This window comes from Xiphias gladius, chromosome 14, assembly GCF_016859285.1.
Source record: "Xiphias gladius isolate SHS-SW01 ecotype Sanya breed wild chromosome 14, ASM1685928v1, whole genome shotgun sequence".
Lineage (NCBI taxonomy): Eukaryota > Metazoa > Chordata > Actinopteri > Istiophoriformes > Xiphiidae > Xiphias > Xiphias gladius.
The window spans coordinates 19,719,448-19,791,536 of NC_053413.1; the positions used below are offsets into that span (position 1 = coordinate 19,719,448).

General features: G+C 39.2%; 3 protein-coding genes across 7 annotated transcripts in view; all 3 read right to left on the reverse strand.

The window, feature by feature from the left end:
- e2f5 (E2F transcription factor 5) overlaps positions 1-7,814 on the reverse strand; it is an 11,877-nt gene extending 4,063 nt beyond the window's left edge. Inside the window, exons 1-6 of one of the 2 annotated variants that reach the window (XM_040142733.1) lie at positions 7,715-7,814; positions 7,484-7,619; positions 4,666-4,775; positions 4,153-4,314; positions 3,472-3,580; positions 2,013-2,337 (exon numbers count right to left, since the gene is read on the reverse strand). In XM_040142733.1, coding sequence (XP_039998667.1) covers positions 2,013-2,337; positions 3,472-3,580; positions 4,153-4,314; positions 4,666-4,775; positions 7,484-7,612 — 835 coding nt within the window. In that variant the 5' untranslated portion in view covers positions 7,613-7,619; positions 7,715-7,814. Of the gene's footprint in view, positions 1-2,012; positions 2,338-3,471; positions 3,581-4,152; positions 4,315-4,665; positions 4,776-7,483; positions 7,634-7,714 lie in introns of both variants that reach the window. The other variant, XM_040142734.1, reaches the window with a different exon arrangement.
- Positions 7,815-8,643: 829 nt separating this feature from the next.
- On the reverse strand, positions 8,644-23,330 carry lrrcc1 (leucine rich repeat and coiled-coil centrosomal protein 1). 2 transcript variants are annotated; one of them, XM_040144484.1, is made up of 19 exons: positions 22,876-23,330; positions 22,226-22,431; positions 22,000-22,065; positions 21,725-21,892; positions 20,150-20,313; positions 19,281-19,490; positions 18,549-18,748; positions 17,601-17,775; positions 16,043-16,191; positions 14,735-14,939; positions 14,447-14,586; positions 13,472-13,673; positions 12,684-12,869; positions 12,222-12,396; positions 11,626-11,789; positions 11,159-11,367; positions 10,704-10,841; positions 9,878-10,013; positions 8,647-9,238 (listed from the first exon to the last, which is right to left on the reverse strand). In XM_040144484.1, the coding sequence occupies exons 1-19, from the start codon at positions 22,917-22,919 to the stop codon at positions 9,128-9,130; spliced, it is 3,048 nt and encodes a 1,015-aa protein (XP_040000418.1). In that variant the 5' UTR covers positions 22,920-23,330; the 3' UTR covers positions 8,647-9,127. The 2 variants fall into 2 exon arrangements, with proteins under 2 accessions (XP_040000417.1, XP_040000418.1); XM_040144483.1 differs by lacking the exons at positions 19,281-19,490; positions 20,150-20,313; positions 21,725-21,892; ... (1 more) ...; positions 22,226-22,431; positions 22,876-23,330 and having other exon boundaries at positions 8,644-9,238; positions 18,558-18,659.
- Positions 23,331-26,545: 3,215 nt separating this feature from the next.
- Positions 26,546-56,173, reverse strand: LOC120799444 (RNA-binding Raly-like protein). 3 transcript variants are annotated; one of them, XM_040144662.1, is made up of 8 exons: positions 55,918-56,173; positions 36,128-36,203; positions 34,552-34,599; positions 33,579-33,769; positions 31,425-31,538; positions 31,020-31,177; positions 28,072-28,109; positions 27,201-27,311 (listed from the first exon to the last, which is right to left on the reverse strand). In XM_040144662.1, exons 1-7 carry the CDS (start codon positions 56,171-56,173, stop codon positions 28,077-28,079), a joined length of 876 nt encoding a protein of 291 aa, XP_040000596.1. In that variant the 3' UTR covers positions 27,201-27,311; positions 28,072-28,076. The 3 variants fall into 3 exon arrangements, with proteins under 3 accessions (XP_040000595.1, XP_040000596.1, XP_040000597.1); XM_040144663.1 differs by lacking the exon at positions 55,918-56,173 and adding an exon at positions 48,360-48,549; XM_040144661.1 differs by lacking the exon at positions 28,072-28,109 and having other exon boundaries at positions 26,546-27,311.
- Positions 56,174-72,089: the final 15,916 nt, after the last annotated feature.

Consider the following 72,089-nt stretch of genomic DNA (forward strand, 5'->3'; position numbering starts at 1 on the left):
ATCAGGGTGCTCTGACATCTGACATTGAGTCATCAACTGGTCAAGTAATAATGAACAAAATTCACATGATTCATTTCGTAATGCCAGTAATTTTTTCCCACTGTCCTCAGGGTTTGATTTACTGACAACGCACCACAAAAATGCATGGGACTGTTCCTGAATACAGACAAAACACACAGAGTTTTAAAAACCAACTGTCTGTAATTGCATTATACTGCACATAGATAGATATAGATAGATATATAGATATATAGATAGATAGATAGATAGATAGATAGATAGATAGATAGATAGATAGATAGATAGATAGATAGATTTCAGTTCTTACAGACACTTTAGGCTTGTGATATTATCAGTCTCATTGATGCAACTGTGAGCTGTTTCCTAACACTTCTAGCAGCTCTTGGTTATGCGCACCCACCCTGGTGTTTCCACTTAATCTTGCTGATAACCCTTCCAGTTTGGGTCCAGGAGGCAGACACCGTCTCCACGTTTCAGAGTAGGCTTAAAACCTTCCTTTTTGATAAAGTTTACAGTTAGGGCTTGAACCATCCCCTAGTTATGCTGCTATAGGCCTAGACTGCCGGGGGACTTCCCATGATGCACTGAGATCCTCTCTCCTCCTCTCCCTCTACATCCTTACGCATTCATATCCCATCAATGCTTTTTACTAACTTGGCTTTTTCTCTCCTGTAGTTTTGTGCTTTCTCATCTCTCTCCTCTTGTCGCCCTCTGCAGGTATTTCTGCCTCTGAAGCTGCAGAGTCTGGATCTGTGACTGCAAACCACCTACTGCCCCCATAATCCTGCTCAACACCCACTACTACAATCATTATCATTATTATTATTGTATGGAGTCTGATTATTATTATTATTTGTAGTCTTATTCTTAGCCCTATTATTATAATTACTAGTTGTAATATTAGTCTCAATATTATTATACATCTTTATGTGGAAGCTGTATTTCTCTCTCTCTCTCTGTAACTATAACTATAAAGTAACTATAAAGACTAAGGTCTAGACGTGCTCTATATGAAAAGTGCTCTGAGATAACTTCTGTTATGATTTGCCGCTATATAAATTGAATTGAATTGAATTGATTTGATTTGAAGTCCAGTGACGCTATGGTAGGAATTGCAAGAGGTCACTTACTACAATGTACCAACAAGAATGATAAAGGTATAACTTTGTCTCACCTTAAAAGTACCCTGCGAAGTTTTCGATCTCTACTACCTCTATGGAGCCATTTTTTCTAATGGGTCCCCATGCAATTTACATTCCTACCAGAGGTTTCACACTATACCAGTTATCTAAAAGTGGTGGTAATGTGTCAAGAGAAACAGCAATTCTCCAGCAAAGGCAGGGAAGGAGAATACTGGGAGCTAGTAAACATGAATGTACACAGTGCAGGGAAAAAAAAAAAAACCTGTGGCAGTGTACCACAAGTGTGTAGGTTGTTTAAAGTAAAAATGAAAGTGGCATCACTGTGGAAGTCCAACACCAATTGTGATATGACTCAAAACTAAGGTGACACTGACTAAAGGATTCACAGCTACAGTTGGGGGGGGGGTCATTAACATCTTATGATTCATGGGGTCGAGGATGTTATCTCTGCTAAATGATGATGGAAGATTTGTGAAAGGAAAAGGCAACTGCCCCAGGGTGATAGTACTTTGGAGTTATTATAAAGTTAGCTTCTCTGTATAGGCCACTGTTTATTCAATGTTAGACATACTTTTCAGACAGAAAAGGTGAACTCCAAAATTTTATTAAGTTTTAGAAGCTACTGAAGCTGTGAGTGGCTTTAAAAAAAATGTTTTTGTTATTATGTTTAAAGCTTCAATAGTATAAAAATGTTTCTGTACAAAACAGTAACATCTGAGTGTTAAGTCAAGCTTTTTTCTTATAAAATTTGTTCACCACAGCCTAAGCAGAGTATTTATAAGTCAATAGAAATGATATGTGCTGGTTTGCTAGAGGAACTTGCTCAGATATCCAAGTCCCTGTCCTTACCCATCTGCACATCAGGAGGGGTGGACGATGGCGTCAGCACTTCATCCTGTTCTGGCAGCACCATCTGGTGGTCTAAGCAGTGGGAGTCCTGGCTGCAGTAGGAGGTGGTGGTGTTCGAGGTGGAGCACACGGACATCAAGAGTGGGCACCTCTGCAGGCTGGCAGGGGTGCTGGGTGGAGTCGGCATCGGACAGATGTCATCTGTGGGCGGCACAGGGAAGACCACAGGTATTGTGGAGTCTAAGTCTCTGTTGATGAGCATGACTTGGATGGGAGCCGAGTGGCTGCGTAGGTTCACCTGGTACCTCTTCTGACCACTCTGGCCCTGTGGAGCAGCAACATGTTGATAAGCTTATGATCATGAAAGCAACTATAATAGGTATTTTTTTTTTACATAATGGATCACATCACTATGTGTATGTGAAAGAGGTCACTTGTAGTGACGAACCCACAGAGAATTATCACACGATTCTGCAGCTTCCCTCAGCTCTGCGGAGCATTTTAGTGCCTTTTAGCTCAGTGTTTAGGTTTTCCAGCCCGCAACTTGACTGTTTTGGTTCACTCTCACCGCTCTTATAGCATCATTTTCTGCCACAGCGGTCACCTGTTTTCAGCAAAAAAGCCACTGTACACTACCTACTCAGCACCAAATGACAGGCAAAGTTAGTTACTGGCTGGTGAACAGACTCGAGCATTTAGAAAGCAAAGATATTTCCCACAGGAGTTAGAGGAAACCAAAAAACGAGCTAAAAGGGAAGCGAATATTGGACTTGCATTCATTAGGTAGCTAGAAACAAAACTCCTAATTAATACTAATGTTACTCCATATCTTCTGGATCTAGATGTGTGAATGGGCAACTTCTTGCTAATTTCGCCTTGACAACTGAAATGGTGATAATTTGTAAGAGCTTGTTTTCTGCTGCCCACAAAGGGCCAAAAAAGATCAGCTATTGCAGTGTTAATTTCTTTACAGCAAACAACAGTAGTCATTTATACTAGTATTAATGTTTAATGTTTACTGTGTGAACGTAAGCTAAAGTACAGCACTTGTGGAGCATCTCACTCAAGGGATCCTAAGCAGGTATCACATTGAGATGAACTTGGCATTTGTAAAGTTTGAAAATAGTCTCCCTAATCATTACACTGTACTGTTACACAAGGTTTTGTGTCAGTTAATGACGCAATGTGGTCAGTGTACAGCAAAGACGTGCCAGCGTGTGCAGAATAACCAGCCAAACATGTTGAGGACCCTGCACATCATTAGCTAGTTTGTTTTTTATTTCCAGTTTGATGTCACACACTAAAAGAAACTAATCATCGCACTAGCCTGCTTTTAGAAGAGGAAAAAATATGGTGAATTATCGTTTTGCTGTCGACTACTAACATTAACTTAGTGCAGAACAAAATTCCATGTGTCCAAATCAATGAAAAAAAGCTTTTAAGAAGCAAGCAACCAAACCATTTCAGGTAGTGGCACCTCCAGCTGCGTCCCAGCAGGAGCCACAACAGCAAGAAGAGTGTCCCCGCTGAAGGCACTGCAGATGTCTTCATGTGTCACAAATTTATAAGTGGAGAAGTGTTAAGGAAACAGGAACAGGATTACCTATGGGAGGAAAATGGAGACAATAAACTGGAAAAACAAGACTGCGAGCATTGTGCATGTCAGGATTAGCCTGGCTGTGATTTCATAAGACACTGACAATAGCAGCTATATCTATAATCCTCCCTTTATGGCATTTTCTCTGTTCAATAAGCAAGCACTGTTAAAAGGATTAAGAAGGGATTTTTTTCCCACTGAAATGAATAAATGGAGCCCAAAGAGGATTTGAATTACTAACTGTAAAGAGAGACAAACAGAATCAAGAGTACAAAGTACACCAAGTGACATTTCACTCGAATGACATCAAACATTAAGCCTCAGTAGTAGATGTTTTAAACCCTTAATGTTATCAGTAAAACAGTAAGTTGCTTTTAAGGTTATGTTTCAAAGTAGGAATTGGGGTGTTTTAACTTGCCTTAATGAGAAATGAAATTTAGCACAAATGTTAGCACACACATCCTTTTCTGTTCTATTGAGTACAAAAACTGAGTGAAGAAAACTCTGACACAATTTGAATTAAATAAAAGCAAACAAGGATATGTGCTGGTGATGGGATCGTGGTTAAGGTGCTTGATGTTCTCCTCCAGCCAGGCCTTCTGGTTGTCTAGCTCTTTCTCTTGGGCCTCTAGCTCAGAGATCTGTGCCTTCAAAACTTTTACCTGCTCCAGCACCTCTTGAGTTTGGCTGCCTGTGTTCTCACCCCTGGACACAAGGAAGATAAAAGATGAGACATAAACAGCAGTTGAATACTGGTATTTTTTCGTCATTTGTAGTCAATATTTGTTCTCTACCAGCAATTTTGGCAGGCTTAGAGGCACCTTAAGCAGTTCTTTTCCAATGCAAAGAATCAAAGTGGCTTTTAACATGGCAAAATGTTTGAAATCATTAGCTGCTGTGGCAAGAAGATGCTACTTTTCATGTACAATAGTATGTTAAGTACTCTAAAATTTTCACATCAAGAACATTCAGAAGTTACAAGATATTAAGGATGATGAAAAAAAAAATTAATTTGATTTTAACATACGAAAATGGCAAAAACTCATGTTTTCAAACCTCCACTGGATAATATTCTTGTTTTTCTTCTCAATCAGCCCCACACCTTCCAGTACATTAGTGATGTCATATATCCTCCTCTTCTGCTTCACTGCCAAACTGTCTGCAGCCTGTTAATTCAGAGAGACATTTCCATAGAGGGTCTTACTCGGTGGTAGATTAATGTGAATCCTCCTTGACAAGGAACATCACAGACATTTTAACAGGCATTAGCTGAAAAGATTAAATTTATGCAGACAACACTTCACAAAATTAAAAAAACAGAGACTTGAGCAACGTCAACAAATGAACACTGTGGGAAATTAAACTGCAGAAAAAAAAAAAAAAAAGCAAATCAAACCCCTTGGCAGAATCGACAGTTATACAATAGCAGAGGAAGGAGGAGGAGGGAAACGGTCTGAGGAGCCTGCTGTGTAAACATTATCCAACCTTGGCGCGCAAGAAGAGAGGGAAACTACTTATCACTGTGAAGAAAAGAAAGTAGATTTGTAGAAGACACCTAAGGTAGGTCTGGCAAAGATACATCCACCTGTCAAAATACAAAGGCTGCTAGGTACAGGGTTCAACACATATTTGAGGGAAAGAGAGTAAAAAATGTCACCATTTACTCTCAATCTCTAGATGTTAAAAGTAGGCAATAGCAAAAAGCCACAAGAAAACAGAATAATTTGAGAGATGGCAGATAGAAACTTTCAAAGAAACATGCTTGTTGCCACATCTCACTGGCATTAGGACTGCAACTAACGACTATTTCATTATCAGTGAATCTGACGATTATCCTCTCACTTAACTGTGAAAACTGTGAAAAATGCCTATCCCAGTTTCTTATAGTCCAAGGTGACATCTTCAAATGTCTTGTTTTGTCCTACCAGCAGTCCAAAACCCAAAGATATTCAGTTTACTATGATATAAAATAGAGAAAAGAAAAAAACTATTTCCAGAAGCTGGAACCAGAAATTTTTGTTATTTTTCCTTTTGAAAAAAAAAAAAAAAAAAAAAAAAAAAGGACTCAAAACAATTAATCACTTGTTGTTTTAACTGACTAATTGTTGCAGCTCAAACTGGCTTGCTGATTTAAGAGGGGATTGTGCTACACTGGACCCCCAGAGGGTCACAACATAAATCTGATGGGTCGTAAAACATTATCAGGATAGGAAAGCAGAAGAAAAAAAAAAAAGTCTGCTCCACAAAATTAAATGTCATCTTTTTCAGATATTCCTCCTTTTTTTTTTTTTTTTTTTTAGGGCCCTAAAATAAAAAATAACAACGCATCACTCCTTGGTTGCGGTGGTCATAACCGATAGACATAAGCAACTCCTAACTATGTCCGCTCGCGGACATTGTTTTGTTTTAAGGTGTTACAGCCAGACTAGTGTCAAAATGTCAACAGAGATGGTTTAACGTGTTGCTTCCCCAGATGCCCCCAGCAGACCTCCACGTCTTCAAAAGAGGTTAAAAGGGAGTCTGTGATAAAATTAGTAATTAAATTTCACTCCTTTTTAATTAAGCTAATTCTACTATATGTAGTCCTGTACTCAGTATAATTAACTCAAAACGGTCTTTAATGGGATTCACAAATTTAGGTTTGTTTTGTTTGTTTTCTGTATATTTATAGAAGAGGAGATCAGTAGTCCAAGAAACAAAATTTTTGGAACCCATAGCCTCAGTTCTAATGTACAGTATAAACTGGTTTATTGTCATTTGACTGCAAACTGGTAGCTACAAACATCCTCTTAAAAAAAAATAATACAGTTTTTGCTACTTGTGGGTTGGTTTTTCCAGTGCTGCAAGACGTATACAGACACTTAACCTAAGTAAAAGTCCTATTACATTAGTTTTAAAAATCAGTCATGCATTTGAAATTCCACTTAAATGAAAGTACAGTATTAACAGCAAAATGTACTTAATGTATCAAAAGTAAAATACTTGTTAGATAGACAAATGTCCCCTGTGACTGAGATATGATGATATAAGACATCAGATAATCAATGGTGACGCATCAATTCATAAATAGAAGTTTACTGTTGTAGCTGCTGGAGGTGGAGCTAGTTTTAACTACTCTTTATATAGTGTGGTAGTTTAGTCCAGAGGTGACGGGTCCCTTTAAAGGGTCGTAACATAAATCTGAGGGGTTGTGAGATGATTAATGTGAGAGGATAGGAGAGAAAAAACAAAACAAACAAAGTTTTAATACTCAATCTGTATTAATTTTGGTGCGCTCTGTCTAATCTTTGCTTTTTTTGCTCCACGTTGGAGAGTTTTGCCTTTCTGTGCCTAGAACAGTTAATTGAATGAAACCCTGTGTGAAGTTTAGAAGGGACACAAAGGGGTCACAAGCCAAAACTGTTGGGATTGACTGCTTCTGTCTTTAACAAGGCAAGCTTAATATATGTTTTTATAATGTAAAATTTCGATCTGAAAAATAACTACAGCTGTCAGATACACGCAATGGAGTAAAAGGTGCAGTATTTCTCTGTGAAATGTACTGCGAGTAGAAGTATGAAATCGCACACAATGAAGATACTCACGTTAAATACAAGTACCTCAAAACTGTACTTACGTATAGTGCTAGATAATTTGTACTTTGTTACTTTCCACCACTGAATATTACTGAACCCACAGACGAGGAGGCCTGGTTAATGGCGGCTAGCTAGTCCACCTGTTAAAACACATGAACGCACCTGACCGGCCCCGTTTGGGACTGACAGCTCTTTGTTCACGGAAGGTGGCACTAGAAAAACCCCGACTCAACGCCCCCCCCAAATAAAAAACAACCCTCAACCAACATCACTGAGCCTGCCGTCGCCGTTTCACTGACCACTTTCAAATCAAGGACGCCATCCTTAGCTTCTTGCAGCAGACTGACAAACTTCATTGTTAGGAGCCCCAAACTTTTCTCGTGTCGACTCGGTGTCGAGCGTACGGTCTCCGTCGTCTCAAACTCCATCTTCTTTCTATAAAGTAAAGTCTAACTTATATATATATATATTTTAATTGTGTTTAACTACAAATAACGAACATTTCTTTCCATTCAGACACCGTCTGTTACCTCAACGGGACGACGACAGGTACCTGCGGGGTTTTTAAATGAACGGACGTTACGTTATGTTACAGTTGCCACGGCAACCCTTGACCCGCTCTGTCAAGCGCTCCCCGTTGGTGAAGCCCCGCCTCAGCGCGAAGTTGATCCCGCCCTCCTCTTTTTCAACCTCGCACACCACATCAACTGACACTGATCAATCGCTTCCAAATCTCAAGTTGTATAGAAGCCCATGTTGGCCAAGAAAAAAATAAAAATTAAAAAAAAGAAAGACATATATGCACGATAAATAATAATGATAATAATATAAATCCAGAAAATTTTAAAATAAACTAAATAAAAATACTTGAGTATGATGAGTTGCTACGTCAAAATGTTGATTTAGTAAGTCAATTCAACTTGCTAGGGAAACATAAGATATTAAGTTAAACTTAAAACAGTAAAACTATGAGATTCAAGTCGAAATGGTGACTTACCTAATCAAAATGATAATATATTGAGTAAAATTTTTATACCAAATCAAAAATTTTACTTTAAAAAAAAAAAAAAAATTAAAAAAATTTCTCTCCCATAATTTTGTCAAAATTTTAACTTAGTATTTCATAATCTTCATTTAGTAAATAATAATTTCTGACTTGGTATCATAATTTTGACTTAAAATTAGCATTTATATTTTGATAATACAAAACTTTTCATTTTTTTATTCAAAATTTTTGAATAGCGCTGTGTTGTAAACCTCATCAATGAATTATCATATAAGATAACAAATAGAATTTTTACTTGAATGATTGAAATGTGATTTTTGAAAACTGGTCAAGGAAAGCACATTCACAAAGCAAAACAGTCAAATACCAAGCCATTTTTCCCCATTATGTATTTGTTACAACATTAATGTAATATTGTTGTAAAATTCATAAAACATTTATATTAATTGATCATAAGTTTGTAGTGAAAGACCTCTTGCAATGTAAATCGTCTACTATGCTGTCATGCCACCAATTTTTTTCTCGTCTATGCTGATTTGGCTGTTGCGGAATTAAGACCCCTCTTTGTTTGTAGATTTATCTTATACACTTCTGGAATAAATAAATACTTAAACTGAGGTAAATGTTTCCTTTCTCTGTGTTCAAAACAATTTAGTGTGTGCATAAATGAAACAACCATGAAAACTTCCAAACTTCAACACAGAAACCAGTGTTCTCATTAAGACTATGTGTAAATACAACTTTATCGGCACTAAAAAAAGAAAACAAAAATATGCTCAAAAGAGAATTTATTAAATAAATCATGATATATTAAAATATATTAAATCAACATAAAAAAATAAGTATTAAATTGTAATTGTATAAAAAAAAATCAACTATCCTCCAGTGTTTTAATTCATACATTTCTGTAGCTGCAAAACAAGACATTTTTCATGAGTTAAAAGTCTTTTAGTACACTTGTGAGACGTTTCATTTTCTCTTCCATGATTCTCTTGTTAGTTTCCGTCTCCTCCAGGAGCTGACGCATCTCCTCCTCCACTTCAAATACCTGAGGAGGACACACACAGGCAGACAACCTCAGCTGCAGCAAACACGCACGGCTTTTTGAAACTGTTCAATACAAGATTTTCAAGCTCATAAAGTCACCAAATTCAAAAAAGGCATAATTAGAGGTAAGACTGATCGAAACTTCAGGTGCCTGTTTTACTCATGGTATTGTCAAAAACCATTTTGAAATTGCAGATATCCTTGAATGGTTGGGCCTGCCTCCTCACATTTATTCATTTTTATAATGTTTTTTTTTTTTCTGAAATCCAGAGACTCTTAATAATTTCAAGGACTGCTGAATGAGAATGATCTGCTTTGTCAAGAATGTCAACCTTTCAATGACAAAATCTTTCTGATTATGCATAATGAATCATAAATCCACAGTGAAGTAAGCAGAGACTTTGCATGAAATGTTTGTGTAGCTGTCTCTCCTCCAGCATGATCACCTGTAACCACTGGTAACCACTATAAAAACTGCCCTTTTTGATCATTGTAAAGCAGATAAAACATTAGAAAATCACATTACTGTACCATATCAAATATTTATACATATATGAACACACAGGCACAAAGAAGCTGTTCTGTCTACAACTTGGATGAAAACCAGGCACTTTCTGTGAAAAAAGTGTCTATATTTTACCCTCTGATTGGCTTGTTCTATCTGTTTCTGCTTTTCATTGGCCTGTCGTAGCAGCTCAGCTTGATGGGCAGCCTGGACAGCCTCCAGTTGTCGACGAAAAGCATCGTCCACACAGTGTAACTTCTCTACTGCAGCTCTAGAGGACAGACAACCACATATAAGACATAATATTATATAATGAGACACTTGGAGGGTGTCTAAACTGCATTGAGTACAATAAACTTATACATTTTTGGGTGGATGGCCCCAGAAATTAAGCACTGGCATAAATGTAAACTTATCTTTTATTTAAAATTACATCACCCTCCTGTTCTTGTCTCAATGGCAACATCACTAATATCCCCAAATCCCAATTTGACGGCAAGCTTCACAATTATTACGAGATTTAATAAAGTTATGAATCTTCAGAGTGGGTTCACAGCTTGTGAGTTTCGGAGAGATTTTTTTAGCTTTCTTGACCAAGGAAATAACTATCCTCTCCTCCAGGACGTAGGAAAGCTGCAGAGCTGTCCTAACCTGTTCCTCACGGGTGGAAAATGATAGGACAAACATGTGTGCACATTACAGAATAAGCACCTCAAAGCTCCATTATTCGTCAACAACCTCCAACCACTACAAAATTTAAAAAAAGCCTGGATATATTGTGGTTGTGCAGGCATGATCCTTAATTTTGTGGCCAAATGGTGTGCATGAGACACAGACGTGTCTGGACCATGAGAGCGGACCAACAGTGGTGCAATAGCAATGCTTGAAGTGCTTGAGGCCAGGAAATAGCAGATGAGAAATCTTGAAGAGAGATTTTCTCTCCCCTGATACTGTAGCATACTTGTGTGCTTCTGTTGCTTTATCTCTTTCTTCCAGCAGCAAGTGTTCCTTGGAATCAAAGTTCTCCTTCATGCGCTTCACCTGGCTCTCCAACCGAGCGAGCAGCTCTGCCTTCTCCTGCCACTTCTTACTGGAACCACTAAAAGAGGAGAGACAACAAAACAGAATGGGGTTTCGGAAAGTAGTTGCAACATTAATGTTTGATCATCAGCAGAAGTCTTAGGACATAATAAGGGTTTGGGTCAGGTTGGCACCTAAATTAAAAATATTTCTACAACATTAAATTTTATTTTTATGTAGGGTGTTTTCAAATCGCTTTTTAAAAATACAATTTTACATTGATTATAATGCACCTTTAACTTTTTATCCTTGCCTCCATTCATCTTCCACACATATGTCACAATAGAGCAGAACTTTTCTGTGCTAAGTATAGTGTTTTTGTGAGGGGACCCTTGCCTGTAAACTCTTTTGACCTCCTCGAGCTCTGCCTCTTTGTCCTCCAGCTGCTGTTTCAGCTCTTCCTTGCGAAAGCTGAGATGTTCCAGTCGCTCTCTCAGCTCGGCCTGCTGGGCCGTTTCCTCCGCCTGCTTCTGCTGGAACCTCTTCTGTGCCTGGACTGCCTCCTCACGCAGCCTGCGAATCTGATCATCACGCTCCTGCAAGGCCTAGAAAGCAGCATGGTGGGGGAGGAAAAGAAGCTGCCTCAGTGTATCTCAAGAGACCACTTTCCAATTGAAGCGACTGGGAAAGTGGTCTCAGACTTTTGGACCCCACTGTACATATGCACAAATACACATAAACATACGCCAACTCATATACAATGCTCATGGTTAAATGCACAAACATGAAAGTTTGAAGATCTGAAGAGGTGACAGGCTCTGATAGGATTTGGGGTTTTTTTGTGTGTTTTTTTGCTGTACTACCTCTTTGAGTTTGCGTATGGTCTCTGTCTGGTCATCAATGATTTTGGCTTTGATTTTGAGGGCATCATTGTCCCTCTCATTCTGTTTCTTCTGCGTCTCCAGCTCAGTGCTCAGCACCTCAATCCTGGCCTCCAGGCGTCCACGGTCCTGAGCTAAAGATGCTCCTAGCAAAGAAATACAAATAAAATTGTGAATTAGATCATGTCTGTAATGATAGCACTTGTGAGACTGTACTATAACTTTTATTCCTTAATTTTTATTCTTTATTTTTTGCTTTATTTTCCTTTTTAATGTCTTTTAAAAGCTGCTTTAGTATTTCATGTAAATAAATATGAAAGAGTGTCTGTATAACAAATAACCACTAGATGGCAGGCTTTACTTGATACAAACAAAATAAAACATCAGTAAATACAATATAAAGCCAAACAGATAATCCCTCCTTCATATTGACTCTTAAGTATAATCTCCAATTGTTAAGAATGACTCACAGGCCAGTGCATAACAGAATACGATGGACACTTACAGTCCATAAAAGCTGTGCCATTAACTGTACAGCTGATTCAAAGTGGACAAGTGCCCTCCTGGCCGTCTCCCACCTTGCTGAGCGAGCTCCTGGCCCCAGATCCGCCTCTCTGCCCTCAGGCCGTCTATAACCGACTCCTGAGCAGTGAGCTGAGACAACAGTCGCGCCTTGTCTTTCTTCAGCAGCTCGAGCTGCAGTCCGACACGCCGGTCCTGCTCCACCTCTGCTTCCAAGGAATGCAGACGGCTCTGGCAGACGGACAGACAGAGAGACAGTATTAATGATCAACAGCCATCTGTCATGGCTGGCAATTGGAAAGTGAGCTGGGACATTCAGTATTCACATTGTCTTGAAGTAGTCAGTCTCCTACACGCACAGGCTGAACAGTTTTTGAAAAGGAAATGACTGATGCCCAGGACTGCTCATTTCCACTCCATCTTATATAATGTGATTTTTTTCAAAACCTGAAGCAGGTCATTTGCTCTTACATTACCTGCTGGAGAAAAAAAAAAAAAATCTCCCTGTGGTGCTGTACCTTTAGATCTGTGACAGCCTCTCTCTTGGCTTTGACGAGCTCAGAGATGCGGCTCTTCTGTTCTTTGACCATGGCTGTGAGCTCCTGCACCAGAGAGCCTGATTTCTTCTCTCTCTGCTGGGACTTGGCGAGGGTCACCTTGAGCTCCATCAGCTCTGCAGTTAACTGGTCACAAGCCTCGTTCACCTACAGAAGCAGAGTGTAACTGAATGTGAATGAGAAATCTAGGACTTAAACAGAGTGAAGGACTTTCGGTCCAAGCATTACCTGACTTGACACTTTTATTAATCAGTGTCACTTTTGAGGTCTCACAGAAAAGGTTTCAGCATTACAGATTTACAGAAAGTAATCTTGTAAAGGTTTCCATGAGTGAAGGTTTGGCTGGCAATCTTTATATTATTCAGATTTTTCTCATAGGTCAAAAGTTTGGAGAAATTTGTGCGAGCAGCAGCAATCAAGAATAAGATTACAATTTGTGCAGAGGCTGAGTGAAATTGGTAACCATAACAAGAAAGTACAGATCAATTCAAATCTACTCCTTTGAATAGCTTTCTTCCTTTGGCAATCACAGAGTACTTGTCCAGAGTCAAATGTTCCTAATTCAATCTCAGCTTTCACCATCGGACTGAAAAAAAAACCCCACTGAGTCTATCAAGATTGGGGTCAGTTCCAGTTCAATCATTTCACTTTTTACTGGACACTGTAATCATTTAACAGTTGGACTGTACAGAGAAGTATAATGTAAAATCAAAGGCCATCTGTATGGCTGTTCTTCATTATTAGCAGACCTCAGAGAAGCGAGAGGCCTCGATGGTTAGTGCCATGCGGAACTCGTCCTCCAGAGCAGCGTACTGCTTCCTGCTGTCTGCCAGTTTCTCCTGCAGCTCTGCCTCTGTGTGAGCGTGTCTCTGTTCCACTGATGCAACTTCTTTTGCCACCGCCTCACGGAAATCTGCCCCACCAGGTTGCAACCGCAACTCCAGCTGTTTTCTGTAAAACAACGCAAACAAGCAAAGTACGTGTTTAACATACTTCTGGGGCTTTAACAAAAACAGGATTTTCTTCACATATTAATTTGTGGATAATTACATTAAATTCTAACTCTAATAGGATTTTGTTATAGTAGGACAGTGTTTCAATAGAGTTTAAATAATGAGATTGATATGTGTTTGCACAATATTTACTTTGGACCCAAAGTTCCAGAGAAATTTTGCTGATATTAAATTATAGTTGCAAAGCCCCTAAAAACTGGATTTCAAAACTTAAGTATTTTTCTATTACAATGGATATTTATGAGTAACTGTGATAGTTCACATATGCAACAATCAAGTTAAATTTTAAAACTTTAAACTCAGCTAATGTGCCTAATCAGAACTTTGTGGCTTTGGTTTGATTAGATATGATTGTCAGTGCAGACAACAAAAGCAAACAATCCCCCACAACTATCTTCAGATATTGATTTAAACGGTGCTAAATTCTGATGGCGCACAGAAATATGTGACATCTCCTTTTACCCACTGATCCCCACCCACTTCAAACCAGTGAGAACAGAGTAACAGATTAAAAACACAAATATAAAAGTCTATCATACGAATTAAGAATTTTTTTTTTTTAATTTTGGCAGAAAATGTTGCATCCGTGTAGGACCCCGTCACTCATAATAAGACGTCTTTTAAGAAAATAGAGGGGCAGAGTTGATACTAAGCAACAAATATCATAAAAAGTCTTCTTCCTTCAGTAGGTATAAAATCCTCCAGATGTACCTGTGCTCTTGTTCCCTGGATACGAGCAGTTCATGCAGCTGCTGCAGTTTGTCTTTGTGCTGGCGTACTAAGGCTCTCTGGATGTCCAATTCCCTCTTCAGAGCTGCTGCCTTGTTCTCCAGCTCTTGGTGCCGCTTCATCTGTGGAAGGTCAGCCCCTGATGTGTTTACATTTGTAAGAGTCTAAACAAACTTGCTCTGGTTTCTAGAATCTCCTGACTGAATGTACACCATCTGTATCCATACAGCAATACAAGAGTTCTTGGGTATACTAAACCAGCTACTGTACCTCTTCCACCTGCTGGCGATCCCTGAGTGCCTCTCCATGGGAGATGCTTTCCTCCAGTTGGTGCAGTGTAGTCTTGCATTGTTCTTCACTGCTGCGGGCCTGCTCAAGCTGCTGGTTTAGGGACTGACACCTCCCCTCCAGCTCCTCAACACGAGTCTGCAGTTCAGAGCGCCCTGATCGCTCCTTAAGCAACAGTTCTTTCAGTCTGGAGGGGAAGAAACCATGATAAGCCTGTGCAAGAGAAGCAGGAGTAATACCACAAATGTCTCCTTTTACTGTATATGGAAATTGGTATTGGCAACTACTAACAACTTTGTGATGCCCTTGATTGTCCTCTGTGTTTTATCTCCCAGTGTTAAAATGTGATAGCCTGTGAAATTGAAGATATCTGACATTATAGCATAGTCGAAATCTTCTCTCAAGGGAGAGAAAAGGGAAATATAGTGGGAATGGAAACAGGAAAAAACTGATTATACACAAGGTCATTCTGGTGGAAAGAAAAACAAGAGAAAAAAAACTTGCCTGGGAGACACACAGTACAACTGAGAGACACGAAAACTTTAGGGCCACCTCATATACATTAGTTCCCTCTTTAAATGTGCCATAATGATTCATTTCTCTGTAATCTGTCTCCTGATGAGCAAGGGAGTCAACAGTAACAGCTGTGTTCAGTGTCATTAGAAAGTGACAGTTGAGATTGATTAACGTAGTACTGCTGACGTATGCTTGTCACCAGGCTTCTAATTACAAACATAATGCAGATTTATCTATGCAGGGTACGATACAAATAAGGACGGTGCATAAAATAGTTACACCTGGCTGCATCTATGCAGTGCAGAAAGAAGGGATAGAGATATGAACATTGAATTATACTGTAGATAGTTCTAGCCCCCTGTAATTTAAATATGGTACAAAAACTGGATGGGTGTGTAGATTAATGATCTTTTTTATTTTTAATAGCTTTATTATCACAGACAACTACGGGATTTTGGTTTGATGGAGCTAATATGTGTGCTTGATTTCATAAGAGGCTGTGGGACAACGATAGTGAAGAATTTTAATGGTGGGATGAATACTCGTTGTTCAAGAATGAGACAGGCAGCAGGCCATGGTCTCAGGAGAGCCAATACAAAATTTGAAGAGGGTGGAAATGGATGAGAATCCATTATGCAGTTGACAACTAAAATCCACAGAGACGAGGTCAATTATCCATTTCTTCATAATATCTGCTTTGGAGCTGCTGCAGTGATTCATGTGGAAGTTTGTGTGCATAGCGCATGCATCTGCATCGATGTTTTTCCCCTTTACCGGTCTGTGGTGTGCAGGGCCATGCTCTGAAGGTCTTTTTCCTCGCTGACCTTGGTCTGCAGGCACTTAAGCTCCTCTGTTAGCTTCCTCACAGCCTGCTCGGCCTTCCAACGTCTCTCTCTTTCCTGGTCGCGCTCCTCCACAATAGTCTGAGCCGCAGGCAGACACAAAAACACAAGAAATACATACAATACAAATACATGGCTTTTTTTTTATGTTTTTGCTTGAAAAATGACACTGACCATTAAGCTCCCTCTATTTTTTGTATCTCCAGAGGGAGAAAATCTAATTCAGTGCCTCAAGTTTTTTTCACTTGAGGCAACGTTGGTTGGGGCTGAAGACTACCAGTCTGAAAATGACACAAGACTTGGTCAAAACCTAGTATATGGCTGGACCGTGTATGGTCAATGTGCAAAATTGAGAATGTAGTTGAAAACTGTTGTGGAACGACTGCAAACGACTACTTTCAATGGAAAAATAGCTGAAGCCTGCTCGAAAACTCGCTAAATTTGTCTGGATGATGTAGTATGCTAATTTGCATATTCCTGACATCGTCACATTGTATTCGCATTCTGCCAAGTGTCAGCTGGTTTCAGCCCTTTATCTGTTTGCTTCTCTCCTACTCTCTGTGCTCACATATATATAATTTAATAAGATTTCCAATAAAGCTTTTCTCAGCTCCTGAGTGTAATGCTTAATCAGCGAAGTGCTAGAATTTCATTTTTGAGCATGGGTGGGATACTGTAAGACGGGGTTAAGTTTGGAAGTAAATAAAATAAGAAAAATGGTGGCTGGTTTATTAAAGTGAAATACAGCTGAAATGATTAGCTGATTGATAGGAAAATAAATGGCAACTATTTAGATAATTGATTAATTGTTCTTGTCATTTTTCAAGCAAAAATATTGAAAAAAAGCCAAATATTTGCATTTTCAGCTTCTCAAAAGATAATGTTTGCTGTTTTTCTTTCTCTTTCATGATTGTAAACTGAATATTTAGGGGGGGGTTTGGACTTTTTGTTGCAAAAACAAGACGTGTGAGGAAATCATCTTCAGCACAATGCAATCTTTGACAATTTTTGATGAAACGATTCGATTAATTAAAAAAATTATCACATTAATCGATAATGAAAATAATTGTTAGCTGCTGCCCTAGATGGAAATATGCAATTTCTATGTATGTAGAGTTTTAATGAGTAAACTGTGTAATGTTGTTTTGTAACTTAATGTCAAATGATGACTGGGTGATGACTAAGTGTTTCTTAGGTAAGTGACAGAGTTATCTCAAAAAGGGCTAGAACACAAATGCAAAATGTTGATGTTGTTGTCTTTGTTTTGCAGTCGGTTTATGCAAGGGGGTGTATATTCTTATGGGTGTATATTATTGTGTAAGTATAAAAATGCAAGACAGATATTAGTAGCTTTTACAGAGATGTTGGTAAAAACACACAGCAGATGTCTATTTCTCTGTTTTAAGGGGACATAACCTTTTACATACTACTATCATCCTATAAAAACGGAAGCTGCCATTCAGTCTACAGGTGACCTATCCATCCTGTACCCTGTAGGTTTCCTCCTCCTCAGTGGACTTGGTTTTCACATCGCCTGAGGCCTTGGCAGCTCTCAAAGGTCCATTCCTTATTGGCCCCGCCATGTCTACACCCCCTGCGCCGCGAGGCTTCCTCCTGGGCCCCACAGCAGACTTTAGACTCCTCTGTTTATGATTTTCCTGATCACTGCACATAAAACAAATCACGGATATTAAACCAGCTGTAAAATTGATTATAAACAGCCCTCCAGTTAATGTCTGGTTCAATAAAGGTCAAACCAGATGACTCTCTCACTTTTATTGGTAAGTAAAGTTTGGACAACTTTAAATTGAATTTGGAGCTAATATTTTAAAATCATCTTGCTTTTGATGAGGACAGTTTGGAGCTTACTTAAGTTAAATTACAAATTCTTAAGCACATCATCAGTGGCTGATCAAGTAGGATGAGGGTGTATAACACAGTAGCATGGTCGTTAATCATGGGAGTGAGATGACAGTTGTAATTTCTAACATAGAGAAGGATGGTTTACCACATCACTCCGAGGAAGAAAATGTATCACCCCCTTTCAGCTGAGGGGTAAAGGGATTTCCTTTATCATAAAGATACCTGATGATATTAAGTTGATGCATGATTTACAAAATGGAAATATCTATTTCCGCATATTGTGTTTGATTATTATGGATGTAGGCTTTGTCAATTACTACATCAGAAATATTTCTGTGTCAAAAAACTTTGGCAAGTGTATGAATGTGATTATCATTACTAGAAGTTACATTTCCTGATTTTGTTATAGTGTCCAATAGTGCTTAAGATGTTTTGAAAAAGTTGAGTTTCTTCTATAACAAAATCAGGGAGTACAAATGGGAACATGGGGCCAAAACAAATTGTTTTCACTACAGAGTAGTTAACCTGACAGCTGAAACACTGTTTTGTGCAGAGGTATGCAGTCAGGGAATCACCTGTCTGACCTCCTGCCTTTGGTCTCCTTGCTGGTCGTCCTCCTTGTTATATTGTTATGATGTCTGGGGATCCTGGTGCGCCTCCTGTTCTCCTTCCCGCTGTCACACTCACTCTCTGACGTGCGGTCTGTGTCCCTCTTGGCTTTTTGTAACGTCGCCGCAGATTGAATAGAGACACTGGATTTATCACCTGCAGGGGCCTGGGTAAATATTGCAGAAATACTGATAACTTGTGAAGGGATAAAATAAAAATCTGACAGATTATATGTTTAGATAAATGCAAACTAAATAATGAACAAATCAAAAATAGGGTATATTTGATAGACACAGCAGCAACATGAACTGGAACACATTTGTAAATCTAATTCACAAATAAAGATTTCAGTCTAGAGGTAAACAAATAATAACCGTGGTACACAAGTTGGGATACAGCCACAAGTACTTACTGTACTACAAGTACTACAAATTAAGCCCCAATTTGTATCTTTAAGATGACTGCTCTCTTAAATGTTAAAATGCACAAATACTGTTATTGGTGATATTTTCCGTGACTTGTAACATGTTTTTAAAATAGGACCCGTAGCTACAGATTCAGGCCAAATGCAATTGGTTTCTACTCAGAAATATCTTAACAGTGTTTTTATCTCTTCACCTGCGCTCACCTAATGTGTACCTCACAAAAATGCTTCTTGATAAATGACTCATTGACTTTCAGCAGTGTTAAATACACACCTGCTGAATGAGCTGGGACACCTGGTGCTCCAGTTTCCTGATGCGTTGTTCATTAACGGGGTCTGCTGGATCAGCCACAGGGGAATAAACTGGCTGGGAGCACTGGCGATCTGGTTGTGCGGCTGGCTCTGTGATTGCTTCAGAGGCGATGCGCTGACGAAACTGGGACAGGACCTCGTCAAGGCGGGGTGTGGTGAGGGGCCATCCCCTCTAAGCTGCAATGGAAACTTAAATTGCATTTTTTTCACTTGATTAAGAACAGGGTCTTACATCAGGGTACCTACTATGGCTAAATTCACTAAATTATATTATATCCCATTAATTCTGTGACCACTGCGAATTTGCCATTTACAACAGCTACTTGCACTACAGGATGACACAGTGGCTCAATGACTGGCACAGTCGCCTCACAGCAAGATGGTCCAAAGTGATAAAAATCTTCCAAACTTTATATTCATTCAGTAATATGAGACTGTCCTTTTTCTCTTAGAACTTTAAGAAAGTGAGAAGACAGGCTCTGCAATGGAAAATCACTTTTTTTCCCTGTATGTGTGAATTAATTTTCGAAAAAATAGAAATGTCGAAAACAAGTGTGAGGGATGTGAGGGATGTAACTATTTTAAAGTCAAGCTTCCTTCTCTCATGCTTCTGATGTGCTATTTCATTGTGCTATATATGGATGTTGTAAATTAGTTGCGTGTGTTCTTCTGTGTGGCCAGGTGTTTCTTGCAAAAAAGACAATTTATCTTCCTTGTTGAATATAGGTTAAATTCTGAAAAAAATTAACTGTATTATGATTGTTATATTGAAATTGTTTATATGAGAAATACAACTGTCTAAATTAATTGTAGTATGGTATAAAAAATTACAGCTTCATTGTGACTTGTATCCGAAAGCAGGAAGTCCACATAGTCCTCCAGACCAGGGATATCACAGGGACTGCCTACACCTGGATGTGACTGATTTCCCAGCCGGTCCAGGCCATCCAGGACGGAGATCTGTGGCAACGACTGCATAACAATCTCCCTGTAACCTGCAACATGACAGACACACACATACATTTGAAAAACCTGACCAGACTGGAGCTGTGTGACTGAACCATCAGGTGTTATGGTGATTACGTTGCATTAAATCAAATAATCTATATAGAAATGAATAACCTCTCTTCTGCGTGTGCAATCCTCATGCACTGTTGATGCAGTTCACTAAATGAGAACTGAGCACTGCTAATATAGGTGTATCTACGCATATTGACAGCAAGGGTTATAAGAATACTTTAAGTATGCCCTCATTGATTTAAAGAGATGCTTTTAACAACTACTGCAGTGAATTAATCATGAACAGGAAGATATGGATAATGGGTGCACAGCATAACTGCAGAAATTTTTTACATTAATGTAACTGCTGTCAATCCAATCTTGAAGAGAGATGAAATTACAATTCATAGAGCGATAAATAGACCACTGCCGTTACTATCAGTGGCAGTCAATTTGACTACCACTGATTTTCACTGTGCTTTCATTACGGACAATAGAGGATAGGGTTGTGAGTCAGTTATTCTGCAAAATCTAACAATCTGTCAAACTAATCTATCGTCTGGATTAGTGAATGCTTCATCAAAAACAGAGAGGAAGAAGAAAAAAAATCTGCTAGTTAGCACATGTTGTTGATGTCTGTTATTACACTTTTTAAAAGTCCAACACCTGATACACTAAGTTGCCAGTTTATTAGGTATGACCGGCTAAAACTAATGTGGTCAAAAACAGTCCTGCACTGAATCCTATTTTTGTGGTTGGTATAATAGTTTACCTTCATACATATAAATGTGGTGGAGAAATTAGCAAAATATACAGCCTCCAAAAGGACCATGAAGTTGAAACAACACGTTTCTAAAACAGTTTCAACAAAAAATGACCATTATTAACTTCATAAATGTAGGGTGTGTGTGGGGCTGTTGTATAACATTATATTACATTCCTTTGGCAGACGCTTTTGTCAAAAGCGACTTGCATTAAGTTTACTCAGAGGGAGATGTCATCAAATTTGTCATTTGAAAAACTTTTGCTTACTTTTCAATCAGCAAAACAGTTGCAGATTTTCTGTCAACTGACTAATCGATTAATCAACAAATCGTTGCAGCTCTAATGTAAACATAACCCCACACAATTCCATCAAGAATCACTCAAGCCTTTGTGACATTCATGTCTTGGAAACAGGGTAGATGACAGTTTAACAGTGAACTTGAAATTCTTAACAGTCTCTGCACCAGAAATTTTAAATTATTACGCACTTTTGATTGAACCGTGTTGTGTTTGTTCTTGTTATTTTGCATATCAGGTCATGTTCCCACACAGTATATTAGTAAAGGGCAGAAATTTACAGGTAATATATCGATCATCAAACTAGTTACAATTGTACTCCCAAAGAACATTTTCATGCCCCACCTGGTGATCTACACACAGGGTTGTCTCTGCCATCCTGGCTCAAAGACACTTCTCTTAAACCTTGCAATCCCAGCAGGCACTGCAGCAGTTGATCAATGCGGTCCAGGTGGTTGCTATGGAGACTGAGGTGCCTCAGCTTGTACTCCGCGCCATGGAGATACAACAACCCTAATGGGAACATCAGGAATCAACAGCATTGAAATGTCAGTCACTTGTTAATGTTTTAATCTGAATGCAGAAAAAGAAAAACTCTGTTCAGTCAGTATTTCACTCACCAGTGAGGTTATTTAGCTGATTGTAGGACAAGTTTAATCTAGTTAGGTTCACTAGGCCATTCAGTCCTGGGGTACAGGGAGGGGACATGAACAACTCAGTGATTTTACAGCTCATAAAGCAGCGACGGCAACATCAGAGTAAACACAAGAGCCAGTAATTAGGAATTATTACTTGTAGAATTCCCACAATGCTGAAACATTTATTGTCCGACTAAAAAATACTCACCTTCAATCTTGGTGATTAAGTTACAGGATAAATTTAATGTCCTCAGGGAAGTGAGGGAACTCAGACCCTCAATCTTCGAAATGCAATTGGAGGAAAGGTCTAAGTGCCGCAGGTGCCAAGCTGAGGTCAGGCCCTCGATCCTCGGGATGTGATTGCAGTGCAGACTGAGTGATGTTACAGTGGGACTCAGGGGAACATCCAGCAAACTATACAAAAGGCAACAAGGTGAAAAAGAGGATTCACCATAAAAGAAAAAAGTTTAACCACTTAGTACCCAAAACCCTTTGCCAAAACCTTGTAGGGTGGCAACTAACAATTACTTTGTCCAGCAATAAAACTGTACATTTTTTTGGTTAGTCTGTTTATTGTTTAGTCTATTCAATTTCCCAAAAAATGTGCTTGTTTTGCCTGAAGGCCCGAAACCAAAATGATAATCCTGATATATATTGATTTTTCCATCTCAAACTGCTTTAATTGAAGTGTTTTTTAGAGGCCCCAATGATGTGATTTCTGGGGCTGCTATTTGCTTGGTTTCACAAGAAGACAGCTAAAAACTGAGAAACATTAGAAAAAGGAATCATAATTTTATGCAACAGAGGTATGTGTAGATTTATCCCATTAATCATTTTTACCTTGTTATCATCAGTTACCTTGTTATATTCTTGTCCATAAGACTCAGCTCCTTGTCCCCCATAACGACAACGTACAGCCAACGTTATTTTCCTGTTTGTACTGTCTGTGTGCTGTTAAACATCGTGTCTGTTAACCAATAAGACACACTGCTGACGCGTTAAGTTAAATGGGCAGAGGACTTGGGAGGAATTAGCTGAAACAACAAAACCTTTAGCTAAGTTACCTTGCTTCCTAGCAATAGGTTACTATCGATCGACCTCAAAGGAGGCTAACTCATTCCAAACCTTCAAACTATAGTTACAAAAGCAGGGACAGCAAGCAAGCGGAGCGTTATGGTTTCTAACAGCCAACACAGCATTTTTGAGATCGTTAAACCATTTTTACTTGTTGTTGTTGTTGTTGTTGTTGTTAGCCTCTGTCGAGTTGAACTAGCCGCCTCTAGCACTTGACTTCCTGTTTACATGACGTAGTTAACGGCGACATCCGGGACACTGAAGACTCCACCCAGGAGTTCTTATATTTCCGGTCATCGCGGGGGATTTTAAAATCTTAAAATGTCTGATTAAAGATGGACCCTGGGTCATCTGAAACAGAAAAGTTCCAAAGCAGGATGTTGTACAGCAATGTTAGGCAAATAGTGGCCCATGGACCAAATCTGGCCCCTAAGAACATGTAATGATTTTGGTTTTTTTGCCTTTTATGATTGCTTTTTAGTAGCTGTTCTTGAACTTTCCATCATATCACATGATCTTCATCAGCAGATGAATTTTGGTAAGTTAACATTTAATTGTAGATGATCACATTTTTGTTTTTTCCTGAGTGCTTTAAAGACCGCTTGTGGATGTTGCCTTAAAAGTTGAACTTCAAAGTTTTTTCTTCGATTTAGCAAACAGCCGCTGACAGTGTCCATTTAGAGGCCTTTCTGGAGTTCACGGTCGTATCATGTAATCTTGGTGAGCAGAAGAACCTGCCAAATGGACCCCGAGATGCGATTGTTTCTTAAACTGCTGTTTTCAAGGCCAAAAGTGAACTTTGAAGCTCATTGAAGGGGTTATAAACCGAAAACATGGAGCACACAATGAGCACGTACTATCAAATCCGTTTTAAAGTGACTACATTCATGTAAGATACAAAAATATTGTACAGTATGTTCATATACAAACCTTTCTTCATACACCATTCTTTATTTTTTATAGATGTGTTTACCTGAGCTTCATGGTGTTAATCACTTATACATCCTTACAGTGTGTATGTGTGTCTGCAACTATCACTATACACCTGTGTTTAACTGATGTTGATTCTTTTTGTGTGTTTACTTCTCTTGTAGCCAAAGGAAAAATCATCTTGAAGCTAAAGCAAGTCATGATTAAAACCCAGAATTCCTGTTTGACACAACATTATATACTTGTTTCCCTTTAAGTCCTAGCTGCTGGTACTTAAAATTACCCCCCCCCCCCCCCCACACACACACACACACACACACACGCACTGTCCTTTGCATTAACTCCCCATTCAGAAAACATGGTAAATACAGAAGTGGCTACAGTACCAAAAAGAGACACACAACACAAGCTGCATGAGAAAAACATGCCCACAAAAACACAAAAGTAATAAGAAATGACATGCATTTATTACAAAACAACCATCAAATCCTTGTCTTTAAATCAAATGGCTCTATTATGTTCCTTTGGCATGTCTGTGGTAGGAAGAACAAAACCTCAGTATCAGGCTTTCAACTATTTTCATTTGCAAATACAAGCCCAAGAAAGAATGTTCACACAAATCCTTCTACCTCAACAAATATTTTCATTATAATCACCCTTTTGATAGTTCAAAATTAACTATATTTCAGTAGGATACCTCAAGCACACTCATTACAATCTTTAGTAGTATACACTATGTTTCATAGACCCAAGTTGAATAGGCATCTCAAAACCTGAATTCTAAATTTATTCAAAAATAATGCTAATAGAGAATTAATAGTGGCATTTGGCCTCTGTATAAATAAGTTGTATAAACTATTGCATGCTGACACAAACAGCGGGAGAGGAATACCTCACACCTCACAGATATTAAGTGTCAAGCAAATAAGCTAATATGTGACCAATTTTATTCACTGGATTGTGTGTGAAGGATAAATAAGACTAATGTTGGGGTATCATTAGAATCAGAGTGAAATATACCTTTGACCAGGGAAAACACAGATGACGATAGAAGACAGTCTGAAATTTTAGAATTATTCATAGTGTAATACATTAAATATAGATGGCTCCTTTTATGCTTTCTTTCCCTAAGATATAATTCATGAAACCTCTTACATTATAATCTTTCTTTGACTTATAGGCCTGTGAAAAATTACATGTTGTGAGTTATGCATCCTTGCTCAACTATGGCTAATCACGGATATATTATAGAGATCCTGACCCCTATTATACCCATAATTCATCTAGAAGCTACACTGGGCCGGTGATTGATTCAGTTCATCATACACTGAACCTTGTCCATATTAGAGGAGCTGCATGACTGATCATTGTACTCGCTGGCTGCCAGCCAGTGGTGACAGAACCAATTATACCTGCAAGCCCGCCAATGGCCCTCCTTAACTTGTGAAAATGATGATGTGGTGCTAACGAAGTGAGTGAATTAGAAATGCCATCTGTTGCTGCCTCGCCACCACTTACAGTGTCTCTCATAGGCTGTAGTGTTCAAGGGCACGAAATTAAAAGAATTAAGTTAATATTCTCGTAGGCAGTTAGCGTATAGGACTAATGTGTAGAAATGCTATAATTAAACTTGAGTGGAGAATTTGTACTTTTAGCATTATTCTCTGCCTTTATTTTCACCTTGCTAATGTCATTTTTTTTTTTTTTTGCAAATGATTTGAGGGTGAAGGAAAAAGTTACACAGAAGTGTTGAGTCAGGCAGCAAGTTTGCAACACTTGTTCTTATGCAAAATTAAAAACAAGATTAAGAGCCTACAGCTGTGCTAGGGGCTCAGTGACATTGTACTTAGGCATGGAGGTTCTTTGAGCCAAATGCTAACATCAGCATGCTGACATGCTACCAATGACAATGGTAACTTACTAAATTCACCATCTTAGTTTAACATGTTAGCATGCTAACAATTGCTAATTATAACAAAAGGATACAGGTGAGGCTGATGGGAATGTAATTTGTCATGTCGCAGGTACTTGGTTGTAAACTAAAGTATTGGACAAATAAAAAGTTTGTGCTGTTTGCAGTAGGTGAACAGTTAAGGGATCACCAAAGTTATTACAATTTATCCTGAGGGGGACACAAATGTCTAGAGAGGTGGAGGAAGTATTCAGAGCATTTACCTCAGTAAAAGTACTATTACCATACTGAAAGTAATGCATCAAAAATAAAAGTAAAAGTATGTAAGCATAGTCAGGAAAATGTACTTAGAAGTAGCAAAAGTACTGCAGAAAAATGTAATAGCAGTCCATCCAATAGTTTGAGACATTTCAGTAAAAAAGCTAGAAAAAACAAATATATATATGCTGCTTTGCAGGCCTTAACTGAAAGTAAAGTTTTTGTACTGAGCAGAGGACCTCCACAGAAAGTCTGCATTTTTTTTTTATTATTATTATTTTTTTTTTTTTAAAGTTGTTTGTGAAAATGAAAGCCACAACACAACACTCAGGCAGACTTTTTTTTTTTTGGTGGGGGATTTATTTGAAAAACTGTTATCATCCATAGCTGTAACAGATGCAATGAATACAAATGATCCATATTAGCCACATTTTTGACATGCTGATAATAAAAATAGTCATCTTTTGATTACCATAAACAAAATGTAAACAGAATTTTAGAATGCATCTTATCGTGTATAACAAATGACACAAACATGATATGCATACAATACTGTGTGCAGACATTGTGAATAAATTACGTACTGTGCATTTAAAACAATGTACAAATAAAGCAAATCACATAATTAACAAGTGGCAAAGAAAATGTTATCCTCATACATTCATATTTAGCTCTCTGCCACTGTCGTGGCTCGTCAGTTTTCAATGCACAGAAACAGAACATACATATGCAGTACAACAAAGGTGGGCATCTCACATGGATCATCTGACTGATGATGTAATTTTATTTTTAAGCACAATACAGACCATAATATATTACACAAACAATATACTGTATTGTCCTTATTTTTCAGCAAGGCAATCAGTTTGAAAGGAAATTACTAATTGCTCTTTGCAGTTGTTCTTGCGGTAGTATTGAGAATATTCATAAACAGTTTTTTGATGAAGTACACATCAGGGTCATGTTCATGTGAGGCAAACAAGCAACAAACAATTTTGAAAAACTCTTTCTTCTGCTGTCATTGCTTTACTTTTAATTTCAAATACACCTTCTTGATCAAGAAGGTGTTGCTGGTATCTGTTCTCCCAACTTCATGGACTGTAGGCTTCCTTTCTCCCAACTTGAAAAAAGATGAAAAAAAACAAAAAACAGACTGCGGTGAAAATTCATTGTTATTGTCAGACTCTCTTTAACAGAAACCTTAGGTAGAAAAGGTGGCTACATTTTCAGTTTAGATGGTTGGAAAAAAAGAGGAGGCATGGGGGCTGTGACTAACGTTAAAATGAACTAACACTATGAGCTCCTGATATTCCCATCAACCACTGACTGAGATATCCACCCGAGGACAAACAGTTCATAAAGCCACCAACTTAATCTATCATGTTCAGATTGGCTGAAAAAGATTTCTGTTATCGGGCACTTGAGGACAGCAGAGAGGAAATGTCAGCCAAGAAGCGAATTAAATCTCTCAGCTATTTGTTCATACAAAGAAAATCAGGGGAGATATAAATGTCATTTGATGGAAAGTGCGGATGAGCCGGAGCCCTATCTCTGCGACTGTTCAGACAGTCATCAGCGATAACTGCAGTGAAGCTGCCTTCCCATACGCTCCCAGACGGAGAGAATGACAGTCCATTTAGAAGAACAGCATGGAGGATTAAACTGGAAGGTGATGAGCAGTGTTTCTCACACTCTGGCTCTGCCTAAGAGTGGAGAAATAAGCTGCAGATCGTTTGAGTTGCTGTTGGATGTACTGTGCATATTTTTCCACACTCTTTTCTCGAAAGGGAATGGTAGACAGCTTATGTTGTACAGTGATTGGTTTGTTTCCTCGTAAGTAAGGAATTCTATGGTGCACAATAGTACGATTAAATACTGACCTTACTCAGTTGTCAATGTCTGATATGTGGTTCTCTATCTGCAAAACAAGAAAAGAATAGACTTGTAAATTTGTTTAATGTGCCACATGCACGGCTTGTTTGTGAAATACCAATTTGGAAAATGTCAAAATAAAAGAATTTGTCATTTCAAACTTTCTTTAAGGCTGCTAAAGAATTTTGGTTCATTCTGGTTGAATATATTTATTGGTTTTCCTATTTTTCCACAATTAATAAGGACACAAAAAGTAAAGCAATACAGATGTATAGATACACAAAAAGAGAAAAAGAAAAATGTAAATAAAAGAACACGTTTACGTATAGTTCACAGGTTCGTCATTCTGATATACATTAGCTACCTTTCTTCATCAGAAAGTACAGAGTTGGTTGGGTAACTTGGTTTCCAGGCAGCGCATAGAGCGTCACCTATGTGTTTTGGAATGTCTGCAGGTGGCATTTAGTAGCCTACTTCAGGTTTTCCATAGCCAGGGCTCTTAAGAGGCTATTCAGCCATTGAATAACAGTCAGTGCTCCAGATTTTTTCCACCCAAGAGCAATACAATACATTAGAATTTAATAATTTCATATCATCAGGGATAGAGACCCAAGATGCAAAGACGTCAGCAGAGAGATAATGTTAAAGAAGCCATATCATGTAAGGAGTGTATTATTTTTACCTAGAAAATGTTTATCTCCTAGCACTTCCACATAAAATGCACTAATATCCCCTCCCCTGAGCCACATTTAACACAAGTGTCTGGATTATTTTCATTCAGTCCGTGTACGAGAGTGTGGGGTTTTAGTTCATTTTAAGTTTTATGCAACTGGTATCTATTGTTGAAAGCCTTCAATGATCACCAGTAATCAACGGATTAATCGATCTAATAAACCAAATGTCTGCCAGAGTCTGTCCAACTCCTATAAAATGTAATTAGCATCGATGGTTATTGAACCAAAATACTTTTTGCCAGTATCGTCCAAAGTATGTCAATAGCATTGAGTTTTAAAAGGCATCCAATTTCAAAAGTTGGCAGTGAAGCTTGGTCTGATTGTTTGACTAAATTTTATTAAAAAATACGGTTGGTCATAAATGATATTTTTCTTACTGTCAACAAATTACTAACAAGTATTGCCTCTGTATCCTAAACCTGATATATCTTATTTCTCCGTGCCATAGGGTTAAGGTGTCCATAAACTATTAAAAACACATCAGTGAGCCACACTGTTGCAATGGGTGACAAGTTCCTTCATTATAGTAAACACGCCACTGTAACTTAATTTTAAGTCAATCCCACAAACACCGTCGTGCTGCCTTAAACACTCAGTAGAGCACAAAATGTGTATTAATTTGCACCTGAAAATAATCCCCAACAACTGTGCCATCTAATCCTGTTTGAGTAAAGTTTGCTAAAAGCTTATAGGAAAATGTTTGGCCTTTTTAGAAAATGAAACTACATATTTGTGACCCATTTTAAAGATTTACAGAGCAAAGGGCCTTCGGGCTAAGTTTCAGAGAGAGGATAAGTGAGTCGGAAAGTAATGAAAGACAGAATTTGGTCTTTTTATAGAATTTAATGACTAAAGAAAAATATAGAGCAATGCGAACCTTCTCCTTTAAAGTTTAAAGTTCTTTATTTAACACTGATACATTGAGCAGTTTGTCAAATTTTGGTAAATGAACAAAAGAGGTCGAAAGTGTTTTTATTCCTCAAACTAAGGTTTCAAGAAAAAGTATTGTTTTGATATCAGTACCAAAAGGGACAACACTTGTCACACTTGGCCTGTAATTTCCTAATAATTTCTTGAAAATTACTTTGGAGGTTTCCTAGAGAGAATTGTAATTTGACAGAAACTACAAAGAAAATGGGAATTTTATTTAAATTACTACTGTATTAAAACCCAGGTTAACATTTATTCATTTATTATTGGAAACTTTACGTTTCATATGTGTAGAATTGTATGCCTGCCTGTTCACAAATTTCACATTGTCCTGTTCAGCCGACCTGATGTGCACTGTCTAAAAGATCGGTTAGATTGTACTAGCAACTATTAAGAATGGATTGACTGGAAACGTTCCAATTTAACAATGTTTTCCCTAGAATTAGTACCAAATAACAATTCTTTTCAGGAAACCTTATGAAAGTACTACAAAATTATGGACATTATAAAAAAAAAAAAAAAAAAAAAAAACACCCTGAAGGCACTGTATTGGCACAGATATAAAAATATTCAAATAATAACCAGCCCCAGTAGCAGGTGAGACATTAGTTATTGATTTTGTATCCAGTCTAATTAGATGAGTTGAGAAATGTAGTTCACACTAAGGCACATTTTATCCTTTAAAAGGAATAGTTGGACATTTTGGACAATACACTTTTCCACTTTCTTGCAGAGATTTAGATGAGAAGATCAACATCTCTTATGTCTGTATGACAAATATGAGACCAGTGCAAGCAGCTGGTTAGCTTAGCTTAGCACAAGGACTGGAACCAGGGGGAAACAGCTAGCCTGGCTCTTTCCTAACCTAATAAAATCCACATGCCAGGACCTCTGAATCCAAATAACTAACATGTTATATCTCGTTTGTTTAATCAGTACAAAAACAAAAGTGTAAAAACAATTTGTTGTAGCGGTTTCCAGTCTTTGTGCTATGCCAACCGCATCCTGATTATAGCGCCACATTTACTGTACAGACATGAGTGGTATCTTCTCATCTAACTCTTAACCAAAAAGTACACAAGTGTATTTCCCAAAGTGTCTATTTCTCTAACACCTGAGATTATGACTTGTAAAATGAGCACATGCAGTAAGATGTACAGCTATTGCACGCGCGCGCACACACACACACAGTGACTAAGCACATTATCCTTGCATTTACTTCACACACAGGAGAATTCGGTCACCCCACTCACTCCTTGTTGAGACTGTAAATGGCTACTTGACCCGCTCACCATGTCGCTGGTGCCTTCATCTTCAAAGTCGTCTTCGCCACCGTCCGTCATCTCCCCTGCCTCCACCTCGGCTGTCCCCTCTGCTTCCTCTCCCCCAGAGTGGTCTGCCGCATCACCATGGAGACATTCACACACCTCCTCTTGTTTCCTCTGCATCTCTGCCAAAAGAGAGCGAGAGAGAAAGACTGGCAGTTAGCATCAGAACATGACAGATTTATTGAACTGAGCCTTCTTTCAGACAAGCAACTCTATAAGCCTTTAATATTTTCTATATCCCTTTGTCCTCTGTCCTCAAAGACTCTGTATCTTTTATTTCAATACCTAGTGAGCACTCTCTGTCTTTTCCCCATTTATATATGCATACTTCTGTAGACAGGTCCTCCCTTCCCTTCTGTCAAATCTTACCGGCGTCTGAGCGATGTTGCCGCTCAATTTTCTCCAGGCGTCCCAGCAGTGAGTCAATCTTGGTCTTGATCTGTGACAGCTCCTTTTTGATTGTTAGGAGCTGGTCTGTCTTCACTGTGAGCATACATTAAGTTAAAAAGCATAGTTAATTTGACGTTTGACAAGGAGACGGACAGAGTTACAACAGCAATAGCTGAAGCACTGCACTGCTCTGACGTGTCTCAAAGGGCAAGTTCATTGCCAGAAATGTGGCTGCGGCACAATCAGTGAAAGGGCATGGGGATGAAAGCTTGCGATATTTCACTGTGTTGCACTGTGGGGAGAATACTGATTAGTATGTGTGAGAGTATGGGCAGTGCAAACTATGGAACAGTTGAAGAGAAATTGAAGTTTCATACAATCTGAATCATATTTTTGTGGCCACAATTCTGCAACAACACTGTAATCACCAACTTAAACCTGCATTAATTTAGGGCAGTACAAGTTAAACACACCATATAAGGTTGCTTATTTAAAAATCCAGTAGGCATTAGCTATAATTTGGAATAAGTCTGGGGGAAATACAGTATTTGGCTATTAAGGTGCAAAATGCTCCACTATGTTCACCAGCTAGTCACTAACTTTGTCTGTCGACCATTTGGTGCTGTGCTGACAGCGTACAGTTGCTGAAAATTATGCTGAGAGTGGTGAGAGTGAACCAAAACATCGAATTTACGGCTGTAAATCCAAAACAATGCAACAGATGCAAAAACACTCCTGAGGGAAACTGCAGTTTAGTGAAAATTCTCAAATCGGGTTTGTCACTACAAGTGGCACTTTTAACATTATACATAGTCAGTTAAACCACTGTTAATATACAATAAAACATATTAATGAGAGCAGCTTTAATTGCTGAGATCTTGGAACGTGGTTGAAAGAAGAGGAGAAGACAAAGGCGAACAATAAAATGATAACCCATGCTCTTTGTTGTAAATATCCATCACAGTTTACAGACGTACTAGTTCAACCTTTCAAGTTCTCTAGTGCCATAAGAGACTATTACCAACATTTTAGGGGGGGGTCACTTGCAGTTTTACCTCCGCAAAAACTGGCTTATGTAATCTTCCTTAACCATATGCCTGTTTAACACCTGTTTTAGAGCTGAAACAATTAGTTAACTGACAGAAGATTCATCAGCAGTGACAATAGATTCATCGCTTGAGTCAATTCCGAAGAAAAAAAATTCAAAAAATTTACTTGTTCCAGCTTGTGAAGATGTGAAGATTTTCTGCTTTTCTTTGTTTTTTATGACTGTAAACTGATTTTTTGGGGGGAAGTAGCACAAAATAAGACATTTGAGGATGTTACCTTCATCAAAGGGAAACAGTAATAGTAAAAAAAACAAAAAAAACTATTTTCTGACATATCAGACAATAGTTCCTGACATGTCAGAAACTATTTTCTGACATATTTTATAAATCAATGAATTGATTAACCAAGAAAATAACTTGCAGATTAAGCTATTATGGAACTTAGGTGAAATGCTTAGTCGATTAATTGATCAAAAAAACATTAATCGACAACTACTTTGATAATTAAATAGTCGTTCAAAGAATTTTTTGAACAAAATTGGCAAACATTTGCTGATGTCTGCATCTCTAATACAAGGATAAGTTGCTTTTCTTTATCTTTTATGATAGACAATTCAGCATCTTTGGGTTTTGGAGTGTTTGTTTTTCAAAATAAGCATTTTGAAGATGTCACAACAGGCTCTGGAAAATTACAGGTGGATTTTTTTTTTTTTTTTTTTACACATTATAAAGACTAAATGATTCATCAAGATAATAACTAGCAGATTAAATAATTATGAAAATGATTGTTAGTTGCAGTCCTAAGCCAGTCTGATAATGTCTGAAGTGTTACCACTCGTGTTTTTTTCCCTGCCATTGTAGCAATGGTGCCATGTTTCCAGATCTCAGCAATTTCTTTTTTTTTTTTTTTTAAATTGCAATTGCTGGTGAGTAGATTTTTATCATATCTTGTAGATGTAATGGCCAAAACCACAAAAAACACCCAAGTTGTAATAAACCAGAATGTTTCTGTAAACAAAGAAGAAAAAAGTGAACTAGAGGAACAAAGAGACCAAAAAAAAACCAACAAAAAAAACCAACATACGTTTAGGGCCCATGATGGAGGAGCCTGCATTGAGTGCTCGGGAAGAGGACGAGGAGGAGGAAGAGGAAGAACAAGCTCTGACTGGAAAGGAGCATTTGGCTCTGCGTGTGGACGGCACAACTAGTCGCGAACGTTTGATGGGGATCACAGCCCTGGTTGGAGGCACAACACGACCGTGGTACTCAAAGAGTCTGAGGACACATGAAGAGTAAAGTTACAGCAATCTCAGCATCAATAGAAATGTTACAAAGGCATTACAGTGCAGAAAAACACATTTTTAAAAAGGGAGGGAGAGGTAACTCTGGGTTTATTAAGGGCACTGAACAGCAAAGTTCACTCCTGCGGTGTCTGGATGTTGTTATTCGAGCAACAAGAAATGCCTACAAAGCACCTAATAGACATGCTGCAAAGGATGTCTGAACGACAGCGGTACATACTGAACAATGCCACGGCCATTCAATCAATTCCTGCTCCCTGTTGCCCACGACATATCAAATTGCCAAAATAGCGATAATGACTGAAAGCTGAAGGCTTCGACTCTCAGGGATACTGCAAGGCAGAGGAAGTAAACAAGCCAATGAAAATGTCAGACAGAAGATGCATTCTTTGCCTTGCCAGCCCAAATGACCAGTCGAGGGACTATCTGAAATTCAGTACTCGGCTTTGCGGATAAAAGCATCATTAGTAAGCCCAACAGATAGGAATAAAAACCTCCCCAGTATGACATTCATTATGCCAATGATAATGTAGTTACTTTGCCTCAGATGGAAATAGGGCTATTCTGCTGAGAACTCATCTTTATCTAAGTAGCTCTCTTGGAAATGGGGAGGAAAGGAGGGTTTACACTGAAAAACAAAAATCAGGAGAAAAGGGACTGAAAACTATATTAAAAGTTTAAACAAAGTACAAAGACAAAGTACACCCAGACTGTGCTATTATTTACCAGTGACACCAAATCATCTTTTTCACATACCTGCTGTAGAAATCGTCTCTATAGTAGTCATAGTCAAACTCGTAGCCACTGTAAACATAAAAGAGGACTTTGTTTTTCTTAATGTTCCAACATTAAAATTATACTGTAGATTTTTTTGTGTGTGGAGCCAGGGAAGAAACAAAATCCTGCCAGAAGACAAGACTAAGTGGAAATTAAAACATGCGAGGTACACACACATCAAAGTTGAACGATCTATGCTGTGCTTTCCGGAAGAAGTAGTTCCACATTTTGGGAAATATGATTTTTCGCTTTTTTTTGCTTAGAGTTAGATGAGAAGATACCACCCTCATGGCTGTGCAGTAAATATGAAGCTACAGCCAGAAGCCGGTCAGCTGAGCTTAGCATACAGACTGAAAAAAAGGGGCTGAACAGCAAGCCTTGCTCTGTCCAAAATCTGCCTACTTACAACTCTAGTGCTCACTAATTAAAAACTTATATCTTGTGTGTTTAAAAAAACCTTATGTGCTGGATTGTTTCTTGACTGAGAGCAGTAACAGTCTTTTTGCTAAGCTATGCTGACCGACTGCTAGCTGTGGGTTCATATTTACCGCACATAGTGAGTCTTTTCATCTACCTCTTTGGCATTATAACAACAAGTCACTTTTTTTTTTTGCACAACTTTAATAACCGAGATAAACATATTAATTAGTGAGCTTTAGAGGTACTGGAAGACAGATTTTGGTACCTTTGGACAAATCCGGGCTAGTTGTTTCTACCCGTTTCAAGTCTTTGCGCTAAGCTAACCAGCTGCTGGCGTGTAGCTTCAAATCTACGCATCTTCTCGTGTAACCCTCAGTATTTCTGGACATGCTGAACTGTTGCCTTAAATATAAGCCTACAGCAAGAATCCAGTTAGCTGAACATAAAGACTATAAACGGGGGGAAAAGCAGCCCTGGCTCTGTGACTTCAGGAAATTATTGATTTCTTGGCTTCTGCCCAAGACATAGAACAGCAGGTAACCCTGCTAAAACCACAATTTGTCATTTTTACACTTTCGCTTTTGTACTTATTAAGCAAACAAGATAAAAAGTGTTAATTAGTGATCTTTGGGGGCTCTTGCAGGCAGATTTTGTTCATATTGACAGAGGGCTAGCTATTCACCACTCTTTCTAGTTTTTATGCTAAGCTGAGCTAATCGTTTCCTGGCTCCGGCTTCATCTTTAGTGTATAAACATGAGAGTGGCATTGGTCATCTAATGTAACTCTCAGCAAGAAAGCGAATAAGCGTATTTCCCAAAATGCTGGACCTTTCCTTTAAAAGCTGAACTAAACAGTTGTTTTGTATTTTTTTTAAGCTGTCAAGACGTCAGTCCTGTCACACTTTGCGCACTGGATTTTCTTTAAATGTCAAGGATGAACGAATGTGTAATGGCAACAGACACACAGAACTGATACCACAGGTAGGGAACTGGCTATTCCTCCACAAGCACACAGCCTGTCAGCGAGGATTATGAGCACATATTTTACAGACAGCACAAGGTAAGTACGGCGGGGAAAGTAGGTCAGCAAAGCAATATCCAACTGATAGAGTAAAATAAGACATTTCACACAGACCTGTAGAGCGACGAGAGAGGTCTCTTGGACCCCAATTTAGGCCTGTATGGTTTCGGCTCTCCTGCCATGTTGATGTCTGAAAACAAAATGGAAATCAATGTTGTGATAGGATATAGGAGCTGGCAAACATTCTGAAAAAATGTCCATACTGAAGGCTGTAGCAACAATGAAATGAAAAAGTTTCTGTTGCTGAAACACAGTGACAAAAGAGTGAATTTTGTTCTAAAAAAAAAAAAAAAAACATTTTTTTGAAGACACCCTCTCGAGTCTGCTTAAGCTTCATATTAGCTTTGGTATCAGAATGTATTTTCACACACAGAGAGGACTGTGGATTTCGTCCCCCGTTTCTTACACTGGAACAGCATCAGATGTGAGCGTGTAAGTATTGTTTTTAAGACACAGACTTGAAAAATGTTAAACTAGCCTTTAATTGATGGTCAAAATATTGCAGCCCTGTTCAACACAACACTGTGTGTGAAATGCTTGCTGGGCACACAGACGTGCAAACATATACACATGTTCCTATTCTCAAAATCTCCAAAAGATAATCTTTTTTGAAACTGAGAACATAGTTGTTTATAACTTGACCACCACGCATTTTAGACAGACTAAACCGAAGAGGAACGTTACTCTAATGTTACCCGCCATTTGAAGTGAAAACGTCAAACTCACTATAGCCGAAGTTACACGTTTTTAGACAAAAGTGACAAATAAAACTACACTAAGCAACTTTCAGTATCCCAACCTTGGGAGACAAGGTATACTGCTAATTAGAGGATTTCCTTTTGAGGAGAAAAAGAGTGCGAGGTGAGATTGGAGAAAGTGTCGCCGACAAATGTTCGAGGGCTGATTCTCCCAAATCACTTCTCAGACATGGACACATCAGACGGACTTCATGCTCAGACATTCTTCTAAATTTCACCTCTCGGGCAACCTGGTTGAAATGACAGATTTGTTTCACTTTACACAGGGCTGAATCTTTGCAGTGAAACCCTGCAGGTTCACAGTCAATATTTTCAGTGGGTGGCTTATGTGCAATGCAAGAAGAGGCATAATTTCTAATTTTACGTTATCTTACTATAAAATTATCATGGCAGCTACTGTAATGTAACACACAAAAGCAGGATATACATGGCACCCACAACAGTTCTTCTAACTTTGTCAGCAATACCCAATGAAAATTATTAAGTACAAAATCTTTAAAGATTTAAAACACCACATGGCCATTATGAAATCATGGCACCAGACAATTCTTTGAAAAACAGGGTGTAACCTGTGTTGAGTTTATAAGCAGTTGATGTTTTCCTGAGGAATTTCCTTCATTTTATTTGTTTTCAATTTTATACTTGTCTAGAGATAAATTTCACATTTAGGTTACAGCAGAAAATAATTGGAATAATTTGATTTATTTTACGGGTCTTTATTTTCCCAGTAATTTCCACAGAAGCTTCCTGGGAAAAAATGGGTTAAATTAATTAATCACTTTGAAGACAAAATTATATATACACATCAATTGAAATTTGGATGTTAGAGTAAGTTAAAAAAAAATATTCAGAGATGGTTATGCCAGATGCAATGATTAAACATTGGTCAATTAACAGAAAATTAATGAATGACTATCATGATATTATTAAGTTGGAGACTAAAGGTCTGAAAAGTTTCTGGTTACAACTTGTCAAATGTGAGGAGCTGATTAGTTTAATATTGTTTATGGCTGAGACAAAATATGACTTCTGGTATCTTAGGATGGGCATTTATTTATTAATCAACTAACCAAAAGTTTAGTCTATAAAGAAACCTTTAATGCAAGTATTTGCTAGTTGAACCTTTCTAAGCACCTATTGTCTTCTATGTGATGAGACTAACAAGCATTTATTTAGTGATTTCACTTCAGACTACTGTGGTCCTCAAAGAGCGGAAGATAAAAACTGGCAGAGAAGCTTAAAACTTTTTAAGGGTTTTAAGGGCATTGAGACAATGGATACACTGCAAAAAAAAGAAAAAGGAAAAGCGTTATTCACTTAGTAAAAAGACAAAAATAAAAGTCCCCTTTAAATGCATTAGCTGACTTCTCTGACTCATCTGTACACACCTCTTGGCTTTTCTCATGACTGACAGTCAGTGGCCTTGTGCGTTAAAACCGGGCTGGTATCACTGCATTTAGTCTGGCGGCCTGTCGTCGCTGCTTTTGCTCAAACTGAGCTCAATCAGCCTTGAGTGCTGCTCAAGGTCATACACAAACACAAATGCGTATCAAACACCCCTTTCCCACGACCGCCCGCCCGCCCGCCCGCCCGCCCACACACACACACACACACACACACACACACACACACACTTGCAAAAGCAGGAGAGATCCCTGTCTTATGGATGAGTCACCCCTTGACAGCTTCAAAAGGTTGCACAGATAAAACATCAGCTTTGCATCAACTGCCCTGGGGACCAAGCTTCAGCAAATGTCACGACAGGAGCTGAAGTTGAGTCAATTCGCTGAAAGCGTTGCAGAGGTTGATAGTAAAATCCTGGGCTGCAATGTTAAAGCACTGAGCTTGGGAATCTCAGACTACAGTATACAAGATCTCTGTTTTTCTTTGTTTCCGTTTTCCCACTTCTGGCTCTCTCACACACACACACACACACACACACACACACACACACACACACACACACACACACACACACACACAAAATCCCACTCCAGCAGCTGCACCTGTGTCTGGATCTTCCAACACATTGTCTGCAGGTCAGCCGTGTTGCTATGTCTGGAGCCCACACCTTCTCCCCCTCTCTCTTTTTCTTTATTCCCTCCTTTCCCTTCTCGCTCTCCCTAATGGACTAATGGATTGGGGATGTATCAGTAGCTCTCCGGTGCATCAGGACAGCTGTATCATTATCATTAGGCTGCAGGAAGATGTGAGGAATGGTTCACACTGTAAAGTCTGCTCTCCTCTGGTCCCCTGCTTGGGTCATTAAAGAGAGCGGAGCACTAAATAGCACTATAAAATGAACACTGCCACCTCACAAGACCCCAAACCCTCCACACCCCCAACAGGCAAACGGTCATTATACTAATCAAATACAAAAATGGCACAAATGTGTGTATGTGCATGTGTGTGTTTGCGAGCGCACACTTGCAGACTGACTTGTTTATGTGTGTATCCATAAATAAGTTGAAGCTGGAGATAGAGGAGATAAGAGACTGTGTTGCTAAGCAATAGCCACTTAGGACTTGATTGATACAGTACACTGTATGCAGCATTGCTCTGAGAGGGAATATAAAAAGTGATTTTTTTGTTGAAGCCATTATGAGCAAGTTGGTCACAGCAGAATAACACTGAAACTAATTTACTGATTACATACAGAGTCAGACACAGATACTGTAAAACAGCTGGCCAGCCTCTCGACTACTGAGAGGCTACTCCTGTTTACCGCTGGTTAAAATATGTTGGCCGCAGATGAACGTGCCGCTATGGAGAGAATGTCGTCAGTGTGTATTTGAGCAAGGCATTTAACACCTGACTACCCAGTGCCAATGAAAAGGTTGAAGTTTTTATTGGCACAGCTCCACAGAGTGAGTTCATGTATGTGAATATTTAGCAAACAAAAAGAAAATATTATCTTCTATGCACTTCAGTGGACATGATCGTATTGGTTGTTTCACAAAAAATCTGGGTAACACTTTATAATACAGCGAGCAATTTACAATATGTTTAGTTGTACGAATCACGTACCAATAAAATATTTACTGGTTCCTACTGGTACTTGAATGTAGGTACAGTGGAAGAGAAAAACACTATGTAGAATAAGGGAGTAACAATTGACAATTTTAGAGGAAAGGAGAAATTAATTATAAAATATGTACAAATATAGTTATAAATAGTGGGCATCGTTGGGGTTCAGTACAGGAAACAAAAATTGCAATTTGAGAAAAACTGTTAACAACCTCGTTCTTATTGTGCAATACAAAATACATGTTGACATTTCAATTATTAACAAACATTATTGAGGTGAGTAGGAGAAAATACAATATAAAAGATTGGGGCTCAAATCGTACAAGTGTGCCGTCAGCAGGCAAGCTACACCCACTCTGGGCATTTATTACTATGTCTTCTGCTTCATTGTATGACTTGGAATAAGTCGAGACATGGGTCTATAGTTCTATAGAATTTGCTCCTGGCAGGCATGTTCATCCAGCACTGCACCAGCTCGTAACAGGTACGCTGGAGTGGAAAACAAATGTATCTTTCTATGCTATGGAGGGCTTCTACTGTCAACCGAGGAGGAAACATAATGGCGTAATGTAATAATACAACATGTAGATGTAAGCGGATCAAATTTAGCTAATCCTTAATGTTTAATGAGGAACTTAGTCATTTTTTCTTAAATTAAACAGTAACAACTAGGTATGCAGGCCTTAAGATCAAGTGTTGAGATTTTTGCTGTTTCTAATCTTTACTTACACAGTAAGAAAAAGGTTGTAGGCACTTAATTTCCCACCACTGTACCCCAGAGGTAGAAAGTATTCCCCAACTGTTACTCCGTTTTGCCAGTACAAACCATTTTTAATTAAATTTAATTTTTTAATACCTGATTCATACAGTGAAATTAAACTTTAAATCATTGGCTGTTGTCCAAATTTCAAGCGAAACGAGTTAATTAAAATAAAATTTAGAAAGAGAAAAAACCATGAACAAGATAAGTAATTTAAGTTATAACCCTTAATATTTAAGTCCTGGTTGATTTGGCAACATCTGTGGTTCGTGGTGGAAACAGCAAGTGCTTTTTTGTACCACAGGTCTTTTCAAAATGACATGTACTGACCACTAGAGGTAGCAAATACCCTTTGAATGGCTACTTGGTCACAAAGGCAATAGGAGAGCAGCAACCTGTGTATCTGTTTACAGCCACCATGGGCTGAGAAGATCCATCATATCAAAAACAAGAAAGTTAACAATTCTGTCCAACACAGACTTTTTTTTTCTTAGCGTTGTCAGTCCCTCGTGTATTTATTCTGAATAGAAAGGTGGACTCCACTGACAACATGAAAACTGGTATAAATACATTAAATGGCTATTGCTTAAAAAAAATGTAATCAAAACTGGGGTTTCATACAGTACAAGGCAAATCTCAAAGCTGCATTATTTTCTCTTTTTTGCCACTTGGGGGCAATGCAACAAACTGTAAGCACAACACTGACATGCTATCAATTTACATATCTTATATCTTAAGGCATATTACTAGCAAACAGTTGTCTATTTACACATCCATCAAACACAGTAACATTAGCATTGATTTGGAGTCCCGTTTGTGTCCACCTGATGAATTTAAGTCAAAAATTCACTCTCTTTTAGCTCTGCTTTTGTCTCCACCAACTTCTAAGGGAAATATCTGACTCTTTAGCTGCTAAATGTCTTTATTTGGTGCTGAGAAGGTAGTGTACAGCCGGCTTTTAGAGCTTTTTCACTGACAATAGCTGCGTGAAATGGTGTGGAAACGGTGTTGGTGGGAAGAAAATTTGTTGGCCAGAAAACCTAAACAATCTAAAAGAAGCTGAAATACTTCACAGAGCTCTGATGGGAACTGGAGAGTCAGGTGATAATTCTCTGTGGGTTTGTCACCACAAGAAACCTCTTTCACATAATACATAGAGATTTAATCAACTGTTAATACAAAAGTACTGATTAGTGAAGCATTAAGGATTGTACGGATTCCAATATTAGGGTTGGGTTTAAGGTTTTCCATTTAGATCGCTAAAGTAAAACTTCATAGAGTTCCATTTCTTTTCAAAACCTGGGTCACAAAGTGTGACACACAGTGTGACACAAAAAAGATGATAAAAAGCATTTTAACAAATATTCACATCAAAGTCAAGGAAAAATCATTGAAGAAAAATAAACAGACAAAGAAGCATCAATAAAACACCTTAGAGAAAAAATAGGTCTTGAGATTAGCTGTACAGAGATTTGATTTGCTACATCATGATACATATTGATACCAGAAAAATATTTTTATATTCATATGATGATACAGGGCTTCTCTGCAACAGAGCTAACATGCACTATAAAACCTTCTCACAGGTCAAAGCAGTATTTTTACTCTGTCTCCTCTCATCTATGTACCAATGAAAACATCAATCTCAGGCTTTACAAGACCTCATTTTAGCTGAGCGTCTCTTACGGCAAGGATGCGGCTGAGTTCAGTAACAGTTTTATCCATCGACACCGCAAGAATACAATCATCATCTCCGCAGGGCCCTCTCACTCAGTTTGTATTCATTCATATTAATGAAGCCGTGCCAAATTACCTGTGAGTCTGTTGTTGTGTTACTGCTTGTGCGCGTCTAGTTTAGCTAGATATACTGTAGATCCCTCTGCTCAGCCTGCCCTTAAGCTCTTTATCTCTCGTGGTGTGGACGAGTCATTATAGCCGGACTTGGCACAGAGAATGAGATTCATAAAACACACAAACACGCACGCACAAAAATTTGAATTAGTCCGCTGTGATGAGCTTGGTTTGAAAAAGGAAAAGGGAGCTAAATAACTGTATAGTCCTTTTGCTGCTTCTATTCAGCCAAGCACGAGCTGAATGACAGTGTATTAGCAATATTCCTCTTGACTGAGGTTATTCCCATAAGTAACATTACATTTGAAAAGACTTTACAAAGCAGCTGGGCCCTTTTAACTCCCTCTTCCATGATCTATGGCTCTTAGGAAACATGTAATGGGAATTGTTGGGAAGTAAGTGGCTATCCATGTTTGAACCAGTGCTCTCTGGTCCATTATGACAAAAGGGATAAATGATGTGGTAAATTAGCCTCAGACAGGAAATGAGACAGTACATTTCCTCTCGAACAAATGCCTAAACGTAATCTTTTGGCAGGCAAACCATCACTTCTGGCACATTACAAACTCCATCTCTGCTGCTGCACACATCCTGAGAGCAGGTGAGCAGTATTTGATTAAGTGATCATCCAGGCACCTGTGTGAATACAAATGTGCGGCTAAAAGACATCCTGCATGACAGCGGTCGCAGACTCAATCTAAGCCATGTTCTGGCTCCCTGTAAAAACTGACAAGACTTGAATAATCTCTGATCTTGGCTCAAGGGCACAGGCGGCTTCCTCCTTTTATTACACCTGAGAGTGCGTTTTCCTCAAGCGGGGCAGGGTGAGTGACAGGTTGAGAAGGCAGACACTGTGAATGTGTGTCTGGGTATGTGCACATGCAATAAGCCATAAAAACCTTTTTCAATTCAGTACACTCTGGGATCTTACTTGGTCTGAAGCTAGTTTCACAAAGGTAGACTTTGACTATGGCATAGATCTCACTAACAGTCAGACTTTTCCATCTTTTGCACAAAAGGTGTCTAGTTCTTGATTACCTTAAGTAGCACTAATCTGCCAGGAATCCTGGGTAAATTAAGACTTTTTAAAAATTTGTTACTAAAAACAACTAACTGAAAAACAACAACATAATGCTAAGCTCCATTCACTTCAAATTATTTTGTCAGGATTCGACAATCAACAGCATGAAATTAAACATTAGCATTAAATCCCTATGCAGTGCAGACCTCTGCTGCTGTGGCCTCTTAATGTAGCAGGGCTCAGTACTTCTGCTAAATCTGCAGTTTTCTTGGACAAAGGAAAACGACTGACGATGTTCTCATTGTTGTACATTTCCAACAGGTTACTGTGTTCCCTGAAAACTCCTCCCTTCTAATTGTTCTATAATGTTAGCAAAACTCAGATTATGAAATTTTGAGCCATGTTTTCTTTTTTTATCCCCTTGGTGCCACTGGTCAGCAGGTGTTACTGACTGTTACCATGGAAACACTGCTCTTGGTTCAGGGTTAGCCCGAGGGTTGGATGGCTAACTTCGTAGGCTTAAAGTAAGACATTAGATTTTGTGAAACTTGCTTCCAAAAAACTGACCTAAAGTCCCTTTGACACAGTATGACTTTGGAATATCTGAGTCATATGTTGGCAGTCGTGCGATAAAATGTGGTTAAAAGCTACGGTCGCCAGTCCAAATGGTGGTCCTAGGTTGCAATGTGAGACATGTCAACCAACAGCTGATTTGGAGCTCTGGCAAACAAAAGACAGCCCAAGTCAAATTTCAGTCAAGGCCAAAAATTCAGTTCTCACATTGTGACTGCTGCCAATCAGAATACGACATCAACAGATGCAGAATACACTGGCTGGTGCAACATGTCATTAATGCCATTTTTTAATTAAGTTTAAGAAAAAAAACATGCACACAAGCCAAAAGCGAAAGGGGAAAAAAATAAATAAATAAAAATTTAAAAAAAAATAAATTCTTGCGGAGCTGCATTTTCAAAACATAGGAGCAAAATTGTGATGGGCTTTTTTTACTATTATCCGACAGTGTATAGACCGAACAACTGATAAATTAAGATAAAGAAAATAATAGGCAGAATAATCGATAATGAAAATAATTTTTTTTAGATATCTCGAATTCACATTTCAGATAGTCAAACTGAATTCTAGCTATTTTTAAATGAGATTCTCCATGCAGCGCAAAATTTTATTAGAGATATATTAAGTTAAGGTTTCCACTAGTCTGCAATGAAATGTAGATAGCTTTAATGTGAATACTGTCAATTTTGCATACTGTTGTTAATAATATTTACCATATACACAGGGAGCAGACTATCACCCTGCGAGCTTCCAGACGTCATTGACATCTATTCAAATCACTCTCAACTCTCTCTGAGCTACATGCCCTGATTTAAAATGTATTATGTCCCTACTGATTCGAATCAAGACGAGCACCTCAAGGGTTTAACCGTTTTTTGCAGGGACGTGGATTAATTGCTTGACGGCCTGTCCTTCCTTAATGAATTTCTCTTTTGCGCTCCTACGGAAAATGGGTACCTGGCAACGCTTTCATCTTGGTAGCTCCTGAGTATCTAATAAAATCATTTTCATTAGACCTGCTGAGCTATGCTTCATTGGGGAGAACGTGATTTGGGATTGCTCAATTTTCAGGTTGGCTGGAGTGAATAAATCGCATTGGCAACACAACTATTAGTAAGTGAATGTTCTTCAATCCAAAGACAAACACCAGCAGTACAGAAGATAAAATTTAATCCCAGGATTGGTTTGCGTTGGTTGTTGCATTAAATCATAATGAGCATATTGCTGTACCCTGAGGTAGAGATAATTTAGTCTTTCATCTCTCCTGGGTTGTTAATTCACTTTTCCTCCTTTTCTGTTTAGGCATCTTTTGTTATGATGTAAGCTTTTGGCTCTTAAGTGCAACGCTTTGAAGCATCTTAACCCCTGAAGCCGGTCCATCACTTCCACCTAACCGCACGCCCGTTAATCTGTGCAGGCAGCTAGGAAACGAACCGACAGCTGCCACCTGCTCGAAACTACTGGTACATCTGCCGCTCAATCATTAGATGACAGTGGAAAGAGAGAGCAGCGTACATGGTGGGGAGCTACAATTGGAGACCATCACAGAGGTTCCACATCACACATCGGCCCTGTGTTATGCATTACTGACCACAGACTCTTTTGTGTCGACCTGAAACAGTTAGCGGGTTTGTCATTTAGTCGACTGACAGAAAATGAAGATGCGGCGATTTTGTTATTTGATAAATCATTTAAGTCTGTGATTCCCAACCAGTGGGTCATGACCCCAGCAAAAGGTCACAGTTAAATCTGATGAGTCGGGAGAAGATTAACAAGATAGGAAACCAGAAAATACATGTTTCTGCCTCTAAAAAAAAAAAAAAGTTAAGTTCTCTAATCTAACCTTCCTCTAATCTTTGCTTCCTCTAATCCTTGCTTGTTTCTTGTCGTTACTGGATAATTTAATGTTTTCCAGTCTTTTCAAGGGTTAATCAAATGAAATAAGTTGAGAAAAAAAAAAATCAGTCTTTGGTTGCACTGATCACAACTTGTAGACATACACAACTGGTGACAAGGTGTCACACGTAGACATTTAGTGCATTCACGTGGTGTGGGAATAATCAGAAAAATTAGTTCTCGACTGGGATAAACACATGACCGCACCATCAACTCGGAACAACAACTAGGAAACTCAGCAAAAAGGTTGATGCACGACTTGTAAATGTTGAGTTGATAGTAAGAAACCTTTGCAGTGCAAATTCACGTTTCGCATGTTATTTTTTTTGCTAACATTTAATTTGTAATACGGTAATACGCTGTAACTATTAGTTGCTGTCCACGTAGAGCGACCTAGATTAGTTCAAAAAGTTATTTATTAGCAGTAAACCTGATAACATTTTAGGTAAAGCACTATTTTAGTGGTTTCAGGGAATGTACTGGTTCAGCAACAACTATTCTGAGTAATAAAATACAACATATCTACTTTGTAGCAGCCATATTGTTTCCACATTCACACTTAAAAGCACATGATCACACCAAAGTTGGAAGAACGACTTCCCAACTCGGGAAATGGGACCAATCCGAGGAGCACGTGAATGCAACAACTGCTTCGTTTTATAGGATCACAGGCTGGGAATCACTGGCTTAAAGTGATGTTTCAAGCAAATATGCCGAAGCATTCCCTGGCCACCAGCGTCTTTATTGTGAAGACTTGCTGTTTTTCTTTGTCTTATATGATAGTAAAGTGATTATGTTTGAATTTATTAAACATCTGGTTCGACAAAACAAGCAATTTTTAAAAGCATCTTGTTGGACTCCACTAAATTGGAAGTACAGGTGTAAATAATAAAATTAACAATGGCTGAACTCCGTTTAGCTGCTTCAGTTACAGGGTTCTGGTGTTGTCCTCGCTGGATCACAGCCACACTAACATGGCTTACTGGGACACTTGAATAGAGCAGACCCAACATTAATGTTATAAGTAAGACACATTTAGAATAAAAATAATCATTAGTTGCTGCCCTACTTTTATGTATTTAAATAAATATGAATAAAAAGATTTCAAATGCAAATCACACTCATTTTTATAAATAATTGCTTCTGATCATGAATCACTACATATAGATGTTACTATATGAGATTTATTAGTATCAGAAATTATTCATTTACCCACAGATGCTAGCCATGCAAAAAAAAAAAAAAAAAAAATTCCACTAGCACTCTGCTTCATAGGTGCACACACACAAACACACACACACACACAACAACTGGATCTGCTATGTGCAGCCAACCACTGAGCGGCTCAACTAAAAGAAAGCAGGGGAGAAACACAGCACCTCTCTTACAGGCACCTCTGCGGTGCTTTCTGAACACACGACCTTTCCCACTCACAGGCCCACCGCACTACTTTCTGGCTGACTGCAGTCACCAAATAGATTAAAAATAAACGTTACGCCCTTTGAGCTGTGCTCTCCTGCCTGTGATCAAGTCACAGAGAGGGAAAAAAAAAAAAAATAGTCTCTTACACATTTCCTGTGAAAAGTACAAAAACTGGATGAAAAAGAATTTTTCATCTGAATTCATAAATTATTGCCGTAGTAGCCCGGCATACTAATGAATATCCGCTATGATTTGCGGCGCTGCAACTAACAATTATTTTCCTTGCTGATTAATCCGTCGAGCTACAAAATGTAAGAAATGTAAGCCTTCACACGTGAGATGCTGGGACCGGCGATTAAGTTGATCGTTAATTGATGATTGATCATCAAAGTAGCCGAGGATTCATTTTCTAATCAACCAAACGTTGCAGCTCTAGTAATCTGCATCATTAGCCACAGTCATAAACTACAATAAACTGCAATGCAATAGTTGTCGGTGCAGTTTTAAAAAAAGGTAAAATAAGGGTTACTTTTCTTTCCTGGAAATTTCAAATGTACCTGCAACTGCCGACACATACTGAGCAACAGAAAAAAAGCAGCACAACTCAGTGGACACAGACTTCAGACTTCAGACCTCAATGACAGACAACAGAAAACCACCAACACCGCGAGTAGTACGGATGTATGTAGTATGTAGTACGGATGTGACGCTTGTCAACAAGTTTCCCGGGAAACTGTCACTCTTTTAGCGCGATAAAGAAGTTAAAAAAAAAAAAAAGCGTTAAAGCGTTCATTTACATCAAGCTAACGGTCAAGCGAAGATGACCACGAGAAGCTCCCGAACTAATCAACTGCTAACCGTTTACCCAACCTTACGACACCACAGAAAAGACTGGCAGGTTTTCCCATCGCTGGCAGCGGTAACTTCAGCGACCTGGTCTTCCTCTGCCTGCGGTGACCGACGCCTCACAGTACTCACATCTCGGGTTGCGACGCCTGCCCTTGTACGTGGTCATGACGAGCGGGGGAAGGCGGGAGCTGCTCTGCTGCGGCCGGGCCGAGACTCTGCCACCTACAACTAGACAGCCCCGGCGGTGCACAGCCGCGCGAGCCGAGCCGAGCCGAGCCGCCGCGGACCGTACCATTTGTCAAACTAATCACGGGGGGGAGAGGGGGGCTCCCTACTCAGATACTCCACTCAGCTCCAACAGCGGGAGCACAAATTCGACCCCTCCCCCCCACCCCGTGTGTGTGTGTGTGTGTGTGTGTGTGTGTGTGTGTGTGTCTCGCACAGATTAGGAGGTGAGAATTTACAAGATTATGATTCTTTATGTATGGAAGAAAAAAAAAAAAAGAAAAAAAAGACTGTCTTCCAACAAGTCTCGCTGTCTGCCCCTCACATGTTAAAAAGCAGAGACTATAACATTTAGCCATTATAAAGTGAAGCACGAGAAGCACAAAATTTAAGATTCATGTCAAAGAAAATATAAAACCAATAGTTATCTGTAGTTGTACGATGCCCCCCCCCCACGCACCCACCACCCCCATCAGAAAATTTTTACCTGACAAAAAAAAAAAGGCTCCTAAATGTTTTAATACTTGAGATTACATACATTTTTTCAGTCACCTACTGATCTGGATTTTCTTTTGTCTGACTATGGGCAAATTAGATATCTGGTGAAGAAATACATAAACTTTTAATTGTCTAAATTTAAGAGTATAAAGTCTAAAAACCAGGAATCTGCCTGTAAAATACCAGTCATGTATATGGCTGCAACTAATGATTATTTTCATTATCGATTAATCTACAAATTATTTTCTAGGTTAAAGCTATACATTATCCTATACAATAAATGTTAGTTAATGTCATACGTGTCATAACTATATTTGTTATATATGTTAATATTCATACTGTATACAAACTAATTTACATTGACAATGACTTAAAGAAGTATATACTGATTTTTTTGGGCCACTTGGGGGCAGCACCACTGACTGTAAGCGCAACATTAACCTTATAGCAGTGATATGGTGAAAGTGTTAGCAAACAATTACCTATGCAAACATCCAACAGTTACAGAGCTACATTAGTATTTATTCTGAGTCATGTATCTTTCCACCTGAGTCCAATTTTAACTTTCCTTTTGGCTCTGTTTCGCTCTCCCTCAACTCCTGAGGGAAACGTTTGGCTTCTTAGCTGCTAAATGCTCCGCTACGCTCTGTAGCTAGTGGCTAACTTTGTCTGTCTGCTGTTTGGTGCCGGGCAGGTAGAGTAAAGTGGGTTTGTCGGAGCTTTTTCGCTGAGATCTACGCTATGAGAGCAGTGAGAGTGAAAGAAAAGATAAAGTCATGAGCCAGAAAACCAAAACAAAGTGCTGAAAGACACTAAAAAAACTCCATAGAGCTGAGAGGAACAGCTAATTTGAGTGATAATTCTCTGTGGGCAACGCCTTTAACATTTATACAAAGTAATATGACCAAATGTTACTATGAAAATATTGAGTTGTGCAGCTTTAAACAACAAAAAAGATGTGAGGAATGAATGAGTCTTGAATGGATCCACTGGTCACATACAGTACATGTAAGTGTATATGCGCATATTCCCTTGCATAGGGGGTCATAAGTCAGTGAGTATCATTATATATTCAAGGTTAGTCTTAGAAAATTCATCCTGCTTTTTCTCGCATTTCAAACAACACACTTTCATCCACTGGAATGGCCAATAAGCTTCCTACTGCCACTGTCTCCCATTCATCTGTCTGTTTTTTTTAAAACATCTAATTTAAAGTGGAAGGCCTGTGGACTTAAGAGACAGATTGAAAAAGCAGAGCTCCCGGGGGGGATGCAGCCTACTGATTCCCCAGCTGTTGCAGCATTTGGGCTCTGGTATAGATGAAGCCTTGTAATTGTAATATCTAATTACACTGACACGAGGTTTGCAGCTGTCTCGCTTGCAGCATGACATCTTAATAGTCCCCCGGCTTCTTTGTTCTCCTTAAGAAAAGACAAGAAACAAGCATCTCATGAAAGATACAGTCTGAGTGTTAAGGACTGTGTCTTCAAGACAAGTCACTGAAAATTAAATGCCAGTGTCCTCGAGTACTCTCATTTTGACATCTTTCCAGAAATATATATAAGACATCTGTTATTGTTTGATGTGGGGAGTGAAAAATAGTGCAACACAAAAACTAAAACGTTCTCTTTGTGCTTGTGCTTTTGGGTTTTGTTCAGGAAGGTTATTCCAGGTTAACGTTGAAACTAATTTGGCTTGTTATCCGCATCTTGCCCACCACTTGTGGCGGCAGGAGCACAGCCATCGTCATATCTTAAAATAAAAACAGACCATGTGTCATCAGTTTACAAGTTGCTGCAGAGTGCTACAGAAAAAACACAAAGACAATCACTAAAAAAAAATGGCACTGCTTGGGGCAAAAAAAATAATTAAAAAAATGACAAACAGATGTAAAAGTGTGGCTGAATATTCTTGTCAGGCGATCCCTGCACGAGTTTGCCTACTGAGGATACAGATGAATCATACATGCTGAGGGACAGTATGTCCCAGATTTGATGTTGTCGCCCTCACTGCTGTTCTCTCAGCACCATCTAGTGTTCACGCGGATGGAAAAAATCGTGAATGTCTGAGCACAGAGGCCAAAAAACTGCCTGCTAGAGAAAGCTCCAGTTAATACTTCAGTTACGATTTTAGTACATAATAATCAACTTTAACGTGCTTTCATGCTTTAACTTTCATGTCATAATGGTAACTCTGTTACTTTGTTAACTTTGTTAACTGTGCTTTAAATTGTGTTTCAAAGAATGTGCTGTGCAAATAATGCGCTGTGATTTTTAGATCGGGGGGTTCTGGCAGCTAGACCCGCAAACAAATGGTTGACTGTTGCGTGATTTGTTACATTTCCCAACAGCAACTGTCCCAAACTCAGAGACAAGGTGTTGAGACATTTTTTAAACCTTACCCACATTTAAAAAAAAAAAAAAAAAAAACAATTTATTAGAGAATATATCAGCTTTATCTACCTAATATCATAAATGAAGAGCTTAAAATACCTTGGATCTAATATGGTGTTCTGCAGTAAATATTTCAACCACGGGGAGGCGCTCAAAGACCAAACCAGAGAGCGGTCAACGCATGAACGCTCTTACACACTTCGTCCTGAAGGCGATGGCAGAGCAGATATGATCCAACTGAGCACTGGTTTAAAAAATGACCCTTAAAATATCGTTACATCTATGTCCGGGTTTTATCCGCAGAAGCAGAAAAGTGGGCAGAGAAGTGCTGAGCTGGCGAAACGGGGATGAACCCCCCCCCAACCCACCCCTCGTCCCACCCCGAGCGCTCTTCATCACCAGCAGACGCCTTTATCGGGATCTAAGGAGCAGTCGTCTCGGGCCCTCGCCAGTGCGCGCGGATGTCACTTTTATTTTGCGCGAGCTGCTTACAGTCATCGTGTACGCGACCCGGTCACGTCCGAGGGGACTTCAAATTGAGCGAGGCAGTCGCCGGAGCTTCGGCGTCCTCGCGGCTATTAAATCCACTCGAGCGTGCGGTGTCGCGGCGACTCCGACTGCCCGATGCGCACTCGGGCCATTGCAGGTTTGCGTCTGACCCCGCGACCCTGCCGTCGCGCGTCATGCCTTTACATAATTCGTCCTTCGTGCCGCTCCTGACCGCGCGTGTGATTCAATAAAAGGAACAGTGCCTTCAAGAAAATGATCAACAATTCATTTTTTTTTTCTCGCGCAGGCTGCTCGGACCTCCGGTTATGCGGTTCCAGAGTCTTATCAGGTACAAAGTGCGTGTTTAAAGGATGAGACGACGGGGGTTCAATTTCACCGGGGCGGCAGAATAAGAGCAGAGAAAGATCGTCTCCGAGGCGGAGGCATTACTGTGGCCACCCACGGCGTGCCTCTCGAGACTCAGGGTGCACTGTTCACATACTGAATTTATGGCGCGCCCGCACGTGCGTCCGCGGCCGCTCGGCGTCTTGCAGGGACACCGCCGAGAGCCACGCCGCGCAGGGGAATATCTCACCCGAGTCGCGGCACGAAGCCACGCTCTCCGAGATTGCCCTCGGTTAGACGGAGCTAATAGAGCCCCCGTTTCTCTCGGGGGAGATGGCAACGCGTGGCTGCTGCGTTTCGCGAAGAAATGCAACCCGCTGTGGACTGTCAGCGCGCATGACAACGAGAGGAGCTTCTTTGGGTGGATGCAATGATGCAGACAGGACAGAAGAGACGGGACACGGACTTGAGTTGACACCAGCGTGGATCTCGCTGTGGTGTGGCCACGTAGAACTCTGCAGTTTTTAATAAATGTGATTGATTTTTCTTGTTAGTAATTGGGTCCTACGAATGAACGGCCTTAACATCACACAGCTTTTAATCTAATTTCTCGCTGTCACAAGTAATTAAGCAGTTTGTTTACACTGGGGTAAAGACCTTGAATGCCTCTTTAAAAACTGATCAAGCATTCATTGTGTAAAACGGAGTAAACAAACCAATGAATCTCCAGGATAACACACTCTACCTTTGAACACCTAAAGGAATAGATCTAGATTCTGGGAAATGTGCTTTCTGGCCGAGTTTGACATGAGGAGACTCTCATCTCTGTACGTTAAGTATGGAACTGGAGCCAGCAGCCAGTTAGCTTAGCTTAGCATAGAGACTGGAAGCAGAGGGAAACAGCTAGCACGGCTCTCTCAAGTTTAAAATCTGCCTCCCAGCACCTCTAAAGCTCAATGATTAACATGTTACATCTTGTTTTGTTTTTGTTTTGTTTTTGTTTTTTTCATTTCAACCACAAACATAAATTCCTAAACAAGAGTTGTGTCCAGCAGCTGATCAGACACAATTTGCTAAGAAATTTCCAGTGTTTATGCTGCTAAACTAACCTAATCACACCCTGGTTCGAAGATACAAGAGTGATATCGATTTTCTCATCCGACTCCTTGCAAGAAAGCAAATAAGCCTATTTCACAAAATGTCAAAGAGTTCCTTTAAAGAATAGTTCCAATTTATTAAAACATGGGCCTTATGTTAATAGACAGGCCACTGTAATCATTGCTCATGATGACATGGTACTCGCCCAAGTAAATACTGATATCTGGAAACAAGGCAACAATTGTTACAGGAAGCAGGTCAGTTGGTGAAACTGCTAGTTTGGGTAATAATTTTACTGTTAAAGAAACATTTTAAAGATTCATTATTTTCTCTCAAATAAGTTTGGCTTATGAGAAGGGTTTATTGAAAACCTGCCTGACTGTCTGACTTTATATTTTTTGCCCCTTTTTACTAATGTTGCCAGGTTCTCAGGTCTCAGGAATTAACTCTGTGAGTACAATGTTGTTGTTATTATTATCATTAGAAAATCTTTGTCAAAACTCCCAAAATACCACCCGTTGGTCCAGGCAAGTCACTTGAGTGAGACCAGTTTCCCCAAAGGCTCAGAGTATCAGTCATACACTTTCTACGATGATACAGTAATAGCTCTCGATTCACGTAATGATACACACAATAACTGTGAACACAACGCATCCTTGCACTTTTACCACTGCCACATGTAATTTCACAACCAAAAATGCATGAAACTGGGTAAATGCAGGGTGGAATTACAGATGTGACCCTGCAGCAGACTTATTCGTGTTTAATGAGACAGCAGGGCTTGGGGAGGACTTTTTTTTTCCACTGAGAAAGCTGTGAAATAATCAATAAGTAATATAAGGAAGATTTACAGGGATCCACTGAAAACGCCCATGAGGACCGAGCTCTGAATGTTTCCTCCTTGGTGCCGTGGGTCCGTCGTCACACTTTCTCCTCGCCTTTTCAGTCTTATCTTTATGCTCAAGCTCGCCTCATGTCTTCGCTGCAGCCTCGCCATGTGTACCTCCTCAAAATGGATTCTCTATCTTAGCATCTTCTGCTGTCTACACCTCTACATTTCAGAATTACCTTAAGGTTTTACTGATCAAATTTAAGATTGCCACCAAGATATGTCAAAGAACCTTTGACCACAAACGGTACGAGCCAGATGGTAACTTGAGGTCTTTAGGCAATATAGATTAAAAAAAAGAGTTCGACCATTCGACTACAAGAGTTTGAAATAACATGCTTGAAGGCCTCAGGCTGATTAAATCTGTATCATATTTCCAAACTTAAACCTTATTTTATATGGACTTTCTTTTATGAAATGATCTTTTATTATTGGTATTGATCTCTGTTTTATTCCTCTTGAATTGCTTTTATACGTAGCTCGTGTTTTGTTTTTATTGCTTTTGCAGTAAACTTTATGTAATTTATATGCAGCACTTTGTTTTGAGCTTTTGAAAAACAGTATTTTTTTTTAATTCCTGGGTACCTATTTAATTATTAAATAGGTATCCAGTAATTAGGGTACAGTGATGTACAGTGTTGGTCTTTGTTGTTACTGGTTAACAAGAGAGGAAAAGCTACAAAAATGGGGAAAGGTGTTGATATTTAAATGAAATTAGTTGTGGTATCATTTATTTTGTTGTTGTTCTTGGGGAACAAAATATCAGGCTAAAACCTGGGATGAAGGATGGACCTCTATAGCTGTAGCTACGAAAATATTTTATGTACATGTTGTACAATTCTAATAATAAAATGCTGCATCACAGTCATGTATTTTTGTGAGGGTGGAAGAAATATTCAGATCATTTACTTGAGCAGCAGCAGCAGTAATACTACATTATAAAAATATCTCATTACAAGTAAAATAGCTGCATTCAAAGTAAAAGTAGAGAAGTATTGGAAAGAAAATTTACTTGTGTCAAAAGCAAATGTACTAATTATGTAGAATGGTGTTTTATTGTTTTAATATTGGTTTATTAATATTGATGCATTATATATATTATTACTATATGTCAGCAGTACTTAAATGTTCCAGGTGGTCAAGGTGGAGCTAATTTTTAAAATTTTATACACTTTTGGGCAGTTTAATCTATAATAACGATCATATTTTATCATCTTAGCACATGTTCTGAATGTAAAATCTTGACTTGTAAAGTGATTACAGCCGTAACTATAGCTGAGTAACAAATGCAGTGGAGTGGAGTAGAAGTTTGAAGTAGCATTAAATGGACATACTCAAGCAATGTCAAGGTGCCTTATAACTGTACAGCACCGTGCAGTGCATGAGTAGATGTACTGTTAGGGTTAACATCAAAGTAAGAATCAAAGCTGATGTTAGACGGACAGCCGTTATGTCCTGTCGTAACATTATAAGATGACATAGTGATGGTTATTTGCAAGTGACAGTCCACTACCACCAGCGGAAGACAGTGAAATGTGGCGGAGAGCTCCTTTATAATAGTGTTAGTTTGGGGTATGTGGGCTGTAAAGTAAAGCAGCCCTTTGTTCAACCCTTTTACCCTGAAAGTACAGTTTGGTTTCCAGTGTGGCGCCTCTTACGTTCACAGTATTTGAACTGTGATTTTTGGGCTGTAATCTAAAGCCCTTCCGACGCATGAATCAGAAAATGATGCACATTTGATCAACATTACCTAGTGACTGTCCGGCAATGACTCTGGCGTTCTCTCCGGCCACGGCTGCCCTGGCGTTCCTCTCGCTGGCGTACTGGACGAAGGCGTAGCCCTTGTGCACCGAGCACCCCACAATCTTCCCGTATTTGGCGAAGATGGCCTCGATGTCGGCCTTGGTCACCACGGCTGTGTTGAGGTTGCCGATGAAGACGCGGGAGTTGAGGGAGCGCGGGTCATTCTTGTTGGTCACGTTGCTGGTCTGGGTCTTCCCAGTCATCCTAGTAATCCTGCAGCACTGCCTGCTGGGAGACACAGTTGGACACTTCTCAGAAAGCCGGGAAGGTCAGACTGTGGAGTGTACACACGGAAAACCAAACAGCGAGCACCAGTGGGACGTAAGCATTCGTCTGCGCTGAGAGCATGTGATGCACATCAGGGGTCCACAATTAGGTTTGTTCAGCGCTGCTCAGTGGGGGGCCCAGCATAGTTTTAGAGGCACAGTTGAGACACAGTTGTAAATATTGACATTTTTTCTCCGAGGATTATATTTTTGAGTATTTTGTTTCTTTTAAAAATAAAACAGATTTATAAAACTGACCTGTTTAATATCGTATCCAACAGCAGATATTATTTTTCTCTTGACAGCAGCTTATGTTAATTCTCATTCTGTAAAATGTTAATTTTCTCATAGGAAAATGTATGTTTTGTGCTGCACTCGCAGGCTCGAAATGTAAATGAAAGGTTGTCCAAACACAATGGACAGTGACCTTTCATTTATTAATGAAAGTACTGTTACATGTCTAATAGACATGTAACAGTATTGAGGCGGCAAAAACATTGAGATGCAAATCATTGATTATAATCAGATATTACAAGGTCAAATTTATTGGGGTTTGCATCAGGCAAAAAGTTTTTATGCAAACTATAAAATATTTTTGGTGGAGGGCCAGATTTTGCCCATGGGCTACTATTGACTTCCCACTGTTGAAGATAATTGCGGGGTTTTATATGAGTTGAGAAAATCACATCCTTCTTTTGATAAATCCCACTTGATGGTCAAAATAAATAAAAATGTTCTTATTCTCTAAAAAGCATTTTGAAGATAGAGTACAAGATTTTCACTGTTTTATCAAGTTTTTTCAGAGACTTAACAACTGAAAACAGAGCACTGAAAAGCTCATATTTAACTGAATCATTTAGAGCTGCAACTAATGATTTTTTAATGACCAATTAATCTGCCAGTGATCTTCCTGATCAATCGATTGATATTTTGGTCCATAAAATGTCAGAAAATTGTGAAAAGTGTCCATCACAATTTCCCAATGCCAGACCTTATAACGATTATTTTCTTTGCTGATTAATCTTTTGATTGTTTTCTTGAGTAATCAATTAATCATTCAGTCTATACAACATCAGATAATAGGGAAAAAGGCCCATCCCAGTTTCCCAGAATCCAAAGTGAAGTCTTCAGATGTCTTGTTTTGTCCAACCAACAGTACAAAACCCAAAGAGATTCAGTTAATTATGATAGAAAACAGAGGAAAAAAGAAAATTCACACATTGGAGAAGCCGGCACTAAAAGAAATTTTGAATTTTCTTCCTTAAAAGATGACTCATGACAATTAATCAATTATCAAAATAGTTGGCATTAATTCTCTGTAGATTGACTGATTGATTGATCGACTAATCGTTGGAACTCTACTTCATATTGCTGGTTTTGTCCAACAAACAATCTAAAACCCAAAAGAAATTCAGTTTTTCTTTCATGGAGGGCTAAGAAAGTGATCAGATATGCCCATATGCCCATTTGAGAAGCCACAACCAGCGAAGTTTTGGGATTTTTGCTTAAATGATTATTAAATAAGTTGTCTCGACTAATGGATTACTCCACTGAGCGTTCCCGCTGTAGGATCACTACACTTCTCGTGCAGTTTTAGTCTTCATCATTGTCTTTCCTCTCCTGTTCTACCGTCACATGTCCAGGGAACATGGAGGCCGAGACAGGTTGTTGTCTGCAGGAGGTGAGAGGAATTCTGACATGGCAGCTGTGATTCAGACGTGTGAATCTGACAAATCTCGCTGTATGTACAATGTGAACTGTGTTCCCACGTTTGAAAATAGCACATCACACTAAAGTCACAAGCAACATGCTGTTTCACCTTTTTATTTTCCTTCTTTCTTTTTTATTAATATAAGCCCCCTCCATTTGAAATACCTTTACATGTTGGTCAAGCATCTTCCAGGTATTCCGAGTATATGTATAAAGTACCAAGTACATTTACATAGAAGTCTGAGCTACTTGTACTTTACTTGGGGATTTTCAGTTACTGCTACTTTATACTTCTACTCCACTACATTCCAGAGAGAAATAAGTACTTTTTTACTCAACTATATTTTATTTACGGCTATAGCTACTTTGCATATTAAGATTTTACACACAAAAATATAAGAAAACTTTAAAATACAACATGCTGTTTAAGATTAAACCAGTGCTTCCCAATCGGTTTAGCTTGTGAACCCTTACCTCAACGCAGGGTGTAGTTTGACAGACTGATTTCCCTTCTAAACCCGCATGGTGTCATTTAGATAACTTTTTTTTTAAGCGGAAAGAGGTCAAATCATCCAATATTTCACCAAAAGGCAAAGATTAGTGAAAAGTACAAAGATTTAAAACAGACTTGTGTAGCAAAACTTTGTTTTTTTTTCTTCTTTCCCTTCAGATTAATCATCTCACAACCCCCCCTCCAATTTATCTGATGACCTAACTATACCTAACTGTAAATTAAGTAGTTAAAATTAGCTACTTAAATCAGAGAGGGATCAGAAAGTGTCACCACAGCAAGACAATGGAATTTGGCACATCCGCTCAAAGATGAAGGAAAGAACCTCTCAGGTTGTTTCTTCTTGGAATTCCCTGTTGGTGAGGATTTTTGTGTTTGTTTGTTTGTCTGTTTGTTTGTGAGTCTGTGCACCTCGGTAATGAGGCTTTTTAACCCAGATTCCTGCAGACAAGCTATGCAGACACATTGTCATCACAGGAGAAACTCTGTGTGGCTGCAAGAGCACGAAATTGTAGTCTCACAGTGGTGCAATGTAACTAAATACATTTACTCAAGTACTGTACCTAAGTAGTAGCTTGAATATTTCCATTTTATGATACTTTATACTTCTACTCCGCTAGATTTCAGAGGGAAATTTTGTACTTTTTATTGTAATTTTCACTATATTTATCTGACAACTGTGGCTAAAGGTTACTTTACAAAGTAAGATTTTACAAACAGTTAATAAAATATGATGTTACCCAACAGTATATAAAAGTAGAGCTGAAAAAAAATCAGTTGTTTGACAACTGTTTTGATAATGATTTAAGTCATTTGTCATGCAAAAATGCCAAACATTTCATGGATCCAGCTTCTCAAATGTGAGGGTTGCCGTTTTTTTCTTTTAATAATTTGAATTTATTTGTAATAACATTGAGGTTTGGACAAAACAAGCAGTGTGAAGGTTTCATTTTGAGCTCATTTTGAGTAACTGCAATGGCATTTCTCAGAATTTTTACAAAGAATGGATTCATTGTTTTGTCTATAAAATGTCAGAAAATAGTGAAAAATGTTGGTTATATTTTCCCAGAGCCCAAGCTAATGTCTTAAAATGTCTTATTCTCACACCACTCATTTCAGTGTCTTACTCTTGCTACTCAGAGAATTGGGTTACACGGATAACTAACAGTCCAATACCCCAAATTATTTTATATCTAGTTTATAATGATATGGAACAAAGAAAAGCAAAAAATCCTCACATTTCAGAAGCTGGAACCAGAGAATGCTCCGTTTTGGAGTTCGTCTCACTTGTCCAGGTAAACACTGGACTTATCAAGAGTACGTGAAAATAAACATGCCAACAGAATTTAAAATCTAGATTATCCTATGGCACAATCTTTCCTGAAAATCCTGCATGCAGTTGGTAGAAGGAATAGAAGTTACTTAACAATCCATGAGTAGGGGTGACCCCCTAAAACTGCTGCAAAGGTAAACCTATTGGATTTTTAAATTTGATGCCCTAATACCATTAATTTGAGTGATATGATTTTCAATGCTGCCATTATTTCTTTTTTATTTTTATGATACTAATGTTTTGTTCTCATTCAGATGGTTATTTCATTATGTTTTGCAATATTTCTATTAATTGTGTAAAGACCACAAGTTGTAAACGATCTATTTTTAATGTTTACTTTTACTGAGGTTGAAACACGTCTTCATCTGAACCCTATATGCCCGACTAAATAAAGCATTTTAAAATATCTCCTTTCTGTTCTCTACCTAAAGAATATTTTTTTAACAATGTCTGGAGTTTTTTGCATAAAAAAATGACACTCTTAATAGATTATAAAAACAGTTGCCGCTTATTTTCTGTATATCGATTTACTGCTTGATTGCAAAAATAATTTCAGTCTTATTCTAGTTTCCTGCCGTGGTCCAAAGACATGCAGCTCGGGTGGGGAGGAGACTCTGCCTGTGAATACATTTTAAACTCCGAATGTTTTATTGCTGCAGCCCAAACCCACAGGCTTTTGAACAGGAATGAGTAAGTACAGAAAAAGGATGCAATAATATCTATAGGTGTTGTCTAAAATATGTCCCTACATTTTTCCCAGTTGGAGATGGAATGACAGTTACAAACACACACACACACACACACACACACACACTAACACCTACACCAACACATACACCAATACTCTCTGCAGTTGATCTTCTATCAGGCACACTCCACGTCACAATTTTCCCCATCCTACCTATTCTTTACTTCCATCCTTTGCCTCCACCCACACATAATCCATTCTAAATCTCCTCTGCTCTTCTTTAAAAAAAAAAATCTCCTTTTGCACGACAAAGAATGGAAGATAATTTAACACTGCTGCGAGTCCCATAATGTGTTTTCAATGAGCTTTCAGGAGTTGATTGACTTAATTATCAACAGAGCGGGGGACTAAAAAGCCACCAGTCAAGCCAATCAAATCGAATCCGATTCGCTCCGTCTCTCTAACTTTGAACGGACTCACAGCTGCGGCGCCTAGCCCAACCCGCTAAGTGACTGATGGATGTGAGGTGCATTGATCGGACTCTTCAAGGCAAATGTACAGAAGTGAGGCCATTATTTGGTTGAGTGAGCAAAGCAAGAGAGTATTTGTAAACAGACTTAATGGGAGAAAATGTGAGTTCCCTAATATGATCCCATGTTGAGTTGGGATATTGTTCCAAATGAAAGCTCTGGCCTTTGCTCTTTAAATATTGAAGTACTGAATACTGAAGTGTTTGAGTTAATGATGTTTGGTTAAAAAGACAGCGACAGTCAAAAGAAAAAGTTAAGAGTTATTTTATATGTATATTCATATTTTGCTGCATAGAGCTTAAAGTGGAGAAGTGTGGCCCATATGTATAGAAGAGCCACTCGTTTCCTACATGTGTTTTTCTACGAGTAAGAGTGTGGGTGTAAAAGCAAAGAGCCAAAGCCCAAAGGGGCCACTCAGCTGGTCACCAAACTGAGCCTGAACTTCTTCAGAGGCCTCTGGGGCTCCATTAAATTTAAAAGTGAAGATTTTTTTTTTGTTTTTTAGCCACACTAGCGGCCTGGCTCTAGGGATGCCAATGTCGGCCTGTTGGTTGTTCCACCACTTGGGTCCAAACTGAAATATCTCAACAACTATCGAGGTTGAATGTGTCGAAAGCTGTCAGATTGACTGCAATGACATTTGGTTTAGACAGTCATGTCCCCCCTCAGGATGAATAGTTATAACGCTGGTGTTCACCTGACTTTTCTTCATTGGCACGCTAGCATTTAGTGTGTCTCTGTACAGCTTTGCGTAGCTGCCTCTCTCTCGCAAAAACCCCAAATTTGATAAAAACAGACTCCGACTCGTACTAGTCCTTTAGTGTTAAAGCTAAACAAAACTGCCTGTCTGTTTTTTGAATTTCAAGCCTGATGCGAACTTGCGTAAAGACGCAACAGATTAGCTCGACTAATGGTATGTAGTTTCCTACAAAGTCCGTAAACTTGTCCAACTTCTATCAGCAGCTGATGGGCATTGAATGCCCACTGAGCAACCACTGAACTCTAAATGACAGCAGGCTGCAGCAGGTACAAAAATACAACTACAGGCAATCTATGTCCTGTTAAGTAGAGGCAGTCACAAGTTTTCAGTCTCTCTGTCTCCACATTCATCACCTTAGATTACCCCCCCCCCCAGAGATGCTCAAGCATTATTTTGTCAATTGCCTTCAATTACGTTTTTTTTTTTTTTATTTAAATGGTCACAGGGAAAAGAGTTTTACATTATTCCTCTAGCTCATTAAAAGTGATAAAAAAAGAGACTTCAAAGACGATTCTTTTACAATATTTATGAGCATCTAAGATCCTCAAAGCCTTTTAAGAAGAGGCATGTGGTATAACTGCTGGCATACGCTGGTGGAAACATCCCAGGCCAGAAAACACACTCAAGCTGAATTCGACAACACAGGAGGAGAGAGAGGGGTTTGGTTTCATCTTGGCACACTCGATGCTCCAGAAATTAATGCTAAATAACATCCACACGCATCAGTGAAGCTGTGAACGCATCCCAACTCATCACTGGCGTGGTTTTTTTTCCACGCAAAGACTTTATTTGTCTCTAAAAAGTCTTTCTTGCAACAGAGCAGTGAGCGCTTGACAGTGATGTTTTTTCTTCGGGGCTTCTACAGCATCCTCTCGTGTTGAAGAGGTTCCAAGTGTAAGTATTTCATGGATCCTCTTTGGTCCTTTCACACCGACTGTCAGGGGCTTGAGAGTCTGAATTCTCTGGAGATAAAGAAGCGAGGAAGTGGTGAAAGTAATCATTTTAGCACTTCCTCTCCCCCTGATCTCTCCTCACTGACTTGCGCACCTGTCTGAGGAGGAAAGATGAAAACTCCTCATCCGATATGACAAATACATATGGGATGTGAAGGATGCATTCAAGCCACACGCACTCTCTGCCGCTTGAATGTTGCATTGCAGCATTTTATCTTCGGCAAGTTGACAGTGTACAACCGAGAGCTCAACTGTCGTCACCAGAGGAAATAAGGCTGAGTTTAATTTGTAGATGTTTTCATAGCCTGGCTGCAGACACAGGGGACAGACATTTCTCGAACTAAGTCTAAACTTTAAGTGCCTCCCTGGAAAAAATATGTCTGCATAAGAGAATGAAATATGGGTCTATAATACTATATTTTTCATTTTACCTCCTTCTTTTGAATGACAGCCAAACACATTACAAGGGAATAAATGTGGACTGAAATCTAATTACATTTTTACACAGTCTAAATTTGCAAACTACACTGCAGTGTAGGAATGGGTTATTTTGCCTCTTTCTGCTTGTGGCTGAGAATATATGGAGCATATAATGTGAGGATTTATAAAAACGCTCCTGTGGGTAATATAAAAGCTAGAAATAGTGCTAAAATTCACTCAGTGACAGAGCCACTGAGAATGGTATGTCAAGGATAGTGATTGTAGCTGACCTTACTGCTACATTTTTCTGATTGTCAGTCGTTGACAAAGAAAGAAACATCATTAAAAATGTAAAACGTCCATAATAATTTTCTTTATCTATAAAAATATTGCATCAAAGTGGAGACTCAAATTTCATTATGGCTAAATGGCATTAAATCACAGAGCATAATGAATTAAACTCGGACAAATGGTAAAATTGAGCTATAAAAACGAGCATTATACAAATTTTGGATTGCTACCATGAAGTGGTTGTGTAATAATTCACTTTCTTGCCCAGTGTCAGAAGAGAGGAATAATTCTACTCTAAGGTCTGTGCGTTAAATATGAAGCTGCAACCTGAATACCGTTAGCGTAGCTACGCACACTGGAAACAGTGGCTCTGTCCAAAAGTAAAACATCCACCTACCAGCCCCGCTAAAGCTCAGTGATTAATACTTTACATCCTGTTCGATTAATCTGCATAAAAACCAAAGGGGTTATTGTATTATAATGTTTATAATAATCAAGCTTCTTTTGAATGACCGCCAGACACAATACAAGGCAATTAATGTGGACTGAAATCCAATTACATTTTTAATACAGTCTAAATTTGCAAAACTGCACCGCAATGCAGGTTTGGATTATTTTCCCTCTTTCTGCTATGAAGATTTATCAAAATGCTGCTGAAAATAGTGCTAAAAATCACTCAATGACAGACCTAATTTTATTACTTGGCAATTTTATGTCACAGATAATAATTGTAGCTGACCTGACTGCTGCATTTCTCTAATCGTCAGTCGTAGACAAAGAAGGACACATCATTACAAATGTAGAACTTCCACAAAGACAAAATAATGTGCTTAATCAAACAATATTTAACTAAAATTGCATGCTAAGTGGAGAGTCAAATTGCATTATGGCTAAATGATATTTAATAACGGGACATAATGAATTTAACTCAGACAAATGGTGAAAATCAGTCATAAAAAGGCACCGGCACTGCCCCGCATTTACATTTACCAGCATAAAGTGGTTGTGTAATAACAATGCAGCGTGGGCACCACTGTCCTTTTTTAATAACACTTTCTCGCCCTCATTCATGTTTTTCCTGCTCCCTTCGCAGCCATAAATTACTCAGCTAATGCCCCGACAGCAGCAGCTATTGCTGAATCATTCAAAGACCTCAATTAGCAATTAAAGGCTTAATGAATAGAGGTCCTTGCTGGGCCATTTTGCTCCCCGCCCAGAGGAGCCCAGTGGAATCTAATCTCTCCTGTAGGACCTGTACAGTAAATACTGGCTAACGGTGCAGAGAAGATAGAGAATGGCCTGTTATTGCCTACGTGCAATGAGCAACTTGCCTTGCAGTGTTGAGCTCTGTTTGCTATGTACCCGGAATTTCTTTGAAACAGTTTTGCTGGGGAGCTTAACAAGGTAGGATGACTGTCGAGCACCATTCTTACTTTCCCGTCAGTTCCTACACCCCATTACCTCCTGCATAATACCTGTCTCGGGTTTGAATTGAAAAAGGAGAGGGGAAAATGGCAACAAAAGGAGAGAGACAGAGATATAGAAGCAAAGAGAGGGAAATAAAAGGAGGTGAGATGGAAGGAGAGAACGAGAGATGTTCAAAAAAAAAAAAAAAAAAAGAAAGAGAGAAGGGGGAAAAAGGCATTTGCACTGCCAGTCATCTTCAAGGAGCTTAGAACTGGGCCTCGGACCAGAATATCAAAGATGGAAAATGCAGGCATACATCATGCGGTAGGTAGGTAGCGCTAGCTTATAAATTATTACTGTGACTCTATCCTTTTATATTACCATTCTATCAGCCCTTTATCATTTACATATTTTTCATACCTTTAATGAACTGACTTTTTGAACTGTAAGGCTCTGCTTCACTATGCGAGCGCCCACAGCTATACGACTACACAGAGCTCCTGTAAAGAAAATACATTTCCATCAGCTTTATCTCCTCTTCCTCCTCTACGTGAATTTAGTGAGGCTCTCTGAAGCATGAAGACTGAAGGCAGACGACCACGCGCCTAAAATGAGCTGTACCGTAATCATATTTGAGCAACCTCATAGCCTCGACCGGCGACGACAGCAGTCAGATAAAAGCTCAATGTGACCTATACTGTGAGATGGGATGAAGCCATTTCTCCGTAATAGATTTTATCTTGCATCTTGAAATAATAACAGGGCTGATTATCTCTGAAATCAGGGCATTTGTGCGTGCTTTTATTACATATCATAAATCTGATCTTTGAGGTCAGTGTGTATCATTTGGACAACTTCAGGCTGTTCGTTAGCTTTTGTAAATAGCTTGGGAAGTGATACACAGAGAAACTTTTGGGTGACTTTGACGGCAAAAAGCTCCTTAGATGTTGCTTCACTGATTCAACGGGGACCTTTTGTTTGAAGGGAATATTTTTAACCCTGTTTTTTGGTTTTACCAGCAGCCTTTGCCCACTATTTTGCTCAAGAAATTCTCTACTGCATCACCACGTATCACGCTGTTAATGGTCTGAGTGAAGTGTTTTTTTTTTTTTTTTTTGGAGACTTACCCACTGTCACACTCAAAACGAAGGATTACTCCTAGATCGCTGTGTATATTTGAAGGGAGACGCGAGAGAGAAAAAAGACTTCACCTGCTGTTGTAGCAGGGGAATCCACAGCCCCGCTCGGGGGCATGTGAACATATGCCACGCTTTCCCATATCTCTTGGCACGGACATACTTCTCCATTTCCTTAATTCTCCTCTTGTGTGACTGCCAAATATAGCTTCTGCTCCACCAGGCTAAAGTAACTGGGTCACTAAAGCTGTGAGTAATTAGCTGACAACAAAATACGTTTCTGCTTTATGGCACCAGAAGCCTGTAGACGGAGGTGCAAAAGTCATATTGACGTACTGGGGATTTGACAGTGAGGGTGAAAGGTCAAAGGTGAAGGTGGGCACACAAATGTGTGGAGGAGCAGTCACACAATCTGCAAGTCGGATCAGATGAATCAAAGAGGTGGATGGTTATGACATCGGGTTTCCACACTGTGAATACTAAAAGCAACGTGACTAAGAGATTATCTTAATTTCGTTTCAGAAACAATTTAAATGGAAAAATGGGCCCTGGTCTGCTACATTACAAACATTACAATCTGGTAATGTTTTCAGTTTATCGTATAGTGGATAAGAAACAGATTTTGTTGGCACACACTGACAGGGGGAGTGAATTCATGCTACGTAGACAGCAGTAAACAATAAATAATGTTCCCTTGAGGGCAAATAAACATCGACTGTAAGGAGACCAGGAGAAGAAGAAGAAAAACATTACGGCAGGCACCAGTTTTCTCTCTTGACGATCCTTTGGCTCCCTAGTTTCTATATTTGTTAAAAAAACACTTCATAATATAAAACACCAATACTGTATAATGCAATTCAGTACAATATTTGTGCAATAAATGCTACATTTTTCAGCTCGTAGGCTTGAATTTTTCTTTGGGGCTATGTCAGAGACATGTTCCAGCAACTCTGTGAAAAATTTAGGTCTAAATGTTTGTTTATTTCTGATTAAACAACACAAATACCTGTCGTATACCTTACAATTCAAGACATATAGCAGTTTTAGTTTGAAGCAAAATAAAAGATAAGCATGCGGCAATTCTACGCTTTTGTTTTTTTTTCAAATAAATACCATTGAAATACCAAAAACAACAATGTTTTTGTCTCTTTGGCAACGCTTTTGGACTTATCCAGCCCACAGTTTTTAGCAAATGTTACTCAAACAGGAGTAAACAGTGCATTTGTTTGGAACTATTTACAGCGGCGGATTACCACACAGTGAGCATTATATCTCTAGTGAGTATTCACAGCAGCAGAACTGTGCATGTGGTATCAACTCAAAATAAACTACATTTCCCGTGTTCGTTGTAATAAAGGAACACGTCACCCAGTGCAACAGGGTGGCTCGCTCACGTGCTTTTAATCTCTACGACAGCAGTCAGCCCGATCAGATGAGCTCAAGTATCCCTTCGTCAGCACCACCCATCATGTTCCGAATGTGTTCTTTTGAAAGGATTTTCAAATGGGTGTCATTTAACACTAGAAATTATATAAAATTGCAAACTGTTGCAGTGTTTTGTTCCATGCAAGACATACCGATCGTGGAACTGTTGATGCTTACGTTTGGTCTGTTTTCTCTACTTTTGTCAGTAGGCTTGGTCAGGCTCACACTACTACTGGCTGTTTCAACAATCAGTATATTGCTTTTTTTAGCTATCCATTTTGACCGCTCTGCTTGCTTGTTAACTCATTTTCGTGATGTCAATTGCAGCAGGCGCCGTTCAGGTGTTACAACTGGCTCATGTTAATGGTAAAATGACGCGTGTCCTGTGCAGTTGGCCTGTCGTAGCTGGCTGTTTGTTTTTTTTTGTTTGGTTTTTTTTTTTGCTTGTCTTCAAATCATAATTACAATTGTTTTAAAATTACCTGAGTTTCTTCACAAATTTTCCAATATTCCCCTGGCTCTGCAAACATGGGCAATATTTTTAGTGGGATCAGTACATGTTTGTTTTTTTTCAGCAAGTTTAACTATAATAATAATAACCACGATAATACTTTCCTAGAAAGTGTTATTGTTTTTTCTCTAAGGTAAAAACTCTTTTTTGGCCTTTGAATGGGGGCATTTCATAAGAGGTCCACCTGACAACATTCGCAATCCAATACAACATTCATGCAATAAATTCTACATTTGTAAGCTCATAGGGTTTCATTGTGTTGAGGCAGTGTCCAGGAGGTGCCGATTCAACTCTATAGTAAATTTAGAGTCGCAATTTGCTGTGATGATGTACTGGAATTGATAAAGCCAATAATGTACCGTACAGTTACATGCGTAAGTATTTGGACAGTGACAAAATGTTCCTAATTTTGCTTTCGGACACCATCACAATGTATCTGAGACAAAGCCATCAAGATGTGATTGAAGTGTAGACTTTCAGCTTTTGAAGGGGTTTATTAAAAATATCACTCTAACCGTTTAGGAATTGCAGCCATTTGTATACATAGTCCCCCATTTTCAGAGGCTCAAAAGTAAATGGACAAACTAACATAATTATAAATATAAAGATTATTTTTAATACATGGATGAAAATCCTTTGCAGTTAATGACAGCCCGAAGTCTGGAACCCATGGACGTCACCAAATGCTGAGTTTCCTCCTTTGAGATGCTTTGCCAGGCCTTTACTGCAGCCGCCTTCACTTGCTGCTTGTTTGTGGGTCTTTCTGCCCTCAGTTTTGTCTTCAGGAACTGAAACGCATGCTCAGTTGGGTTGGGGTCAGCTGACTGACTTGGCCATTGAAGGATATTCCATCTCTTTGCCTTGAGAAGCTCTTGTGTTGCTTTCGCGGTATGTTTTGGGTCATTATCCATCTGTACTGTGAAGCACCGTCCTATCAGTTTTGCAGACTTTGGCTTTGCTATCTGCTCCGAGCAGATAGCAAAGCCCTGTACACTTCAGAATTCATCCTGCTACTTCTATCAGGAGCCACATCATCAACAAACACCAGTGACCCAGTTCCACTGGCAGCCATACATGCCCACGCCATGACACTGCCTCCACCTCCACTGTCTGACAGATGAGGTGTTAAGCTTTGGACCATGAGCAGTTCCTTTCCTTGTCCATACTCTTCTCTACCCATCATTCTGGTACAGGATAATCCTGGTTTAATCCTACCAGAGAATCTTGTTCCAGAACTTGGCCGGCTTTTTTTTTTTTAGATGTTTTCTGCCAGAGTCTAATCTGGCCTTCCTGCCTTCCTCCAGGAATGTTCTTAACCTGTTTAGATATTCTGAAGGGTTTTTCTTCACCAAGGAAAGAATTATGTGATCATCCACTTTAGTTGTCGTCTATGGTCTTCCAGGCCTTTTGGTGTTGCTGAGCTCACCAGTGCACCCCTTCTTTTGAAGAATGAACCAAATTGTTGATTTGGCCACTGCTAAAGTTTCTGCCATCTGTCTGATTGGTTTGTTTGTTTTTTCAGCCTAATGACGGCCTCCTTCATTTGCATTGACACCTCTTTGGACCGCATACTGAGACTTCTCATGAACAGCTATCAAATACAAATTCAACACTTGGAATCAACTCCAGACCTTTTATCTGCTTAATTTTTCATTTAATCTTAAGGGAACAGGCCACACCTGGTCATGAAACTGATCAATTGTCAACTGTCCAATTACTTTTGAGCCTCTGAAAGTGAGGGACTATGTATAAAAATGGCTGTAATTTCTAAACGGTTAATGTTGCATTTTTGTTAAGCCCCTTGTATCAAAGCTGAAAGTCTACACATCAGTCACATGTTGATGGCTTCATTTAAAATGCATTGTGGTGGTGTACAGAGGCAAAATCACAAAAATTGTGTCACTGTCCAACTACTTACATAACTATATGTATCTTTACAATATAAGCCATGTTCCAGTTTTGGTTTGAAAAAGAAGATAAATTCAAATTTCTTCAGCATCTCCAAAGCATTAAGGGAGCCTATTCCGAGAAAGTGTTACCGTTTCGTTTCTTATCTAGGGTGAAACCTCTTTTTGGCCTTTTCAATGTGGGGTGCAGAGCTTGAAATAGCTCAGAATAAGGCGTGTGCGGCGGAGAGGTCAGGGGTTAGTGAGCAGAGACACTCCGGACTTCCAGGAAGGAATCAGCGCGCTCCCACTGCCACAGTAATAAAGTGTTGGCCGCTGTCCACGGTGCTGAAATCAACTGCCGTCTCCTTGAATGGGGAATGGAAAGGAGCTGGCCGTGGTGCTGGGGTACGCACGCTGCTAGGCAAATGGCATGTCTCGCCACACAACTGAGCGTCAGGTGCATGCATATGCAGTGGCCGTTGTTCTTCCACACTGCTGCTTTCCAGTGGCTGAAAAGACAGACTCCGTGTTGAAAAATGCGTTAAATATGACTAATGCAGGCGTGGAACACAGCATACAGATCCAAGAATAGGGGATCTAATAGGGAGCAGTGGGTATTGCTGCATGCATAATGTAACAAAGAACTATTCTATGTGAAGTGGATATCATACATGTGCGTGCTCGAAAATTTTGACACGTTTTTCCTGCCACAGCAACACACTCTTCCACATGAGCGTGCCGTCGTCTTGCCGTCGACTCCTTCGTCTGTTTTTCTCTTTGGTTATCTTTCACATGCAGGGATATAAAAAGAGACAGGGAGAAGCAGCTCCCCTAATCTGTTCTTTGACCTATAGTCTGAAAACTGAAGCAGCTCTAAAATGTTTTTCGTCTGTATCTCGCAGAAGATGGACTCCATGGTGCGTGTCTCTGAGGCCGCCCACATCATACACCTGCTAAGGGTCAATGATCATCCCAACCCACGGGTGCAGAAACCACTGGACACAGACAGACTGCTGGCTGGTCCCGAAATGCCTGGCTAAACTTTATTCCTTCCTTCTCCTCTCTGGGCTCATAGCGATTCTGTCCATGCATGTACAGTTTGGCTATTCCAGAGCCATCCTCCCACCTCATCCCTAGTGAGAGATAAGTATTGTTTGTGTAGCAGCACATTTCATGCTCGGCTTCTCCCACCTGTTCCCTGACCTGCAGAGTCTGGAGGCTGGAATAACTGTCAAATGCCTTTGCCCGTATCTTTGGAGGATGATTGAAAGGAGGTTTTGTCTTGAGCTGTGAAAGTTTTCGAAAAGCGTTTCTTTCAACGGTGCACAAGAACTAACTTTGCTCAAGGTGGTCATTTAAAAGGGTAACGCCTAGTTTCTTCTGTCAGTTAATTAGAGGAGTTTAGAGTCTTTTTTGAATTTGTCGCCTGCAGGTTTGTGGCTGCATGTCAAGGTCAAACTATTAATCAAATCTATCAGCCCGATTTGCATAATGAACTACAGAATACCCCCCCTCACCCCCACCACCACCATCCGCACCCCTCCTCTTCCTCTCCTCGCTGACTCGTTGAGCCATTTTAAGTTTCCAACCTTCCCCGTGTGATGTGTGACTGTGTCTGCCAGTTATCAATCCCAAATGCAATGAGGTGTGTGTGTGTGTGTGTGTGTGTGTGTGTGTGTGTAAGCAGAGAAACAGGGCGGAGGAGCACAGCTGTGTCTGGTTCAGTTGGCAGGAGTCTGTCTTGTTTTGCACAGCAGTGATCTGCAATCACAGACCTGTCTGAAATTTCCCAATTGCGATCAGTGTAAGGCAACTTTGGAGGAAAAAATCCTGAATTCTGACTTCTTTTTTTTTTAAAATCACTTTTCATTAGTCCTCAAAAGAAATCGGATTTAAGATTCAAATGTCCTTAACTGTGACATGCTGTTTGATATGTGCTTCTTCTGAGTTTTGAAGAGAAATTTACCATCTGAAGATCTGAAACTATTTGACAATTCAACACGAATCCAGCTCTGTCCGAGATATTCAGTTAAAAAAACGTTACGAAAAAAAAAGAAAGAAAAAAAGTTCGAATTTCCTCGTTAAGGCTGCACAAAGAAGTACAAAGAAATTACCAAAACACACTCCAGCAAAGTTGAAATTTCTCACCTATAGGAAAAGCAAAATCCTCAAAGATGAAAATCAAAACAGTTATTTTTGCGCCCTCGGAGACGTGCTGCCTCCAACACCAGAGGAACACTGCGAGATCAGAGAAAAGCACCAAAACCAAAACCACACCAAAACAAGCCA

Bases quoted from the DNA above. Each gene is read 5' to 3' on its own strand.
- LOC120799444 (XM_040144661.1), bottom strand. From the start codon at position 56,173: ATGACTGGGAAGACCCAGACCAGCAACGTGACCAACAAGAATGACCCG. The intron at 31,539-33,578 runs GTATGTTGGTTT...GTATGCTCACAG, and splicing joins CTCCATCATGGGCCCTAAAC to TGAAGACAGACCAGCTCCTA. The intron at 27,312-31,019 runs GTGAGCGGGTCA...TCTTTTTTCAAG, and splicing joins ATGAAGGCACCAGCGACATG to TTGGGAGAAAGGAAGCCTAC.
- lrrcc1 (XM_040144484.1), bottom strand. From the start codon at position 22,919: ATGGGGGACAAGGAGCTGAGTCTTATGGACAAGAATATAACAAG. The intron at 21,893-21,999 runs GTGAGTGAAATA...TGTTCCCATTAG, and splicing joins TCAGCTAAATAACCTCACTG to GGTTGTTGTATCTCCATGGC. The intron at 13,674-14,446 runs GTACATCTGGAG...GTTGTTTTACAG, and splicing joins TCCAGGGAACAAGAGCACAG to AAAACAGCTGGAGTTGCGGT.